General features: G+C 45.7%; 2 protein-coding genes across 2 annotated transcripts in view; one reads left to right on the forward strand and one right to left on the reverse strand.

Annotated features, from left to right (window-relative positions):
* Positions 1-40,581: 40,581 nt before the first annotated feature.
* On the reverse strand, positions 40,582-43,299 carry CCN1 (cellular communication network factor 1). Its single transcript, XM_040360556.1, has 5 exons — positions 43,102-43,299; positions 42,769-42,982; positions 42,126-42,473; positions 41,747-41,949; positions 40,582-41,494 (listed from the first exon to the last, which is right to left on the reverse strand). The coding sequence occupies exons 1-5, from the start codon at positions 43,162-43,164 to the stop codon at positions 41,195-41,197; spliced, it is 1,128 nt and encodes a 375-aa protein (XP_040216490.1). The 5' UTR covers positions 43,165-43,299; the 3' UTR covers positions 40,582-41,194.
* A 15,886-nt stretch (positions 43,300-59,185) lies between these two features.
* Positions 59,186-72,089, forward strand: part of DDAH1 (dimethylarginine dimethylaminohydrolase 1) — a 241,853-nt gene continuing 228,949 nt past the window's right edge. The window contains exons 1-2 of the mRNA XM_040360560.1: positions 59,186-59,403; positions 60,121-60,298. The gene's annotated coding sequence lies outside the window, so the exon portion shown is untranslated. The remainder of the gene's footprint in view (positions 59,404-60,120; positions 60,299-72,089) is intronic.

A 72,089-nucleotide genomic window follows, 5' to 3' on the forward strand; every position in this document is an offset into this window, starting at 1 on the left:
TTTTGTGTTTATTTGGTGGAAATTTGCAAATAAGTCCCAGGGAGGGATGTGCATGTATTATAAACACCAGGAATGATGCTCCACAGCAAAACAGGCGACATCCACATTGATCATGGGATTCAGGGGAGAATTGCAACATCCGTAAGCTTCGGGACCATGTGCATTGAGAAAAAAAAAAAGTTTAGGACAAATAGCAATCATGATCATGCTTAGATGCGTTTTTAATGAAAGCAGCATGTGGATTTAAAATGAAGAGCTGCTGAAATAAGTAAATATGAATAATTTAACATTTGACATAGTTTCCCTGCAGTGGGAGAGCGACTTCGACTCAGTGACGTGTTTAATAACGGTGTGTCTTTGCTGACCGCTTTCATTGCATCGTGCTGACAGCGCAGGTGAGTTTACAGAGGGGAATTGGGGAAAATCAGGCCTATAACCTACCCCAGGGACTTGTTTACACTTAAGCTCAGTTCACACTCCTGGGACTTAGGATCCGACTTTGAGACCCAAAGACGCCAGACATGTAAAATGCCATGTATCTCTGAGGCCTTGTACACACGACCGAGGAACTTGGCGGGCGAAACACATCGTTTTCCTCGTTGAGTTCTTGTTAGGCTTGTCGAGGAACTCGACGAGCCAATTTTCTCCATTCCCGTCAAGGAAAAAGAGAACATGCTCTCTTTTTGGCTCGACGAGTTCTTCGACCGTTTCCTCGATGAAAAATGTACACACGACCGGTTTCCTCGGCAAAAAATCTCTCCCACCTCGTGTGTACGAGGCCTATGAGTTTCAGTTGACACCACTGAAGTCGTTGCCACTTCAGAAAAGGTTCCTGCTCCACCTTGATCTGGCATTCGAACAGCTTCAATGCCAGAGAGCGTAAAAGTCTTCTAAAAAGTCACTTCAAAGTCGAACTCCAAAGTTGCACTGAAAATCGCACAACTGGAGTCATCTAGTAGGAACTGAGCCTAATTACAATTGAAGTTTTCTTTCACCTTTGTTTACCTTTTTTTTCTTCTAAATTCCAGCTCCCCTATGTACCAATATAGCATTCATGTACTTGTAGCGCCTGGTTACTTTAAAGTACCGGTGCTATTTAAATTTAGAGGGAGATCAGAGTGTAGTTAAACTCTGATATGGTTACAATTTTCAAATTGGGTCTCTGTCTCAGCTTGCCTGTGCTGTGGGCTCATTCTGTTGTGCTGGGGTGTTATTCCCACCCCAGTGCAGTAGATGGCAGCAGTGGAGTCAAGGTTTGGGTGCTCTTCCCCAGCAGCCAATCAGGAGGGTTGAGTAGGGTATTTATGGGGCAGACACCATTGGTTCTGGGTCTTCTTCGTCCAGTGTGGCACCCACATTTAGGGTGACTACATCACAGAGCCCCGGCGTTATGGCCTAGCTGGCCGGGGCGTGCGTGCAACGCGGCGTTCCTGGACCATGTTGGTCCGGAACATTTGAGCAGAAGCGGGGACCCAGTGATCGACTGGGTTCCCACTTTTGAAGATCACAAGTGGTATAGCCAATGAGAGGCTGGCAATCCAATAGGGTCTCGACAATCCACTGGGGATTAAGGGGTAGCCGAAAACTGAAGGATTGATCACCTGTCAGTCGGTACCTGGGTGACATTAAGAAGGAGATCCAGGCGTAATTATTCCGAGAAGGATTGCCTCTGCATTTGCAATCAGAGAGGGCCTGTGGCAGAGGTGTCTCCCTTAAAGGGGAGTTCCACCCACAATTTCACTTTTTAAATATAAATACCCCTGTAGTACACAAGCTTGATGTAGTCTAGTAAAGTTAGTCTGTAAACTAAGGTCCGTTTTGTTAGGTTGTTAGAGCATTTAGTTAGTTTATAATCTAGAAATAGACCGTGGCCATCTTAAGTGTGGGCATCATGAAGCCAGACTGTATGACTTCCTGGATTTCAGCCTTGTAGATCTCGCACATGCTCAGTGCTGCACAAGCAATGTAATAGGTTTCAGTCAGGTTTCCATAGCAACGGGAGTGTCAGAGGAAGTTGCCGCCCCTTCTCTATGCAAATAGGCTATTTGCAAGGACGACTGGGATACATGATGCCTATCCCAGAAACCCTTGCGAATAGCCTTGTGACTTAATAGCCTAGGCTAATAAGGAGGAGGAAGTAATGAAGGACTACAAAATAAAGGTATTTACAAGCAACAAAATAAATAAAAATTGTCCATTCTGAACACTATGAGATTAGGGCATGCAGCACAGACAAACATAAAAAAATGGGTGGAACTCCACTTTAAGTTCATTCCAGGAGGGTCTGTGGCAGAGACTTTTCCTCAAAGGTTCGAGCGATACTCTGGCTGCCAGGTCAGTGAGAGAGGCCTGTCCAGGTGCGCTACACCCACTCAAGCAGGAGTGGAGCAGAGAAGTGTTACACTTGGGAGCAGGACTGTTTCCCAATTGCTACGCCTGAATTTGCTATTCTTCTTCTTTCTTCAACTCTACTTTCCTCATCACAAGTTTTATTGTTTTTACCCGGCTGGGTAATAAAGAGCACAGCAAAAGACACTTGTTGCGGACATTCCTTTACTACTGCTATATGCACCATTCATTCCTAGGAATTCGGAAGAGCCACGAGGTAAATGCGCCACCCAAAACAAACCAGCAGCTCCTCTGGGGGTAGTGCTACACCCTTTTTTGTAAAAATATATAAGCTTTCCATAAAATCTACAGACACGTACCTTACTGTCCTCCATCCATGATTCCAAACGTATCTACTGCTTCTGTCTTACGTCCTTACAGATTGCAGATCATGACACAGGAAGAAGTTGACCAGCTGACCTCATTAGCACACACCCTGCATCATCCACCCTCCCATTCCCAGCTGCACGTTTTTTAAATGAGATGCAATCAATCAGTGATTACCCTTCTCACTAAATACACAATATATAATCAGACTGCATAGTGTATGGCCATCTTTATACAAAAACATAGGAGGGAGTGGACAGAAACACTCAGCTGTCAAACCCTGTTCACAACTCTGCATAGCGGGAACTTGTATTCCCACGTGCGTTTTTTTTAGCGAGGGGAGGGGGCGTTTTGGAGCATTTTCACTCATCACCCATAGGGCAGCCTATCCACCTGAATGAAAAAATATCAAACAATATTGCGCAAACCACTGGTTGCCGTGGATCAGGCTGCCAACATAGCAAAGCGGATACTTTGTGAAAAAACAATGTGAAAAAAAATGTAGCGCCAAGAAATATAAAGTAAATATAAATCACCTAAAAAGGATAATATAAAGTGAATGTGACAGTCAAACGGCTGGTATCAATGACTGCTCTAGTGACACAAAAATATATATAAAAAACCTGTGAGGTAAAATCAAACACATGCAACTCAATTGAAAATACCAATGTGGGTAGTGCAAAAAAGATGACAAGTGATCTGATCAACTATAAATAAATGAGACAGAGCATCTGGTCTCTCATAAACACACACTAGTGTTGGATGAATAGTACAAGTACACAAAAAATCCTTGGCTTAATAAACCATACGTGATGGTGAGTTTGAAATAGTGCACCAGAAAAAACGTCCGTGTAAGTACACCTTGAATGAACAAATAACTGAAAAAATCAATAAAACAAGACTCCATACAAAAGTGAACAAAAATGTCCTTAAAAGTACATATATGTTTCTTCAAATATTGGGGTGGAGCAAGAAATCTTCAACACAAATTACTCTCTTTATACATGGACATCAATTAAAAGGGTGGGTACTCTTACCAGAAAAGGTGGATCCTCAACCTCACCATACGGTGGGAGGGTCGTCAGGGCTTTGACAGACTACCGTCTGAATCTGGGAGTCTCCACTTGGGATGGTCCGATCCAAAGATAGCCTCACACAGTCTTGATTGTCCGGAGAGAGTGTTGTAGAGGAAAATCAGCCCGTCAAGGTTGCTCCAAACACCCCGATTGGTATGCAAAAGGAAAACAATATAGAGGTGCTCCTCATAGTGTAAAAAGTAATTTATTAAAAATTTCAAATTGCACACACAGTGGCAAAAATCAAAAAATGAAGTGAAAGGCTGGCAAAGCCACACTTAGGTAAAAAATTATATTATAAAACAGCAGCAAACTTAAAAATCAATAAAAAACCACAGCAACTGAAAAAAGGCAGCAAGCGCTCCCACCTTGGAAAGGTAAAGGAGAATTCCAAAAAGTCAGCAGTAGAGTAGTAAGAGAGCTATCACCCGACCGGTTTCGTCACGAGAGGACTTCAACTGGGGTAACTGGGATACCCCAGTTGAAGTCCTCTCGTGACGAAACCGGTCGGGTGATAGCTCTCTTACTACTCTACTGCTGACTTTTTGGAATTCTCCTTTACCTTTCCAAGGTGGGAACGCTTGCTGCCTTTTTTCAGTTGCTGTGGTTTTTTATTGATTTTTAAGTTTGCTGCTGTTTTATAATATAATTGTTTACCTAAGTGTGGCTTTGCCAGCCTTTCACTTCATTTTTTGATTTTTGCCACTGTGTGTGCAATTTGAAATTTTTAATAAATTACTTTTTACACTATGAGGAGCACCTCTATATTGTTTTCCTTTTGCATACCAATCGGGGTGTTTGGAGCAACCTTGACGGGCTGATTTTCCTCTACAACACTCTCTCCGGACAATCAAGACTGTGTGAGGCTATCTTTGGATCGGACCATCCCAAGTGGAGACTCCCAGATTCAGACGGTAGTCTGTCAAAGCCCTGACGACCCTCCCACCGTATGGTGAGGTTGAGGGTCCACCTTTTCTGGTAAGAGTACCCACCCTTTTAATTGATGTCCATGTATGAAGAGAGTCATTTGTGTTGAAGATTTCTTGCTCCACCCCAATATTTGAAGAAACATATATGTACTTTTAAGGAAATTTTTGTTCACTTTTGTATGGAGTCTTGTTTTATTGATTTTTTCAGTTATTTGTTCATTCAAGGTGTACTTACACGGACGTTTTTTCTGGTGCACTATTTCAAACTCACCATCACGTATGGTTTATTAAGCCAAGGATTTTTTGTGTACTTGTACTATTCATCCAACACTAGTGTGTGTTTATGAGAGACCAGATGGTCTGTCTCATGTATTTATAGTTGATCAGATCACTTGTCATCTTTTTTGCACTACCCACATTGGTATTTTCAATTGAGTTGCATGTGTTTGATTTTACCTCACAGGTTTTTTATATATATTTTTGTGTCACTAGAGCAGTCATTGATACCAGCCGTTTGACTGTCACATTCACTTTATATTATCCTTTTTAGGTGATTTATATTTACTTTATATTTCTTGGCGCTACATTTTTTTTCACATTATCCACCTGAATGGACCGTCCTGCATGCAGCAATCACCCCAAAGAAGCTTCAGAACCTTTTGTTTTAGATTTGGTGCATTTTTTACTGTGATTTTTGGTGCGGCGCATTTCTGAAATGCAAGGAAACGCACAGATGTGAATGGAGCCTTATTGTTTTTGTGTTATCACACCAATTTCACTTTCAGGCCCCATTAACATCTAGTATAGTGGGAGCGAATGTTTTGTGGCTCGTTTGTCCTGTGACAGACATAGGACAGTCTGTTGATTTAAATGGGCTGTGATATATGTGGCTTATGGGACGTGTTGGGGTATTGTGGGTTGCGTTTTACAGCATTTGTCACTCCTGCGACCCCTCTTTTACAGGTGTAACGCCTGGTTACTTCCAAAGTAACCGGTGCTATTGAAATTTTAAGGGGTAATCAGAGTGTAAGTGACTCTGATTTTAACTGCAACCATTTGATTAGGGTCTCTGTTTCAGCTGGCTGTGCTGTGGGCTCATTCTGTCGTGCAGGGGTGTTTCCCACCCCGGTGCGGTAGGTGGCAGCAGTGGAGCTGAGGTATGGGTGTTCTGTCCCAGCGACCAATCAGGAGGTTTTGGGCCTCGCTGGGCATGCTGGAAGAGGGTACTTATGAAGCAGACGCTATTTTGTGTGGTCTTCTTCCGGTGTGGCACCCACCTTTAGGGTGGCCACATCACGGCGCTCCGGCGTTATGGCCTACCTGGCCGGAGGGTTCGTACTTTGCGGTGTTCCTGGTTTCGGGCCTAAGTTGGTCCGGAGCATTTGAGCAGGACGGGGACCCAGTGGTCGACTGGGTTCCCACTTCGAAGATCCCAAGCGAGTTTAGCTGTTCGGTGGGGAGTCCATCTGAGGAGCACCAATGAGAGGCTGGCGGTCCAACAGGATTCTGACGAACCACCGGGGATCGAGGTGACCGGACACTGAAGGATTGACTCCTCTTTCAGTCGGTACCTGTGGCGACGTTAAGAAAAGTGGACCCAGGTGTAACTTTGCCTAGGAGGGTTATCTCCGCACTCTGACATTCATCTAAAAGGGCCTGTGGTAGAGGTTCCATTCTGACATTCATTTAAAAAGGGTCTGTGGCAGAGACTTTGTTCTAAAGAGATTCGAGCGGGGTTCCAGCTGCTAGGTCAGTGAGAGAGGCCTATCCGGACACGCTAGGCCCACTCAGGCAGGAGTGCTGTAAGGAAAGTCGCTAGGCATAGGAACTGGTCTGTTCCAGATACTACGCCTGAATCTGCTGTTCTCCTTTTCATCTCTATCCCTTCCATCACCTGTTTACTGTTTTTACCCGGCTGGGTAATAAAGAGCACATAAAAAGACATTTATTCGTGGACATTCCTTTACTGCTGCTGTGTGCACCATTCACCCCTAAACACTCGGAAAGAGCCATGAGGTAAATCTGCCATCCTATTCAATAACCAGCGGCTCCTTACGGGGGTGAGCGCTACACAGGAGACCACCATCCACAAAGTACTGTTCTTAGGATTGAGCGAGCTGAGCAGGAGCAGAGACTTCTGGCATCCAGCCCAGCTCTTCATCTCTCAGCTGGCCACACAGTGATCCGAACACTGTGGTTGCTCATCCATCCTTTCCTTGTGAGTGTGCTGTGTGTTGAATGGGCTCTTTCTTGCGGACTATATGCGCTCTCTCCCATTTTATTTTGTGAGTATTTAATATGTTGTTTTTATAAAGCTCTTTTTACTTCACTAGAGGTCTGCGCTGTTTTCTCCCTTCCCTTGCTTTTGTCTTCACAAGTGGAGTTCCCTCTACAGCAGCACTCCTCATAGTGTTTAGTAGTTGTGTATCTAGGTGTTGGGCTATCTGCTCAGTAGTTCACATTATTTATTGATTCCTGTGTTTTATAGTTATATTTATAACAATGTAACACATAGCCTTTTGGTTTATTATGGTCAATGCAGGGAGAGTGTAGCGCTATGAGCCAAACACCCTCCTGGTGTAAGGCTTTTTGTTGTTTTTGGCAGGGGTTGGTGAGAGGCTGCTGGCCAAACCCCATTGTACCATATCAAAGAGGAACTGTAATATTTTCTTGGAAAATAGTGTAGGTGCCTATACCTGGGTTAGGAGGAACTTATCCTGAGCACGATAATGCCAGATCTGGGCCCCAACGTGCTGGCCAGTAGGGAACGTTTTTAATATAGACTTTTATTGTAACATTGTCCCTTAGGCAGGACCCTCTCCAGTATAGGGCTTAGGGGCAATTCTTTGGACTATTGGATTATTATCACTGGTATATCCTCTTTGCTACTGTATATACAGTATATGCTTACCAACTGTATACCTTATTTGCTACTGTTTTATGCATTTGTTTGATGGGTTGCCATTTCCATTTCTCTGACTGCTATATGTATACAGTGGGTATAGAAAAGAATCACCCTTTTAAAATAATCACATTTTGTTGCCTTGCAGCCTGAAATTTTAGTTTTATCCAGCCCTGTTTAGTCAGTGCAAGTGAAAGATCCACGTGAAAGATATAACACCAACATGTCAGAATGTAAAAAAATAAAAAATAAAAACAGAATCACTGAGTTAGAAAAAGTATCACCCCACTAAAAAAAATGTGTAAACTCAATCAGCTGTAGCTAATCACCTTCTCAGTGGCACACAAAGCCATTTAACTTTCAACTGTGATCAGCTGTGGTCATTTTGATTACCTCAGGATGAAAGAAGCTTTCCTGGAGCATTTCAGTCTATGGTAGTGCAACTGAAGCAAACAATCAACTATGGGTGGCAAGGCACTGTCAAAAGATCTACGGAATTAAGTTGTGGACAGGCACAAATCAGGAGATGGATACAAAAAAATTCCAAAGGCTTTATCAATGCCTAGAAGTACAATGAAGTCTATTATTTAGAAGTGGAAGGTATTTGATACAACACAGACCCTCCCTGTATCAGGATGTCGCTCCAAACTGGATGAAAGAGCCAGGAGGAAACTGGTCAGAGAGGCTACCAAGAGGCCTACAGCAATTCGGAAACAGTTGCAGGAATTTGTGACAGAGTGGTCATTGTGTGCATGTGACATGACATGTTAAGGACCGATCATCACTGATGACCCACCCGATATGCATAACCTCCCCCCACATACCCCACTTACCCCAATAAAACGACTGACAACGTTGTGGAGTAAAAATTGGCCTTACGGCCTATTTATTTAACAATTTCTATACTTAAAATAAATAACGATTTTAAATAACATTATACAAATTTTCCAATACCTTGGTGGTCTTGGAGACCACAACTCCCAAATTGGACACTGGGATAAAACTATTTAACTTCGGCCTCAGTCGCAAGACACCAACTCAGAGGCAGTACACATGTCAGCAGTGACCTACCATTTATTATTTTATCCCTTCCTGGTTAACCCTTGTTAACCGAAAGGTACCCTATAACCCCATGCCACCTATGGGTACCACCATTTTACTAACAGACTTCCAGCCTTTTCCTCCTCTTCCAGAGACCCAACACCACCGCCCCCTTCTGCCTATAACTTGGGGAGGGTGGGAAGCTTCTTCCTATCTGTAAGATGGAGGACTGATGAAAACGTCACTTCCTCCCCTGTATAACTATTCCAGCACCACCTACTAGCCCAGACCACTCCCATTTCCTTAAAGGAGAACAGTTACTGCTCTATACTGCTGCACTGTCCCTCCCTGTCATGCCATCCCTCTGCCTACTGTTCCCTTTTCTGCTCCGGGACTCTCTATATCACAAATGCTCCACAAATGTGGCTTGTATAGGAAGGTTGTAAGAAAAAAGCCACTCCTCAAGAATGGCCACATGCAGTCAATACTGTGCTTTGCCAAAAACGCACCTTGAAGATTCTGAGGCCACGTGGAAAAAGGTGTTTTGGGTAGATGAGTCTGAGATTTAATTATTTAGCATCAACATCAAACGATATGTCTGGCGGAAATCCAATACAGCTCACCATCCAAATAACACCATTCCTACAGTAAAGCGTGGGGGGTGGTAATATCCTACTATGGGGGTGTTTCTCTGCAGCAGGGACTGGAGCACTTGTCAGGATAGAAGGGAAAATGGACGGCGCAAAATACCATCAAATTCTTGAGGAAAATCTGCTGCCCTCTCCCAGAAAGTTGTCAATGGGAAGAAGGTTTACCTTAAAACATGACAATGACCCAAAGCACACAGCAAAAATGACCACACAGTGGTTGAAGGAGAAAAAGGTGAATGTCCTTCCATGGTCTAGTCAGAGCCCAGACTTAAACTCCATTGAAAATCTGTGGAATGACTTGAAGACTGCAGTCCACAAACGATCACCTTCAAATTTAACTGAACTTGAGCAGTTCTGCAAAGAAGAGTGGGTGAATATTGCAAAGTTTAGGGCCCGGATTCACAGACACTGGCGCATATTTATGCCGCCGTAACGTATCTCCTTTATGCTACGCCGACGCAGCACAGAGGGGCAAGCACTGAATTCACAAAGCACTTCCTCCCAAATCTGCCCTGGGTTTCTCAGGCGTAAGCCGGCGTAGGTGGAAGTGGGCGTGAGCCATGCAAATGAGGCGTGACCCCATGCAAATGATGGGCTGAGTGTCAGACAGATACGTATAACGAACGGCGCATGCGCCGTCCCATGGACGCATTCCAGTGCGCATGCTCACAATCACGTCGGAACAACTGCCTAAGATACGACGGATCACTCCCTATGGCGTGAACGTAACCTACGCCCAGTCATACTCACATCCAACGTAAACTACGTAAAATACGTCGGCTTGTGTTCCCTGGTGCAGCCCTTTGCATGGATGCTGCTGAGTTACAACTCCTTTATGGGGCTTAACTTTACGCTGTACGTACAACTTACGTGCACCAGTCGTAGCCTGCGTCGGGTGCAAGTACAATCGTGAATCGGCGTATCTCCCTCATTTGCATATTTGAATAGAAAATCAATGGGAGCGCCACATGCATCCAGCGTTAATATGCACCCACTCTACGCCGGCGTAGGCAAGTTACGTCGGTGAATGAAGCCTGTTTTTAGGCGTATCTTAGTTTTGTGGGCCCGGCGCACAGATACGACGGCGCATATTTGCACTTACGTGGCGTATCTCGAGATACGTCGGCGCAAGTGTTTTGTGAATCCGGGCCATTATGTGCAAAGTTAGTAGAGACATCCCGACAGACTAGGTTGTAATTAAAGCAGAGTTCCACTCAAAAGTGGAACTTCTGCTTATCTGATTGCTCCCCCCCCCTCCGGTGCCACATTTGGCACCTTTTAACCTTTCTTTAGTTGCTTCCTGTTTTTTGGCCTAGGCCAAAACAATGTTGTAACAAGACCCTTGCTCGCTCGCTTCCGCTCTCCCGACACTCCTCTGCTACTAGTGAGTCAGCTTGCAGATTGCAACGTCTGATGGTTCGGTCATCCAAGGCTCCGGGATCCGAACTACAGCTATGTGCCGTTCGGAATCCATTAGAACAAACACCAGGCAGGCTGTATGTAAGTTCAAACAGGAAGTACACAACACACTTTTAAACAGAATTTGGAACATCCCGCCCCCAACAATCGCTTTCCAATTGGTCAATTGTAAAGTACATGTAGTCCTCCTTCAGGTCCTCCTTAGCCATGCAAATGAGTACTTGAAAATGAGTCAGCAGGGATTGGTCCGATAGCTTGAATGGAGGGACTGTTATGTGTAATAAGACAGAAGCCCCAGGGGGCAATCAATGTACACATTACAATAGCCAGACACAGAACAATGGAGCCGTCTGGAGCTTTAAGACAGAGCAGAAGACCCCCCACTGTGTAACAGCTTTCAAGGAGGAACACTTCTGCATTCCAAGGTCCAAGACAAATGTCATACATCTCAGGAGTCTTCATAGACATTTTTTTCTTTTGTCTGGGGGAGGAACTCTCAACTAAGCATATCCTCCTGTATGCATGCCTAAGCTAAGGGCTGATAGAGTCCAGCATGTAAATGCTACATGAGTCATCTGCCCTTATTCAAGAGGGCAAAGGTCTTAGACCCCTTTCATACTGGGGTGGTTTTCAGGCGCTTTAGCGATGGAGTGTGACTTTTCACACTGGGGCGGGCCCAAAAAGTCCTTCAAGCAGCATCTTTTGGGTGTTTTGGAAGCTCTGGCCCGGATTCACGTAGATGCGCGTAACTTTGTGCGGGCGTAACGTATCCTATTTACGTTACGCCTCCGAAACTTTTACAGGTAAGTGCCGTATTCTCAAAAGAGAGTAGCCTAGCGTAAATAGGCCGGCGTAAGCCCGGCTAATTCAAATTGTGAAGAGGTGGGCGTGTGTTATGTAAAATAACCATGACCCGACGTGATTGACGTTTTTCACGAACGGCGCTTGCGCCGTCCGTGGAATATCCCAGTGTGCATTGCTCCAAAGTACGCCGCAAGGACGTATTGGTTTCGACGTGAACGTAAATTACGTCCAGCCCCATTCACGGACGACTTACGCAAACAACGTAAAATATAAAAATTTTAACATACTTAACATTGGTACGCCGCATGTACGCCTCATATAGCAGGGGTAACTTTACGCCGGGAAAAGCCTAACGTAAACGGCGTATCTGTACTGCGTCGGCCGGGCGTACGTTCGTGAATTTGCGTATCTAGCTGATTTACATATTTCTAGGCGTAAATCAGCGTACATGCCCCTAGCGCCCAGCGTAAATATGCAGTTAAGATCCGACGGCGTAAGAGACTTACGCCGGTCGGATCTAATAGAAATCTATGCGTAACTGATTTTAAGAATCAGGCGCATTGATACGACCGCCCAGACTCAGAGATACGCCGTCGTATCTCCTTTGTGAATCTGGGCCTCTGTATTTAGCGCTCCCAAAATGCCCTGCCCATTGGAATAAATTGGAAGCGCTGCAACACGGGAGTTTTTAACCCTTTCTTTGGCTAGCGGCCGAAATGCGCCACTTAAACAGCGCTAAAGCGCCGCTAAAACGAGCAGTGCTTTAGCGCTAACGTGGCCGCGGCCCAATTGTGAAAGGGGTTAGGGAACGGAACCCAAAAAGACATCTCACATCTGTTCTCAATCAACCTGCCGACTGTCCATTCAGCTCCAAATTTTACAAGCATTCCTTGTGTCTGCTTCATTGTATTTACTGAATTTTTGCGTTTAAAGAAGAAAAAGAGGATTATTCTCTAAAACCGAGAAGCGCCCTTGTGTAATAGTGTGAGATTTTGTAATACACACATACCTGCGTGAGCAACTCCATGTGAAAGAAGAACAGGAAAAACAAATGTACTTTATTTTCCTCCGTATAATTCCTCCGGTCACATGGGAACATGTGGAGCAGATTAAAAGTGTTTTAATTCTTTTGAAGAGTAAAACATTTTGAGAACACTATCAGACGATAAATTCACAAAAGCTGGACTCGTATTAGATGAAAATTACTTGCGGAGGCAAGAGTGGCTAGTGGTGCGACGCTTTGATCCGCACAGACTCCATATTGTTCGTATTGTACGCCTGTATGATTCCATCTGTCTGGGAGAGGTTGGTCAGATCGTATCTGCTGCTTGGGGTTAAACTGTACTGTGAGAAGCGGCCTGAACACAGCCAGGCTTATTGAAAGTTCTAGATACCATATATGGGACTTCCTAGGTACCAATAATGTCTCAATACTTATTATTTCTAAAATTACAAATCTTTATTTCTAAATTGCATAAAAAGCATTAATGAAATAAAAGACGTTTTGGTAAAACTCCCTGCTCATGTCTAATTCAATACAATGTTGAAGTACGATCCAAAGGCAATAGCACCGCTCCAGATACTAAACGCCCCTAGTTCTCCACGGAGATGCCGAGTGCCATAGAGCACTGGGGGCCTTCTGAACTCTGTGTTACTCTTGACCCTTGCACTCTATGGCCCGGATTCAGATAGAGATACGACGGCGTATCTCCTGATACGCCGTTGTATCTCTGAGTTCCGTCCGTCGTATCTATGCGCCTGATTCATAGAATCAGGTTCCGCATAGATCTCCCTAAGATCCGACAGGTGTAAGTGACTTACACCGTCGGATCTTTGGCTGCAATTCCAGGCCGGCCGCTAGGTGGCGTTTCATTTTTTGTACGCGACAAATATGCAAATGAGGAGTTCCGCCGATTCAGAAACGAACGACCGCCGACGCATTAATTTTACGTCGTTTGCGTTCGGCTTTTCCCGGCATATAGTTACCCCTGCTATATGTGGCGTATCCTATGTTAAGTATGGCCGTCGTTCCCCGGTTGAATTTTGAATTTTTTCGTTGTTTGCGTAAGTCGTTCGCGAATACAGATGGACGTAATTTACGTTCACGTCGAAACCAATGACGTCCTAGCGACGTCATTTGGAGCAATGCACGCTGGGAAATTTAGCCGGCGGCGCATGTGCAGTTCGATCAGCGCGGGGATACGCCTGATTTAAATGTTATACACCCCCTAGCCACGGAATTTGAATTTCGCCAGGGGGTTTACGATCCGCCGGCGCAACTTTAGAGGCAAGTGCTTTCTGAATACAGCACTTGCCTCAAAAACTTGCGCTGGAGGATCGTAAATCAGATAGGTTACGCGGATCTAAAGATCCGCTAATCTATCTGAATCTAGCCCTATGTTACTTAGTACTGACCTCTGCACTCTGTGATACTACTGACCCCTGCACTCTGCATTACTTACTACTGACCCCTGCACTTTGCATTACTTACAACTGACCTCTTCACTCTGCGTTACTTACTACTGACCTCTGCACTCTGTGATACTACTGACCCCTGCACTCTGTTATACTACTGATCTTTGCACTCTGTATTACTTGCTACTGACCTCTGCACTCTGTGATAATACTGACCTCTGCATTACTTGCTACTGACCTCTGCATTCTGCATTACTTACTACTGACCCCCTGCTCTATGCGTTGCTTACTACTGACCTCTGCACTCTGTGATACTACTGACCCCGGCACTCTGCATTACGTACTACTGACCCCTGCAAGGTAAACATTTTTTAGGCTTTACAACCACTTTAAAGCGGAAGCTGACTTTTAATAAACAGACACTTACCTATTCCACAGTCCAGCGATGTGGCCGTACAGAGCGTCGCTCCTCTCCCCGCTCCTCTCTTCGGCGCCTCCATTTACACTCTGGGCACCCGGCCATGACAGCTTTCAGCTTCACGGCCGAGCACACACTGCACATGTGCGAGTTGCGCTGCGCTCTTGGAGTTGACAGGCGATCTCCTGGGACCTGTAATGTGTCCCAGGAGATCGCCTAGAGCATAGGTGGCAAACACAAGGCCCGTGGGCCGAATGCGGCCCTCCAGGCCATTTCATGTGGCCCTCGCACCTCTCCTGCACCTGCAGCCCTCCTCTGGTCCTACTCAATACCCTTACTTTCTGCTTTTAAGCAATGCATCCAGCTTCTTCCCAGCAGCAGCATAAGGAAAGGGGGAGCACTGTGATGTAAGGTGATAGTGGGGAATTCAACTTCTGATGGTGGGGTGACTCTTTACATCTAATATATGGGGAGGGGATGCGCTGGACATCTAATCTTACAGATATAACCGGCCCTTTTCAGGGCAATCATAATGCCGATGTGGCCCACAATGAAATTGAGTATGACACCCCTGGCCTAGAGGAAGGGGCCACCTAGGGTAGGGTGACCAGACATCCCCAGTTTCAGGGGACAGACCCCTGATTGGGGACACTGTCCCCGGACCAAGTCTGTCCCTGGTTTTGTCCCCAGATTGGATTTAATAGGGGGCTGGGGCAATTTCAAAGACAATCAGTGTAGAAATAAAATAAAAAAAATAAAATTATACACCCCCGCTCCACCGTGCCTACTAGCATAGGGGGGTTGTATTTTTCCCATTATCTGTGCCCCTTTCTGATGATCATGTGCTGGTCGGAGCAGAGGGAATATTTATTCAGTTTCGGGCTCATGCCCATTCAGCTTCGCTCGCATGTTCTTCTACCTTGGCTCAAATCTTGGCCAGCCACCTGCCTATCTCCTTGCTTTCCCTGGCGGAGTGATCTTCCTCCGCTCCCCATCCAGTAGCAGCTGGGGCCCGAAAAGGAAGACTTGAGAGGCTGTGAGGCGGACGGTGACGGGCAGAGAGTCGCTGATTGTTGCCATTACTAGTAAAGAAAAAATATGTCCCCGGATTTCATTTAAAAAATCTGGTCACCTTAACCTAGGGGCAGAGGAGGAGTCGCCTAGGTGGTCCCTAGGTGGAAGTAGGAAGTGGGACAGGAAGTGTGATCATCTACATATAACCATGCAGCTCCTATAAAGTTCATTCATAAGACTGGAACATCATTGACAACAATACATTTATTGTGACTTGGTCGGGGACTTACCCTGGACCCTCAGATTAAAAGTCTGAGGAACCACCAACTGAACTATCCAGGCTCCATAGTAAATCATATTTCACTTTACAGACATGTCCTGGGATACACCTCCGAAACAATGCCTATTTGATACTGTGCTTTTTTATCAACAACAAAAAATGGATATCAAAAACTCAACCAGTAGAACACTATACATTTACCTATTACTTCAGGGGATCCCAACAATCCCAAAAATGTACACTGACCACACAGAGATAATAAGAACTCTGGATGACTTCCACTACACGTCAGTGTTTGCTGTGGTTTCTTTATAGAGCCTGACAGTGTTGTAAACCACTTGTAAACCAAGCCTCATGAAGTGGTGAACTCAATACGAGTTTGATCACAGAATATTACACAGCGATCAGCATTTTTTTTGGGGGGGGGGGGATTTTATGTTCACTAGTTTACATTATTTACTTACCTGGGGAGTATTATATATTTTTGGGACTTTATGTTCATTTATTTGTTTACACGAGTCACTTACCTCTGGAGTATTGTATTGTATAGTAGTATAGTATAGTATTATATGCTTTCGAGTACTTTTACACAAGGAACACACACCATGCACAGATTGTGGTAATTTATGCTTATTCATTTTTTGTTAGCAGCACAGCAACCTCTTTTTTCACTTATTGATTCTACCGTGTTTCCCCCGAAAATAAGCCCGGGTCTTATATTATTTTATGCCAACAAAACACACAGTAGGGCTTATTTTCGGGGTAGGTCTTACCATGTAATGTGCTGTCTTCTCTCCCCCTCTCCCTCCCTGCCTGCCAGGAATTCCCAGTGTGATCTGAGTTAAAATGATTGTAAAATCCTACAATCCACTCTATTACAGTAGTATGTAATGTACAATGTGTGTGTTCCTGTAATATAATTGTGCCAAATACCTTTGTTATAGCGCCATTCTGCGCTTCTGTGACCCGCCGGAGCTCTCTTCCCCACAATTATATTACAGAAACACACACATTGTACATCATATACTACTTTAATAGAGTGGATTACAGGATTTTACAAGCATTTTTAACTAGGGCTTATTTTTGGGTTAGGGCTTATATTGCAGCCCTCCTGGAAAATAACGCTAGGTCTTATTTTCAGGGTAGGTCTTATTTTTGGGGAAACAGGGTAGTTGTAGGAACATAATTAGGTTCTAGCAGCAGCTCATTCTATCTGTAGTGGGTAGTGGGTGCTAACAGCTCATTCTATCTGTTGAGGGGCCCCTCACACAGCTTGAGGCATGGGCCACCTGGAGCAGAGAATCGGTGGGGGGGTGCCACAAATTGAGAACCGGAGGGAGGGTGCTGTCGCAAATTGAGAAGCGGAAGCGGGGGGGGGTGGAATTGCCGAAAATGACACTGGCATCTCACTCACCTCTTCCTCCGGCCGCAGACTGAAAGTGTTTTCTCTCCCCTCACCGCGACATGCGAGGGGGGGAACATTTGGGCCCCTTACAGGTGTAATGCCTGTACCCCCCTGATGGCGGCCCAGGTTACAGCTGCCATGGGAAAGAGAAAGAAAAGTTGCCAGCACACCAGGAAACGACATTACTTTCTCTGACTACATACGGTTTCAGCCGGTGGTCGCTTCCACTTGCAAATAAAGCCATTTCCACAGGAATGTGTGCGTTGGGAATATTGTGTTGGATGCAATGGGAAAAGACACACAAGCAGTGGCACCTGTGTAATAAGCCGGCGATACCTGCTCTTAATTGGCTAAAGCTAAGACCATTTAGGGGGGCAAAAACAGAGAATCTTGGGACATGTAGTGCCGGAACCAAGAGACTCTAAGGCCCCGTACACACGGACGGACAATCCGCTGAAAACGGTCCGCCGGAGGTTGTACACACCATCAGACAAAAAATCCACGCGTAAACAATACGCGGGGCGTGGCCGCGCCGTCGCCGCGACGATGACGCGGCGACGTGGGCGGCCTTGAAGTTCAAAGCTTCCACGCATGCGTCGAATCAGTACGACGCATGCGAGGGATGACGGTCGGTCGGACGTGTCCGGTGAGTCTGTACAGAAGACCGAACACGTCCAACGGACAGGTTTCCAGCGGATAGATTTCTTAGCATGCTAAGAAATTTGGATCCGCTGGAAACTGTCCGATCCGCCGGACAATTGTCCGGTCGGGCCTACACACGACCGGATTTATCCGCTGAAACTGGTCCGTCGGACCAGTTTCAGCGGATCGATCCGGTCGTGTGTACGGGGCCTATGACAATCTTTGGTGGGAGAAATACAATCCCCAGCATGCGAAAGTAAGGGAAAATAACTTGAGTAAGAGAAGAGCTACCACAAGGCGGGGAAACGGAGAGTAAGAGCGATGAGGCTTTTGATGTGGATGAGAAACCGAAATTAAGGGGCTTTGGGGCCGGGACAGTGGGATAGCTTTTTCATTATAGAGCTCCATAGACGGACGCAGATCCACTGCCACAGGTGGCTCATCGACTGTGCTACTGACTGCGTGGATACCACTGGGCCTTTCATCGTCAGGGGGTCAATCAGGCCTTCTAAAGTCTGTCTCTGGATATCCTACCTCGAGGGACGCAGGGTTGCTGGAATTGGTGAGAGGGTGGAAGCCCAACCTAAGCCTGCTTTACAGAAACATTACCAACAACACCATTATCTTCCTCCATTGTTTAGACCTTGCAAATTGGTCCATCTGGGCTATTGATAAGACTGGTACACTCTCTCTCATAGGAGTTGGCCAGCCGAAGATACTGGAGGTTTACAAAGAAAGGATTCTTGCATCTCTGCTGCCATAACTTGAGAGGGACTCAGTGCAAAACACTGGTTTCCAAAGAAGGGAAAGCTCCTATACCAAAAGAAAGAGGTGTAAAACTTGACTTTGTGTGTTGCCACCTATTGCATCGTACTTGGACTTGGGAGGGGGATTGCCACATAAGATACCATTCTCATGAATGTAAACAACCTTACAGACAGTGTACAAAAGAACGCTTCCCTACACACTCCCCCTCGTGAAACCTTTACGTCCCGTCAAAGACAACATAACATATATATGCAAAATCCCAACAAAGATACAATGTTGATCCTCTCTCCATTACAATGGTTTGCTGCGGGAGAAGGCCCCGTACACATGGTCGGACATTTGTCTGACCAAAATCACATCGGAATTCCGAAGGAATTCCATCGGAGAACACTAAACTCCAAACTCCGATGGAATTCCTCTGAATTTCCGATGGAAATAATCCGATGGGGCATTCACACGGTCGGAATTTCCGATGGAAAAAGTCCGTCTGACTTTTTCCATTGGAAATTTCGATCGCATGTACGGGGCATTAGTAGATCATTCCAGGTGAAGCAAAAACTGGTAACATATTGACCAAATTAGAAACTGCTCCTACCCAGACATGATACAAGTGAGGCTGAGTAATGAATCTGGGATCCCCCAAACTATCATAAGTCAAGATGGGTGGGGGATGCCAAGTTTGTTCTCCTCTTCGTACTTCTCTCTGAGGTAAAGCTGTGTTCCCATGCCCTGAACTAGGACTTGGAGTCATGGGAAGGGATGGTACTGGTTGTGAGTCAGAACTATGCCCCTGACTGAATGTAGGCACTGACTAGGGTGCATATTCTAGAGGCCCGGGATCTAGCGTCTCCCGGGAAGGAGAAGGAGTGTCAGTGCTGGCAACATCAGGAGTCACATTCCACTCACTCTCACGTACACCAATTAGCAAACAGAAGTGATGTTCTGCAACCTCTGGAAACCAAGCAATCGCTGCCTGATCTCCTTCAGTAAACTCTAGTCTAGTTGCTATTTATTGTATTTCCTAGAGCAGGTGAAGAACAAAATTGCATATGGGGGGAGCCCAAGAAAATGGGATTATTGGAGCCTTATAAGTGGATCCCGGAGGCGGGCTTTGAATATCGTGGCACTACAGCACCAAATATTCTCACCTCAAATACATTCAAAATTCATATATTTATACAAAGATGATTTATAAACAAATATAAATATAAATATATGATTTTTGAATGTATTTCAACATGCTCTGAAGTTTTTTGTGCAAGTAGCTAGTCTTGCCTAGGGTGCAAAATAATCTAGCACTGGCTCTGGGTGGAGGAGTGTGATGTAGTCAGTGCTGGTGTAAGGATTTTTGGCACCCTAGCCAAATCTTCATTTTTCTGCCCCCCCCTTTGCTCCACCCCCTTAGGCCTGTCCGTGTATATGGTGGAGGTGGCTATCTGACATCACGAGCGCATGTAAACGCACAAAAAAGAACGCCTGTCGACGCTGATAGGTTACAGCAGTACACAGTGTGAAGATAAGAGCTCCCAGGACTACAGATCCCAGCATGCCTGGGCTGATATGACATGTCAGCCATCGCCACCCCAGGATGGTGCTGGAAATGAATGGAAGGAAGGTTCCCAGCTGTCATGTACTGTACAGGGAGGGGGAGGTTCACCTTGTCCCATTCCTGAGCAGCCTGGTACAACCCTGCATCCTCGTGCTCCGTCCAGTCCTCATTCCGCCTATCTCTGCCAACATAGATCACCACTGCTGGGAACAGCTAGCACATACAGGGAGGCATCAGAGGACCGGAGATGTGTGAGGGGCTCACCTCTGTTTAATTCCACACAGCACTGCCACCTGGTGGTATAGTAGGAGGGAGATGCGGAGGGTGCAGCGATAGTGAGGGAGTTCTATTACAATACAGTGCAATGACTAAACACTCTGTACATTGCAATGTCCTTTAAAGCGTTGCGTACTGCGGCTGGGTGGGGCATTGCTGTGCCAGGCAGCCTGCTTTTACTGAGCCTGCACTCTGTGCGGGTTGCACCACACTGTTTACAGGTGGTGGCGCCCCCTACCGTTGTGCACTCTAGGCCGACGCCTACCTCGCCTATTGGTAGCACCGGCCCTGGATGTAGTGTTGTGGGGGAGGTGCTAGGAGAAGGAGCTTGCAGCTGTCACCTGTGCCCTGTCCCCTGAGAATAGTGCCCGGATTAGGAGATATCCCCCTGTGTCTAGGACACAGACGTACCATTACCATGCGCGGGAGTGACGTCATCAGGGCCGCCATCAGGAATATTATGTGGCCCCTTACAGAGCTTAAGGCATGGGCCCCCTGGAGCAGAGAAACCTGGGGGGGGGGGGGTGCTGCTGCCTGGAATTGAGAAGCGGGGGGGGGTGGCTGTCACGAACTTAAAAAGAAGAAATAAAGAAAAAATTAAAATAAAGAAAAAATTAAATATAAAAAAAGGGGGACCTCTGGGCCCTTTAATAAAAAAATATATATATTTTTTTTTTCAAAAGAGGGGTTGCCATCTGGGGCCCTGGGGATCTCTGAGCCCTATATATATAATATATATATATATACAAATTATTATTATTGCCGGCGGCAATGCGCACTGGGAAATTTCGCCGGCGAATTTGAATTCCGCCGGGGGAGTTACGATCCGCCGGCACAAGTTTGGAGGTAAGTGCTTTGTGAATCATGCACTAGCCTCGCAAAATTGCACCGGCGGATCGTAAATCACATAGATTACGCGGATCTAAAGATCCGCTAATCTATGTGAATCTGGCCCATTGTGTTTTTTTTTTATTGCCGCTCTATTTATGTTTATAGCACAAAAAATAAAAACCGCAGAGGTGATCAAATACCACCAAAAGAAAGCTCTGTTTGTGGGAAAAAAAGGACACAAATTTTGTTTGGGTACAGCGTACCATACAGCATTATAGTTGTCTAAAGGTTAACTTTAGAAAGATTTAAAAAATATATACTTATTGGGAGTATTTTTATTTTTTTGGCAAAGTAGAACAAGTGGAGGAATGTACCCTAAAGGAAAAGGGGCAAAAATAATGAGAGTATTTGTAAAGGTAAAAGGCGTGCGCCCCTCTGATGCACTCCTCCAAGTACTGTATGCTTCTCCTGATTTACATAACCCTTCAACGACCTTGAAAGGTAAGAGGCAGAATATCTCCTACTTCTTTAAGATGTTGATTGATATGAGTACACGGGAGGTTTAAATTTAGCCTTGTCTGAAATATTTATCTAAATCCCAGCTTTTGGGACTTTTTTTTTTTTTTTGTAAGAACTTTTGCACCGACAAGTTCACCACTTTCTATAGAAATGCCATGTAGTATTTAAATTCCAAAACAGCTAAATTGCCTTTGGCAAGGAACAAAAAATGTTCTATCAGAAGATATAATGCTGTAATTTTTCAGGGAGTGTCAGGGAGCCGGTGGTAATATGCTTTAAAAATGCTAAGGAATTTTATGCTGAAGAATTTTAAAGTGAAACTCCACCCTCTCTTTTTAAGTTTTGGGGGATTTGCATCTTTAGCGCTGTCCATTAAATGGGCTAGAAGATGTTCCTCTGTGTCTGCTCTGAGATGAGAGCATGACATTGTCCAAAATGTCTTGGTATGCTGACGCCTCAAGGCCCCGTACACACGGTCGAACATGTCCGCTGAAACTGGTCCGCGGACCAGTTTCCGCGGACATGTCCGACCGTGTGTACGGCCTAGCGGACAGGTTTCCAGCGGACAAAAGTTTCTTAGCAAGCTAAGAAACTTGTCGGCTGGAAACATGTCCGTCGGACATGTCCGATGGTTAGTACACCTAATCGGACATGTCCGCTGGTTATGACGTGTAACCAGCGTCTCGAAATCCCGCGCATGCGTCGAATTGATTCGACGCATGCGTGGAAGCATTGCACTTCCGTGTTTGAGAACGTCGGTGTCTTCTACGTCACCGCGTTCTCTGTCTGCAGGGATTTTGGTCTGATGGTGTGTACACACATCAGACCAAAAGCTCCCAGGAGACATGTCCGATGAAAACGGTCCGCGGAGCGTTTTCATCGGACATGTCTCCTCGTGTGTACGGGGCCTAAGAGGGCCAAGCCCAACCCCTGAAAAACATCCCCACATCATAATCCCCCCTCCATCAAATGATTTGGACCAGTGCACAAAGCAAGATCCATACAGACATGAATGAGCCAGTTTGGGGGGGAGGATCTTGATTGGCCTGCACAGAGTCCTAACCTGAACCCGATAGAACACCTTTGGGATGAATTAGAGCGGAGACTGAGAGCCAGGCCTTCTTGTCTACATCAGTGCCTGACCTCATAAATGCACTTCTGGAAGAATGGTCAAAAATTCCCATAGACACACTCCTAAACCTGGAAGCTGATTGGTTACTAAAACCCCCGGCCAGCCAAACCCCCCTTCACCCGCAACCCCCCCGACGGTCGTATACGAGTCCTACACTTACCCCATCTATGGTGCAGGCAGCGCTTCCCTCCGGGCGGCAGCTTCCCCTGCATGTGGGAAGTCTTGTCTTCTTCCTTGACATCACGGCGGCCGTGCGTCTCCTCCCTCCACCTCCTAGGCCAATGGGGTCACTTCTCCTTTCGGGCCTATTGGGAAACGGGGCCCGCTTCCTGATTGGCTAAGAGGAGAATGAATTTGACAATAGCGAATATTAATTCTCTATTGTCACACAACTGGGTGGGCTCAGGGCGCTGTGCTTAACGCCCCAAGCCCACCCTTTTTTTAAAGCCTATAAGAGCCTCTGGCTCTAATTATGTGCTTCAAAAAAAAATAAAACCCCATTGGAATCCATGCGTCTGGCGCCCTGCATGTAGATTAGGGGGCCAAATGCATTAATGGGTGGGTGGCGCCCGTGCGCCCCTAATGGACGGGCCGCCACTGATGAACATCTGCACTGTGTTCTGTGTGCACCAGTTTTAGTAAGTTGCCTAAGCCCTGTCTCTGCAAATAACTAAGGCCCCATACACACGGGAGGATTTATCCGCGGATACGGTCCAGCGGACCGTTTCCACGGATAAATCCTCTCGAGGATTTCAGCGGATTTCCATGCGATGGAGTGTACTCACCATCGCATGGAAATCCGTGCCGAAATCCTCTGGCGATGACGTGTTGCGCCGTCGCCGCGATTATGACGCGGCGACGTGCGCGACGCTGTCATATAAGGAATTCCACGCATGCGTCGAATCATTACGACGCATGCGGGGGATCCCTTCGGACGGATGGATCCGGTGAGTCTGTACAGACCAGCGGATCCATCCGTTGGGATGGATTCCAGCGGATAGATTTGATAGCATGTCATCAAATATTTATCCGCTGGAAATCCATCCCAGGGGATAAATATCCGCGGAAACAGATCCGCTGGAGTGTACACACCATAGGATCTATCCGCTGAAACCCATTCGCTGGGATTTTTCAGCGGATGGATTCTATCGTGTGTATGGGGCCTAAGACTGACTGAGGCAACATGAAAGAAGTAGAGAAGGTCTAGGTAGAACTAAACCAACTAGTTCTAAACAGGAGGGCAAGACAGAGGAAGATAACCAAAATCAAATTGTAAACAAGGTGCAGTGGCCCGAAACCGCCAACAGATGTCAGCATACTACAAAAACTGTTATCCTAATGCAGTTTATTACAACACATAAAAAATACATAAAAGTGGGAAAGAACAGCCTCTCCATCCATAATTGAGAATTAGAAATGTATCCTCAGCTGTGAGGGGCTGATCTATAAATATCCTTCGATGCATCAGCACTGCCAATCACAATCAAACCCCCTATTATGTAAATTTAGAACTGCTGCTCTGAAGGCCAAATCCTACTGAAACCTATTCAATTCTAACTCCAGGAAAATAGTTAAATTTAAACTTTGGACGCAAATTATTTTATTTAGATATAAACTTCTTGAAAGCCACAAAAGACATAAATCAAGTTTGAGTGCAACAAATGCCCTTACAAACTCAGATATGACCTTGTAAAAGTAACAATGACAACATCACTGTGCGTGTACACAGCCTGTGCAGAGAGCAAAGCTGTGGGAGGGGCCTACAGCTCCACCCACTACAGGATGTCTGTAGAAAACTACAGGAGGGGGCGGAGACAAGACCAGTCTCCCTGCACAAGGAGAGAGAGCAGCAGTGACCGGTCGTTATTACAGGACGCTCCTGTACAAAGGGAAAGCTTCACACTAGATTACTGCTCAGATTTAGAGGAAATACACCAAGATTCAAGTACAAAGATTGAAATATACCTGACTCTTGTATTTAGACAATTTTTCCTTTTCCCAGAGCTCAGCTTAAAAGCAGAACTCCATCCAAAAATAAAATAAAATTAATAGCTCATTAAAAGATAAAATATCAAAACCAGTTTTTGCTGCAATATTCACCTATAACCCCAGAGAACCCCCCAGAGAAGTACTTTTTTTCCTGTCACGAGATGTCCCCAGTGTGCAGGGCTTTTTTTTTTTTTTAGAGAACAGGTGCCGGTACTCCCCACTTAGGAGTTACCCCCTTGTCTCGGCCCCCCTTCCCACCTACAGGCACCGTCCCTTGGTTCCACCCCCTACCCACCTCCAAGCACTGTCCCTTGGTTCCACCCCTACCCACCTCCAAGCACCGTCCCTTGGTTCCACCCCTACCCACCTCCAAGCACCGTCCCTTGGTTCCACCCCCTACCCACCTCCAAGCACCGTCCCTTGGTTCCACCCCTACCCACCTCCAAGCACCGTCCCTTGGTTCCACCCCCTACCCACCTCCAAGCACCGTCCCTTGGTTCCACCCCTACCCACCTCCAAGCACCATCCCTTGGTTCCACCCCCTACCCACCTCCAAGCACCGTCCCTTGGTTCCACCCCTACCCACCTCTAAGCACCGTCCCTTGGTTCCACCCCTACCCACCTCCAAGCACCGTCCCTTGGTTCCACCCCCTACCCACCTACAAGCACCGTCCCTTGGTTCCACCCCCTACCCACCTACAAGCACCGTCCCTTGGTTCCACCCCTACCCACCTCCAAGCACCGTCCCTTGGTTCCACCCCCTACCCACCTCCAAGCACTGTCCCTTGGTTCCACCCCTACCCACCTCTAAGCACCGTCCCTTGGTTCCACCCCTACCCACCTCCAAGCACCGTCCCTTGGTTCCACCCCCTACCCACCTCCTAGCACCGTCCCTTGGTTCCAACCCCCTACCAATCTCCCAGTAACGCCCCTTTTCAAAAATACAGACATGCAGTATCATTTTGTGGTGCTAAGTAATGGGTATGGAATGTGTTAATGATAAAAAGAAAAGCAATATAATAGATCCCCTGCAGCCAGCAACAACAGACCTCCCAGCAACAATAGATCGCCCAAGCAACAATAGACCTCCCAGCAGACATTAATAGAGCCCTACATCAACAGTAGACCCCTCCTAGCAACAACTGACCCCCAACAACAAAAATCCCCCCCAGTGACAATAGATCCCTTATCCCCACCCGCCAGAATAGACCTCCCCGGCAACAATAGACCCCTGCAACAGTAGATCCCCCAGCAACAATAGATCCCCCAGCAGCCAGCAATAATAGACCATCCAGCACCCCTAGTAATTACATGCATTCAGTGCTGGAGGTGCCAGAACTGTGTTACCCCCAAGTTCCCACTGAAAAAAAGCCCTGCCAGTCTTATGGCTAACATCTTTCAATCCACTTCCTCTGAGCTCATGCCATCCTGAAGCCGCCCCAGTCTGTACAAACAAACAAAAGATGCAAAAAAAGCATGCTATATGGAAATGTGACTGGACAGTGAAAGGAGAAGCAGCACAGTGATGCGCTCATCTCTCTTTCATTCTGCTCTCTCCTCCTATCAGCATACATCTTGCCAGCACATAAACCGATTGGCTTCTTGTGTTGCTTCTTCTTCCCCTCACATTCCAGTCCTGCTGTACAGCAACTGCTATAGATTGATACACGACCGTTATTCACGTCATGAGAAAAAAAAAAAATTCTCAATGTGATTTGTCGTGATTCCTCTCAAGCCTGCCTTGCATAAAGACGTTCGTGAAAAAAAATGCTTGAGCAAAGCGCGGTGACGTACAACACGTACGACGGCACTATAAGGGGAAGTTCCATTAGAATGGCGCCACCCTTTGGGCGGATTTTGCTAATTTCCCCATCTCTTAACTTGCTTCTGAGCATGCGCGTTTTCCCCCCCTCGTACACACGACCGTTTTCACAACGTGAAAAAGAACGACGTGAAAAATTACGAGAAAAAATAGAGCAGGTTCTAAAAAAAAAATCGCCCCTTTTTCTCGTGTAGAAAAATGCTCTGGAGCCTCTATACGACCGTTTTTCACGACTAATTAAAAAAATGGCAGTTTTCTCGTAATGAAAAACGATTGTGTGTACGCGGTTTTTATAAAAATATATTTTAAGATTTTATGTGTTATTACGGAGCTGCTTTATTTTATGTCTTTTATATGTGCCTCTGTTCAGCTTTAAGGATGTGTGTGCTGTAAGAGAAATGCAGGTCACTTTGTAATTCTTCCCCAGATACAAGCTTTATCGAGAACGACAGCAACAAATTAGAACAACACATCCATGCTGTTAGATTCCAGCTCCATCTGTCATCCACACGTACAGAGACCATTGTGTCTGCTGTTTTTCTTGGATGTGAAATGATGCCAGTTTCCAAGATGGTAGCCGGCAGCCGGAACAAAAAAAAATGTAAATAAAAAAAAAGGAAAACAAGGAATTAGGGTTCAACACATAATGAATGGCAGTGAAGGCTCTTCCAGGGCTATCCTTTCCAATCAGAGCTATCCTTTCCAACCAAGGCTATCCTTTCCAACCAGAGCTATCCTATCCAACCAGAGCTGTTCTTTCCAACCACAGCTATCCTTTCCAACCAGAGCTATCCTCTCCAACCAGGGCTGTCCTTTCCAACCAGTGTTGTCCTTTCCAACCAGGGCTGTCCTTTCCAGCCAGAGCTATCCTATCCAACCAGAGCTATCCTTTTCAACCAGAGCTATCCTTTCCAACCAGGGCTGTCCTTTCCAACCACGGCTGTCATTTCCAACCAGGGCTGTCCTTTCCAACCAGAGCTATCCTTTTCAACCAGGGCTGTACTATCCATCCAGAGCTGTCCTTTCCAACCAGGGCTATCCTTTCCAACCAGGGCTGTCCTTTCCAACCAGGGCTGTTCTATCCAACCAAGGCTGTCCTTTCCAACCAAGGCTGTCCTATGCAACCAGGGCTATCCTTTCCAATCAGGGCTGTTCTATCCAACCAAGGCTGTCCTTTCCAACTAGGGCTATCCTTTCCAACCAGGGCTATCCTTTCCAATCAGGGCTGTTCTATCCAACCAATGCTGTCCTATCCAACCAGGGCTGTCCTATCCAACCAGGGCTATCCTTTCCAACCGGGGCTGTCCTTTCCAACCAGGACTATTCTTTCCAACCAGGGCTGTCCTTTCCAACCAGAGCTATCCTTTTCAACCAGGGCTGTACTATCCATCCAGAGCTGTCCTTTCCAACCAGGGCTATCCTTTCCAACCAGGGCTGTCCTTTCTAACCAGGGCTGTTCTATCCAACCAAGGCTGTCCTTTCCAACCAAGGCTGTCCTATGCAACCAGGGCTATCCTTTCCAATCAGGGCTGTTCTATCCAACCAAGGCTGTCCTTTTTCAACTAGGGCTATCCTTTCCAACCAGGGCTATCCTTTCCAATCAGGGCTGTTCTATCCAACCAACGCTGTCCTATCCAACCAGGGCTGTCCTATCCAACCAGGGCTATCCTTTCCAACCGGGGCTGTCCTTTCCAACCAGGACTATTCTTTCCAACCAGGGCTGTCCTTTCCAACCAGGACTGTCCTTTCCAACCAGGGCTGTCCTTTCCAACCAGGGCTATCCTTTCCAACCAGGGCTGTCCTTTCCAACCAGGGCTGTCCTTTCCAACCAGGGCTATCCTTTCCAACCAGGGCTGTCCTTTCCAAAACATTTAAATACACAGTTAACCACTTGCCAACCAAATAACTTACATATACGGTGGCAAAGTGGCACGGCTGTGTCGGATTACTTACCTAGTACATGATCTGACACTTCCGGGTCTGGGGCACACGTGGCCCGCTCCCACTGTGATCATAAACAGTGGGAGCTGATCGGTGAGCAATGCATGAATCTATCTACGGTGATAGAGTGGTGCCAGGAGAGAAGGGGCGGCGCCCATGTGCCCCTTATGGGCGCACTGCCACTGGTCAAACTTTAAATCAGTGGTTGTCATTTTTTGAGCTAAAGGGGGCCTCAATTGTGGCTTCTAACATCACCAAAGGGCCACACATAATGTTCAAAATATAAGTAATGATTGAGAGGGCAGTCAGGAAACTGCAGACCTCATAGGAAATGAGGGTCAGAGACTGTGGACATGCTACATTTTTGGCTGGGGATATGCTACAGAAGACAATACAAAACTGGGATCATGTTACATGTGGCTAGTAGAGATTAATGTTATAACCCTAATTACTGTATATACTCGAGTATAAGCCGACCTGAATATAAGCCGAGGCACCTAATTTTACCACAAAAAACTGGGAAAACGTAGTAGGGTTGTCCCGATACCAGTATCGGTATTGGGACCTATACCGAGCATTTGCGGGAGTACTTGTACTCCCGCAAATGCCCCTGATGCCAGAGCCGATACTACCAAAACCCCCCCCCTGCCGCCGCATACCGCAACGCCGCCGCCTAGTTAATCAGCGTGCGGGGAACATTACAGCTTTCATTTTAAATTTGAATAGCTGTGTGTTCCCCGCCGCGCCGCATATAGACACTCCCCCTTGCTCGGGATTGGACGGGTGATCTGTCTATCAAAGTGCAGATCACCCGTCCAATCCCGAGCAAGGGGGAGTGTCTATACGCGGTGCGGCGGGGAACACACAGCTATTCAAATGAAATGTTAACGCGGCGGCCACGGCGGCGGCATCTAAGTATGGGGAGACATGGCTGCATATGTGGGGGGACATGGCTGAATATGTGGGGGACATGACTGAATATGTGGGGGACATGGCTGCATATGTGGGGGACATGGCTGCATATATGGGGGACATGGCTGCATATATGGGGGACATGGCTGCATCTGTGGGGGACATGGCTGCATTTGGGGACACATTTAAAAAAAAGTATCGGTATTCGGTATCAGCGAGTACTTGAAAAAAAGTATCGGTACTTGTACTCGGTCCTAAAAAAGTGGTATCGGGACAACCCTAGACTCGAGTATAGGCCTAGGGTGTCCATTTGCATGCCTCACTGTGTCTCACTTTGTCCATGTCCATTCCTCACTGTGTCCATGCCTCACTGTGCCCATGCCTCACTGTGTCCATGCCTCACTGTGCCCATGCCTTACTATGCCCATGCCTCACTATGCCCATGCCTCACTGTGTCCATGACTAGACTGACGTTTAACATTGAAGTCTAGGGAAGGGGTGCCCAGCTTTGAAAAATCGGTGCTCCCCAGCTGTAGGTCCCCCAGACAACAAACTTTGCCCACTTGTAGAGGAGAAATAGGGCTACATGTGTGCCAAGATTCGGGTCCAGGGAACCTACAACCGGCCAGTAACGGGTCCCCAAATTCACCAGAGAAATTACTGTTTAACATGGGAGTCTATGAAAGGGGTGCCCGGGTTTGAAAAATCGGTGCTCCCCAGCCAACAAACTTTGCACACTTGTAGAGGAAGAGCTACATGTGTGCCAAGTTTGGGGTCCAGGGGACCTAAGGCTGGCCGGTAACGGGTCCCCAAAGTCCGGGAGATCAGGCACAAAAACGTGACTCGATTTTAAGCCATGGGGGGGATTTTCAGCACAAAAAAAGTGCTGAAAAACTCGGCTTATACTCGAGTATATACGGTAGTGTTCCCACTAGACTACCGAGGGCCGCACATCATTTACCAAAGGGCCGCATATGGGCCCTCGGGCTGCAGGTTGGGCACTGGGGGCTTTAGATGGTCACTGAATTCCCACAGAATGCTCAAGCTGCAATATCCGACCATAAACTTTTCACTTCTAATAACAAAAGAAAGAATATTCAGCATCTTGCATAAGAAAAGACATCCCCGGGTCTCTTTAAGAACACATCAGCGCTCACATTTCCTCCAATTATAATCACCTATTAAGCGTTGTGTAAGTATGACCCTCCAGAGACGCCAGCTCTAGAATGTCACCCCCTGCAGAGCCAGCTCTGTTTAATAAACTTCTACTATATAAAATGTCACAATAATGGGGGCACTTTTTCCTGGCAGCCGCGCTCCATTGGAAAGTTCTTGACATTCCTGGCATTCCAATGTATTTACCAGCCTGTTTATCTTTAATGATGTAGTTATTGGTATTAACCGTGCTTGCGACTTCCAGCTAATTTAGGAATAGCAGGCTACCTCCTATGGGGGGGGGGGGGGGATATTCACCGCACACAGGACCTCGCGGCTGCCCGTTATGTAATAGGCAGATATGGGAACCTTGAAAAAAATCTGCTGCAAGTCATGTTACGAGCGCAAGTCACTTCTATCCACCCCCGAAAATCTGCAAGCAAATACATTCCAGTACATTCATTTCTTGGCATTTGATCTTCTGGCTGCTGTTATCTCTGATATTGCGCCTTCTTCTGTGATGTCATTGGGGTAGATTCAGGTACCTTTTGCGCATTTTTTACGGAGGCGCAGGGCAACGTTTTTGCCCTGCGCCCCCGCAAATTTTCTGCGCTACCCGCGATTCACGGAGTAGCTCCGTAAATTGCGTGGGCACTCCGGCAAAATGCCCGGCGTAAGCGCGCACAATTTAAATGATCCCGTAGGGGGCGGAAATCATTTAAATTAGGTGTGTTCTCGCGCCGATCGTAGAGGGCATGCTCCGTCTGGAAACTTTCCCGACGTGCATTGCGGCAAACGACGTCGCAAGGACGTTATTTGCTTCAAAGTGAATCGTGAATGGCGTCCAGCGCCATTCACGATTCACTTACGCAAACTACGTAAAGTTCAAATTTTGCAACGCGGGAACGACGGGTATACGTAACATTGGCTGCCCCTGCTAATTGCAGGGGCAGCCTTACGCGAAAACCGCCGTACGCAAACGACGTAAACTGCGTACGTAGGGCTCGCGTAACGTTGTGAATTGGCGTTAGTATGCAATTTGCATACTATACGCTGAGCACAACGGGAACGCCACCTAGCGGCCAACGCAAGAATGCAGCCGCGCATATCTTAGGCTGCAGTCGGCGTAACGAGGTTCCTGAATCAGGAGCATTCGTTACGCCGGCGCAAGTAAGCAATTGCGCTGCGTAACTATGGTTACGCAGGCGCAATTGCTCTCTGAATCCGGGCCATTATCCTTAAAGTAGTATTAAACCCTTTTTTAGTTGAAAAAATAAATGAAAACATTTCCCAGTAAACTTTTTTTTTTAATTCTTACCCCAGCAATTGTAGCTTACAACTTTGCATACTACTGGCTCCTTCTCTTTCAGTGCTGCTTTCCCAAACTTCCTATCTTCACAAAATAATAGGGCTGTTACTGATCAAAATTTTTGTGTTCGATTAAACGTTTTTTTTTTTAATCGATAAATCGACTAATTTCGATTCATTTTAACGCACATACAGATCCAACAACTTTTAGCTGATCTCCTTGCAGGCTGATTCCCAGTGCAGCTACCAACCACTGGAAAAATGGATAGCAGGATACAAAAAACTCACAAAGGCAGCGCTCGATGGGAATAGCATTAAAACTTTTATAGTCTTCAAGTAGGTAGCAAAATAAATATTGCACTGGAGATAAAATCAATAGCTACATAAACTGTAAAAATGGTGCGAGTAATACCAAACGGTACCAAAAGCAGTCATAAAAACATGTAGCTAAGTATGATACTGGTATAAAAATGTGTACAACGATACCACTGCTGAATCCAGATGAGGAGAGGTTAACATCAGTCCCATGAAGGGAACTATCACAACTCCCAGTAGATGGTTGTAGAATCCCAGGTAGATAAAGGGAAGTGATAGAGGGAAGTGTAACAGCCCTTGCGTGTGGCAGATAGTGAGGTCCCGCCGGCATGCAGATATGAAGGCACAGCAAAGGAGCCCTTTCAGATGGACACGGACACGTGACGTTACTGGATCTCCGACGGATCTCCCTGAAAGCCCAGAAGCCAGCGGAGAGGTGAGTACCAATCAAAATAATTTTAATTGATCAAAAAGATTTCGATCGATCAAAACAATTAAAGATGAATCGATTAATTAAAAGTTAATTTGCACAGCCCTAAAAATAATCATAAAGGAAATGTAATAAAAAATTTAAATAAATAACAAACATGTCTATACTTACCTGCTTTGTGCAATAGTGCGGCCCGAACCTCCTCTTCTTGGGTCCCCCTGCTGGCACCCTTTGCTCCTACTCTCTGGCTTGTGCCCCCAATCAGGGTCGTCTTTAAGGCAGGATAAAAGGGGTAGCTGCCCTGGGCCCTGTCATTGTTGTGGGACCCAAAGCAGCTGCCTCATACTTGCCAACTATCCCAGTTTAAATTCCCATGTCGCTTTAGGCCTTGTACACGCGGTTGGTCCAAACCGATGAGAATGGTCCGACGGACCATAGGCGTTCCCGAAGGCAAGCGTAGTTGATTGACGGGCTTGGATAGCGCGTCACGCCTTCCGAAAATAGCCGAGGTGACACTCGGCTGTTTACGGCTGTTTATCACCGCAGAGGTGATCAAATACCACCAAAAGAAAGCTCTATTTGTGGGGAAAAAAGGACGTACATTTTGTTTGGGAGCAACGTCGCACGACCGCGCAATTGTCAGTTAATGCGGCGCAGTGCCGAATCGCAAAAAGTAGCCTGGTCTTTGACCAGCAAAATGCTCCTGGGCTGAAGCGGTTAACTGAATAATAAACTTACACTGGGAAACTCCAGACCTTATTTTTGGCTTCAAGAAGGGTGGATAAGGGTTAAAATCGATGGCCTTTTGTATTGCTGCCTTTGTCTGTATTAAAGAGATATCTTATTTCCTGTTGTGTCACTGGAACAGGAAGTGAGGAAACTTAATCCGGGAAACAGAAGGCAAAACAACTTTTTTTACAACAGCAGGGAAGTGTGATAACATGTATGGGGGTTTTATTAGAGTATCGCCCCCCCACTGCAGAGGATTCCGTACATTTCCTGCCTCGGGGACAGATGTTACAGGAAAATCTTCCCAATAGGACACAGACCGCAATAAAAACCTTACAGGGGTTTAAATATCTTCTCTTTCTAAAAACGTTTGGACTGAAATTCCATTTTAATTAATTCAGCGTGTTAATTTTGTGTACGAAGGTTATCCAAGGGCTGTGTGTAAAGCCAAGTGCGCTGATCCACTTCCATGCAGCTCAGACTCCTAGGCTCACATCAGTCCTGCCTCTGAGATCCCAATGATGTCACATTATGATGTCACAATCTTTCCACTTTTCTGGCTTTATAACACGTCCCAAGGGTACCCTTGACACACAATATTACCATGCTGCCGTCATTAAACTATTATAGCTAGATTCAGGTAGGGGCGCGCAACTTTAAGGCGGCGTAGCGTATTGTATTTACGCTACGCCGCCTAAGTCAGAGAGGCAAGTACTGTATTCACAAAGTACTTGCCTCCTAACCTACGGCGGCGTAGCGTAAATAGGGCCGGCGTAAGCGCGCCTAATTCAAATTAGGATGAGGGGCGTGTTTTATGTTAATGGGGGGTGACCTGACGTGATTGAAGTTTTTTTACAACGGCGCATGCGCCGTCCATGTACATATACCAGTGTGCATTGCGCCAAAGTACGCCGCAAGGACGTATTGGTTTTGACGTGAATGTAAATTACATCCAGCCTATTCACGGACGACTTACGCAAACAGCGTAAAATTTTCAAATTTCAAAGCGGGAACGACGGCCATACTTAACATTGGCTAGTCCAGCTATTTGATGGAATAACTTTATGCCTGAAAACGCCTTACGTAAACGGCGTAGCTTTACTGCGACGGGCGCACGTACGTTCGTGAATAGGCGTATCTAGTCATTTAGATATTCTACGCCAAACTCAACGGAAGCGCCACCTAGCGGCCAGCCTAAATATTGCACCCTAAGAGATGTGCGCTGTCGTATCTTAGTTAGGTTTAAGTGTATCTCAGTTTGAGAATACACTTAAACTTAGGACGGCGCAGATTCCGCGTTACGTCAGCGTATCTACTGATACGCCGGCCTAACTCTCTCTGAGTCCACCTATTAAAGTGTTTTCAAACTCAAAACCAAAAAATGTACTTGCTGAAAATATTCTGAGCTTGGAAAAAAAAAGAAACCAATGCAGCCACGCCACCACATCCAGGCCCAGACTGGCCATAGGGCACACCGGGCACTTGCCCAGTGGGCCGGGGCCACCAGGCCACATGTGCTAGTATGGCCAAAAAGCAGCCAACGCCACTCACCTGGTCTCTGGCCAGTTTGGTTCCGGCGGGGGGGGGGGGGGGGGGTGGAAACTACAGGTCAGGTGATCTGTGACCATGACACAGGAGGGGATCTGGAGGAGACACTAGACCAGAAAGAAGGTAAGCTCCTTGTGCACCTGGATAGGAGGAGCGGTGGGGCGGCTGCATAGCAGGGTCAATCTCTGTATTCTACTCCTGCAGCCTCTTAAAGCCTGCTTCTCCTCCTCTCTCTCCTGCATGCATTCAGAGGCTGCAGGAGGAACATGGAGAGATTGATTGTTCTATATCCTCCCATCCAGCTACTTTCTGCTGCCCCTCCTGTGCTCTCCAACCCCCAGTGCTTTCTGACCCCCCCCTGGGCTCTCAGGTCCCCCCATGTGCTCTCCACCCCCCCAGTGCTAAGGCTTTATTCCTGCCACTGACACCGACAAAGGGGCACTATTCCTTCCACTGACTCCAATGATGGGGCACTATTCCTTCCACTGACACAATCGATGGGGCACTATTTCTTCCACTGACACCAATGATGGGGCACTATTCCTTCCACTGACACCAATGATGGGGCTTAATTCCTTTAGCTGACACCAATGATGGGGCATAATTCCTTCCACTGACACCAATGATGGGGCACTATTCCTTCAACTGACACCAATGATGGGGAATAATTCCTTCGACTGACAACAAAAACGGGGAATTATTCCCCCCACTAACACCAACTATTTCTCCCCCTAATACCAAAGATCTGGAATTATTTACTCCCACTGGGCACAGTCCGGCCCCTTTATAGTTTGAAGGACAGTAAACTGGTCCTTTCTTTAGAAAGTTTGGAGACCCCTGTTCTAATCAAAGGCCCAGTTGTCTGTCCTTCAGACTTTAGGGTGGGCCTAAGTGAAAATCTTCAAATTGGGCCCAATTAGCCATTTTCCCTCCCCGGTGTCATGTAACTCGTCAGTGTTACAAGGTCTCAGGTGTGAATGGGGAGCAGGTGTGTTAAATGTGTGTGTTATCGCTCTCACTCTCTCATACTGGTCACTGGAAGTTCAACATGGCGCCTCATGGCAAAGAACTCTCTGAGGATCTGAAAAAAAGAATTGTTACTCATAAAGATGGCCTAGGCCAGTGATGGTGAATCTTGGCACCCCAGATGTTTTGAAACTACATTTCCCATGATGCTCCACTACTCTGCAGAGTGCATGAGCATCACAGGAAATGTAGTTCCAAAACATCTGGGGTGCCAAGGTTCACCATCACTGGCCTAGGCTATAAGAAGATTGGCAAGACCCTGAAACTGAGCTGCAGCATGGTGGCCAAGACCATACAGAGGTTTACCAGGACAGGCCTCGCCATGGTCCAGCAAAGAAGAGTGCACGTGTGTTGATTTATTTTAAGGGGACAGCAAATTTACACTGTTATACAAGCTGTACACTCACTACTTTACATTGTAGCAAAGGGTAATTTCTTCAGTGTTGTCACATAAAAAGATAGAATAAATTATTTACCAAAATGTGAGGGGTGTACTCACTTTTGTGAGATACTGTATGTGTGCTGCTATTTTTTACTATTACAAGAAAGTTTCCTCCCTTTGTTTCTGGCAATGTTGGCAACTGCGCTGGGGGGGGATCTTTAAAAAAATGAATCACCCATTCCAATGGGTGCAGCAGTGTGCTGCTGCCAGGACCTTCGATGGGGATATCCCACAGCAGGAATCCTGACGAGTTATGACATACCGCTTCTCTATAAAGATTTGTGTCCATCCAGCTCACCGGATATCTAGTAGAGCTAAATACAAAAAGTAACTTGACTTGCAGAACGAACAACAAGACTGATTACTTTTTTAACCCCTTCAATACCAGGCACTTTCCCCCCTTCCTGCCCAGGACAATTTTCAGCTTTCAGCGTTGTCGCACTTTGAATGAAAATTGGGCGGTCATGCAACACTGTACCCAAACTAAATTTTTATAATTTTTTTCCCCACAAATAGAGCTTTCTTTTGGTGGTATTTGATCACCACTGGGGTTTTTATTTTTTGCTAAACAAACTAAAACAGACCGAAATTAAAAAAAAAAACCTGATGGGTACTGATAGGTGGTACCGATGGGCACTAATAGGTGGCACTGATGGGAACTGATAGGTGGCACTGATGGGAATTGATAGGCGACACTGATGGGCACTGATAGATGGCACTGGATAGGCAGCACTGATGAGCTACTAACAGGCATTACTGAATGGCAACTGAAAAACACTGACAGGCATTTCTGGCACTTATATGGGCACTGATTGGTACTTTGATGAGCACTGACATGCGTTCTTTATGGGGTACAGGCTGGCAGCTGATGGCAAGTGATTGGCAGCTGATGGGCACCTCTGATGGGGGCTGCACTGATAACTTAATGTGCTAATTATCATCACAGACCCCCCTCTGACAATGAGAGCCGTCGGTCGGCTCTCCCTGTCAGCGCGAACCGAGAAAAGTCATTTACCGTCACTTCCTGGTTCACACGATGATCGGCTGTGATTGGTCACAGCTGATCACATAGAAAGAAGCCTCTGTCAGAGGCTCCATATCACGATCGGAGATGCAGCGTGTCACACTGACAAACAGCACCTTCGATCGGCGCGCTGCGCGCCGGCTTGTTTTCCTGATCACGTCATATGACATGCGGTCAGGATAATAGAAGCACGTTGCCCATGTCATATTGCTATATGATGTAAAGCGCTGCGCAAACTGTTGGCACTATATAAATCCTGTATAATAATAATAACAATAATAATATAATAATATGGCGGGCGGCAAGTGATTAATTACTGCAATTAGATAAAAAATAAGCTTGTTAAAGTGTATCCTTTCAGTTTTAGATACGGAAAAGAAGGGGTTAACCGTTGTCAGCTTTTTTTTTTTTCTGTGTGCCCTTGGGGAGGTTTTCCTTCACTTCCTGTTCTGGAGACACAACAGGAGGCGATAAGATATATCTTGCAAGGTCAGGGGAATTCCCCAGGATACAACCTTTGTTGTTTGATTTCCCTTCAACTATAGAAACAGAAAAAAAAGGGAGGCACGTGCACCTTGTGCATTACCAAACACATTTAATTGGTGTTAAAAGGTTAAAAGTGGATACTCACAAAAGCGGCGACCCACATGAGCTATACAACTGCACAATGAGACACGGTGCGGACACAGCAAGGGTGTAGGCTGACGAGTTTCGGGGGCGCACCCCCTTCTTCAGAGCCTAGTGTATTACCAAACAATTACATTTGTTTGGTAATGCACTAGGTGTGCGCGCCTCCCTTCTTTTTCTGTTTCTATCGTGTTTACCCAATTACCCAATCAGAGGAGGGCAGCATCCGCCTGGTTTTGGAAAACTGATGTCCTCGTTGTCGTTTAAATCATGAAAGACCGTTTTTAGCGCTGGAAGGCTGGATTCACACCTAGGCAGTTTTAATACTTTTTGCATTTTGCAGATTTGCACTACAGAACGTGTTCCATAGGAAACCATGTTATTTGGACTGTAGTTCAAATCTGCAAAATGCAAAAAGCACTAAAACTGCATAGGTGTGAATCAGGCCGAAGTCACTGTTTTTTCTTGTATTTTTACGTTCAACTATGAAGTGCAAGTGCCTGCCTGATTGCATACAAATTTAAAGTGTTTATGTTTGACCTCGTATTATATGGTTTTGGTAAATCTAAAGAAAATATTATAGTGTGTATCCAATTAACCTGGACAAACCATGAAACAGATTCCTCCGTCCATGACATTTCTCATGGATAGACAAATTTTCCACTGTGGCTACTGTATTCTGACAGCTGGCATTACAGGCTGTCAGAATACTTGAACAATCGGTGCATCCGATTGGATGCATATGGTGTTCAGCCAATCATTTTCCACCCGACTCCTTCAATTTTTCAAATCAAAGTATGTGTCACGGAGTGGTGAAGACAGTGCCACCTACTGACCGAATTTTGAAATTTGTTCAGTGTTTGACTAGCTTTAGGCTTGATTCACACTTATGCTTTTTTAGTGCTTTTTGCAGATTTGAACTACAGAACGTGTTCCATAGGAAACCATGTTAAATGAACTGTAGTGAAAATCTGCCAAATGCACAAAAACTGCATAGGTGTGAAGCCAGCCTAAGGGAACTGTCAATGAAAAAGTGTCCTTACTGGAATATTTAATGTCACCTCTTGTTCTGGTGACAACTCAGTTTTAGGTGTACGTTTTGCTTAGGTGTCCCAAAAACAGACAGTTAAGCAAAAAAATAAATAAAAAAAATGCAGGTGTGATTTTTGGTGCATGTGGGAACACAGAAGGTCATAAAAAATGTCATATAATTTTCAGGAACTAAAAAAAATAAAAAAACACAGGTAAAATCTGATTGGCTGCCAGTTATTGCATAAGTGTGCACATCCTATACACAGGTAAAATCTGATTGGCTGCCAGTTATTGCATACGTGTGCACATCCTATACACAGGTAAAATCTGATTGGCTGCCAGTTATTGCATACGTGTGCACATCCTATACACAGGTAAAATCTGATTGGCTGCTAGTTATTGCATAAGTGTGCACATCCTATACATAGAGCAACCGTTTAAAGCAGGGGTCTCCATACTTTTCAAGCAAAGGGACAGTTTGCGGTCTTTGAGACTTCAGGGGGGCCAGATTCTGACCAGTCGGGGTAGAAAATGCCCCAGGGCCGAGCATCAGTGAGAATAAACATGGCCCCATTGTTGGTGGGCAGTAGGAGGAGGAATAGTGCTCCATCATTGCTATTCGTCTAAGAATTAGTGCCCCATTGTTGGTGCCATTGGGAGGAATAGTGCCTCATATCATTGGGAGCAATACTACTCCAAGGGCCGGATGAAGGCTAGCAAAGGGCCACATCCGGCCCTCGGGCCACAGTTTGGAGACCCCTGGTTTAAAGTACAGTATAAAAAAAGACTGGATTTGGAAATAGGACACACATGTAAGGGGGGGGGGGGGGATCTTACATTTTGAGAATAGCTGTTTAATACCCTCTTACTATGGAGTAAAATGTTACATAGTATTACTTCATTAATTCAATATCAAATAGCACTGCAATATCGAGCTTCTTACAAGTGATGCTGAGAAAAATACGGTGCTGATTTGCCATCTCTACCTTCAATATATTCTGAGTTACTGGCAAACAACAAGCATGTAGCCAGTAAAGTCAAAACTGATCTGCATGCTTGCTCCAAGTCAGAGACTCAGAAAGTATTGAAGAAAGAGAATCATCATTATAACAGCTACGGTTTTCAAAAAGTGGAGAACAGCAATGGCATCCTCCATATCAGACATACAATAGCAAATCAGCATTTGTCTTTTAATTATCTGAACAAAAGCTAAAATCCCATTGGCTGCTAGGGTACATTTCACATCCCTGCACTGCCTATTCAAATAAGCACACCATTGTACCTCAATATAAAAGCCATTGAGGCTCGAGTTACCAAACTGTCTATGCTGGAGCACAAAGGGTTAAGGCAATTAGCATTCTTTTCAAAGCGCGCATACTCTATATAAAAAAAAAAAAAAAGGAAGAAAAGTCAAACAGGAAAAGCGATCTAAAAAATAGGTAAATATTTTTATTAACTGATTAATTCCATAAATAAATTCTTTAATTCGTTGAATATAAAAATTAAAATCATTTACAATTTATTCCAGTATTACATTTGTCACAAAAAAAAGCTACATTTCGATAAATAAAAAACAAAAAAAAATTGAAAAAAATAAAAAAAACATTTCATCTAAACTTCTGTTTGCTGGAGAACTGTTGGATTGTGATAGCTGCCACAGATTAACGCTTCAATAAGCGCAATCCATTAGGAAGGAATGTAACTTAACCTTTTCTCTCTTTCCCAAGTTTACCAGTTTGGTCATTCAATAGAAATACGCAGAAACAATTCTGTTTTTTTTTTTTTTTAAAGGGACCAGAATACTTAAGAAGATAATTTACTAACAGCAAAAAAATAAAAATAAAAAAAATAATAATAATAATATAATAATAATATAAACTGCTCCAAAAAAAGAAGCAACTTGTTTGCTCCAGTATTATGAAGCTGTAAATATTTTCAGCCTGTTGTAATGAAGTCCAGGTGGTAATGCATTCTAAGTCTCTAGTGCCACATAGTGTCCAAAGAAGGCATTGCAACGTCTTCACAACAGTATATTCCCATTTTTTTTTTTCTTTTTTTTTTTTTCTTTTTTCCTCAAGTGTGTCCATGTGTTGCTTTGCCTTTTCAGGTTTAATCTCTGAATTTGTGGATGTCGTTGAATAACCTGTAGTAAGGGTAAGCTTCGTTGGCGTGTGGGCAGTTGTAGTTGCACCGGCAGGACTGGATCATCATAACGTTCTTGGTGAAAGTTTCTCCGTCGTCACACCTGAATCTAATTTTGACAGTCCGTGTCTGCTGTGGGGTGCAGCATCTGCTATCCACGCAAGATCCACAGTATTTGGGTCGGTATTTCTTCACGCTTGTGCAGCCGGCGTAGCTGTATCGCACTGGAGCCTTAGCTTTTTTTGTCTTTGTGCATTTTTTTCCCTTCTGTAGAATTAAAGAAAATAAAGAAAAAAATCATTAGCAACATATCAGTTAAGAAAACAAGAAAGTAAAAAAAAAAAAATACAAGAAAGTAAAAAAAAAAAATACAAGAAAGTAAAAAAAAAAAAAAAAATACAAGAAAGTAAAAAAAAAAAAAATACAAGAAAGTAAAAAAAAAAAAAAAGTAAAGAAAGAATAAAAAAAAATAACAATATGCACAAAGTTAATAGTATGCAACGGTTTTAAGGATCTTACCTTTAATTGTGAGTAGTTTGTCTCTCCACATGGCCGGACCTCACAGATCCTGGTCTCTCGAACAAGTCTGCAATCTTTGTTGTCATTGGTAACTCTTGTAGAGATGCCAGTTCCGCACGTCTTGGAGCACTGGGACCAAGATGTGGTTTGGACAATGCACTTCTGGGTCTCGACAACATGGGCTTGTGGGTTGGAGCCATATGCTGAAAAAAGGAGACAACACAATGCTTAGTTGATGCAGAATAGCATGTCGCATGGGGTCCCTGTCTGCAATACTGACAGCTGTCAATCAATCAAGGTGCCGTCTATTCTAAATCTACTACTAGGAATGACAGTTGGACTTGAAAGCAGTTAACGAAGCCAAAAAATAACAACTCACCAGGTAGCATTTTGTGTCCTCCTTTCACAATGGGAACAAACTCGTTCTTGCTGGTCAGCTCTCCTTCATTAGCATCCAGACCGAATTCTTTGCTGAAGAAGTCTTCCATGTCATCGAATGTGTCCCTGGCTTCATCACAGATCCACTCTTCGCAACACTGCCCGGGCACCTTCACCAGTCTTGGATTTGGGCATCCCAAGTTGGGCAGAGAGAGTTCTTGAGGGCACAAAGGAAGGCAGCCAACAGCCCCGTCTATACATGTGCACTGGTGCTTGCAGTTAGGCTGGAAGCTTTCTCCGTTCTGGTAGATCCTTGAGTTATATTCACAAGGTCTTCCTTCAGACTTTGCTATAAAGGAAGCAAACAAAAGAAAAACGTTGAGATTCCTCAGGGACACGTCAACAAGATCACAATCCTTAATGTCGATCATGGAATAACGATTTGCTCATTTTTGCTAGACCCAGACACTGAATTGCATTCCAGACTGCTGAAATCATGTGTCTTTCTGCCAAGCTAGCATCAACAAAGTATAACCATACATGGACTGAGATTCCCTAAACTCCTTGACTAGATCGAGCAATAAGACTGCAGTTCTGCAAAAGAGGATAATAGAAATGAAAGGTGAACCCAGAAATCAACTTACCTCTGCAGATGCCTTTGGTGGCTTTAGAATTAGCCCCGAAGTTGCACTCCAGCCCCTTGGTGTGGTCGCAGGGCAGGCTCTTGCTGCAGTCTTCGTTCAGCTGTTTCGCGCACACCTTGCAGCATCCGCAGCTGTCAAAGACCAATCCAACTCCTGGGGCGCATCGGGGTACCTCCAGGGGACACTGGCATATGAGCGGGCAGGATGAGAACGCCTGGGGGGGGGGGGAAGGACAAAAAAATAACCGTTAACCCATGAGCAGAAGACATGAGCAGAAGACATCACAGCATGTGCACAGCAAAACTTTCTGCAAAGTTATCTAAGTCTACTTACCAAGTCTACGAGTCCGGTGAGCATGGCCACGATCAGAAGAGGGCTCATTCCTAGGAAAGCCATAGTTCCTCTAAAATAAAAGTGCTGGGGAAGTCCGGTGCGACACCTTCTTGTGCTGTGCTTACGACTGGTGGCAGTGCTTGTACTGGTCCCAGTTTAGAGTTGGTGCTGCTCTCTGAGCTGCTCCAGGCTCCCTCCTTCTTATATAGGAGACGGCCTGAACGTGACGTCACCACTGCCTAAGTTCCACATTCACAAAACATCCCAGGAATGCGGCTGGGCTCGAACCGTGGCCAAGACCCTCCCCGTCTAATGGGAGCCTGACTGTGTCTCCCAAGGAGGGAGAAGAGACAGAGAGGGGGAGTGCAGCCTCACCAGCAGACAGGAAAAGGCTCCCAGTCTGCCATTAGGAGGAGGGAAAGGCACCCAGCATAGCATCACTTATTTACAGTGAGCTCCATACAGGCAGCACAGTGGAGGAAATTGGCTGTATTAACGCTGGCAGCAATGGTGTGCGCTCATTACTCACCCAACCCCCGCCCTCAGCCTATCATAGGCTTTGCGAAAAAGTTTAAAATGTTAAAGTTTAAAATGTCTCTTAACCCAAGGGCTCATTCACACTATGCAGGGTCACTTGCATTTTTCCACACTTAATAAACGCCGGTCTTGTGCGCCGCATTCACACCATAACGCAGGTGCATTATTCTGTGGTGTATCGGATGTTGCCGCACTGCAGCATAATGCACTGCGCAGATATAAATGAAGGCCTGGATTCACAGAGACTTACGCCGTCGTAAGTCCGAATGTGCGCCGTCGTATCTATGCGCTCATTCTTAAAATGAGATCCGCCTGAATTTTGCCAAGATACGACTGACGTAAGTCTCCTACGCCATCGTATCTTGGGTGCATATTTACGCTGGCCGCAAGGGGCGCTTCCGTTGATTTACGCTTCGAATATGTAAATGAGCTAGATACGCCGATTCATGAACGTACTTGCGCCCGTCGCTGTAATCTACGTCGTTTACGCAAGGCGTTTTTCCGCCGTAAAGTTAAACCACCAAAAAGCTGGTCTAAGTCGTTTAGGGTATGGACGTTGGAAAGTGCCGTCGGATTTTACGTCGTTTGCGTAAGTCGTACGTGAATGGGGCTGGGCGTAAGTGAGGTTTCACGTCATACGCATTGTGACGTCGTATCGTAGGGAGTATTTGCGTAGTGATTCTGAGCATGCGCGCGCATGCGCGCGCATGCGCCGTTCGTTCGGCCATGCATTCACATGGGATTACGCTTCATTTCAATACAACACGCCCACTACCAGCCTACTTTGAACTATGCGGGCTTACGCCGGCCAATTTACGCTACACCGCCGTAACTTAGGGAGCAAGTGCTTTGTGAATACTGTACTTGCCTCTCTATGTTACGTCGGCGTAGCGCATATGAGATGTGCTTTGCCCGCTTAAACATACGCCGCTCTACGTGAATCTGGCTGGAAGTGTCACAATGTTACGCTTAAAAAAAGGTTTAATAAATGAAAAAAATTGTTAACACTGAAACGGAAATCGCACGGCTCCCTGTTGGAGCGCACACTTAGCCCCTTTCAAATTAAGCCCTGGTTCTCGTATTGACATGCAATTTGAGATGTCAAATCGCATGTCAAATTGGCGGCAATTGCCGGCAATAGCATCGTCCTAATCGGTGCGACGCTGCATCTGCGGCGCCGCACCAATTTCAAAAAGTTGTTTCTGTACTACGTTTTGCGATTTCGTGCCGCGATTTACATTGAAACCTGCACAGATGTCTCTGTAATCGCGGCCGAAATCGGGACTGACAAGCGGGAGTGAAATCGTGCGGGTTTAGCTGAACTCGCACGGCTTCATTCCCGCAGCCAGTGTGAACCTCATTGGTGCGTTTTGACATGTCAAATCGGCGTCTAGGAGGAGTGGGGGTCTCTTGACCTGAGAGGAGGGGGGGTCTCTTGACCTGAGAGGAGGGGGGGGGTCTTGACCTGAGAGGAGGGGGGGGGTCTCTTGACCTGAGAGGAGGGGGGGTCTCTTGCCTGAGATAAGGGGGGGGGGGTCTCTTGTACTGAGAGGAGGGGGGGTCTCTTCACCGAGGGGGTACTATAGTTGGGGGGGGGGGGGTGTATATTACAGTGGGGGGGGGGGAGATGTGTATATTACAGTGGGGACGATCCGAACCGTGAGTTTTTTGTTCAGTTGCACCCCTATCAGCGTCAATGGCACAGTCCTAATCGGTGCAACGCTGCATTTGCGGCGCTGCACCAATTTCAAAAAGTCGTTTCTGTACTTCTTTTCGTAATTTCGGGGGGTGCGATTTCCATCTGTGTAGAAACCCGCACAGATGTCTGTGAAATTGCCACCGAAATCCGGACTGACATGTGCGAGTGAAATTGTGCGGCTTCATTCCCGCAGCTCAGTGTGAACCTGGGCTCAATGCGGCTTTGAAATCTCCCTACTTTAGCACCGTTTCAAAGCCGCAAGACAGTGCGATTTCATCTGCAGCTTGCAGATGAAAAACTTGTGCCTAAAGCTTACCTTCCGACTTGGTATATTTCCATCTTATATGCCCCGTGGACGCACCCATCGAGGGACCACCAGCCATATAAGTTTCTATCTCTCTGCTAACTATATATTCCTCATCTTCGCCCTGAAGAAGCCCCACGGCGAAACGTGCGTTGGCGACTTCGGAGGAATGTACAGTGGTCATTTACTGTTGATGAATTTGTGATAATTTTTCTTGAACTTATTTATTTTATGTATATCCTGTTCAATTTATTTATACGCTATTAAATTATATATTTTTACAAAACTATACTTCCTTGGCCTTAAAGTCTGACCATCAATGTCCACTTGCTTGATATTGTTTCTTCTTTAATCTGCAGCTTGCCAACATCTTAGCGATTTCATGCACAGATGTTAATGCAAGTCGCATGTGAAATTGCCTAAAATAGTGCAGGAACTATTTTTGAAATTGCACTACTTCAAATCGCACCTATGAAGACCACGCCATAGAAAGACATTTGATGCGACCTCAGATGCAATTTGTAAAATCACATGTCACACTTGAAGTCGCACCGGTGTGAACAGGGGCTAAGGCTGCATTTACACCATCGCATTTCTGGAACATGCGACAAAACACAGAGCAACGCCAGTTTTAGAAACACGTGAAAAATGGTGCGTCGCAATTGTGGTTCCATTGATTGTTAAAGGCACCCTAAACGCGGTTAGCAGACACGCGTTTTCTTACACGACGGACACAACAAAAAGCTGCATCTGTCCCCCGGTGTCTGCACTGAGAACCGAGCAATCGAATGTCACTGATGGCTTGGTTCTCGCAGCAACCCGAGCAGAGAGCTGCTGCCTGTCAGTCAGCATCTCTCCTGCTCTGCTCCTCCATTGGAGCGCTGAGCTGTAGAGGGGCTTGCTGAGAGGCTGAGACAGGGATCAGTCCAGGCACCTGGCGGATCCAGACTTTATTGTCGGGATGATGCGGTGCCTGAACTGATTTCAGTGATGTTAGCAGAGAGCGAACCAGCCTGTCAGGTACGATCACTGCTGCTGGCCTTATCCGACAGCACAGTGATAATTGTATTTTGAATTTGAATTTTGTCAAGTTAAGCCCCCATTTTAAGGCAAAAACTAGATTTCTACCAGCTTCCCCCCCCCCCTCTTCTCTACTTCTTCCAAACTAAAAATGTTTTCCTTACCTGGTGAAGCCAGCTTTTCTTACCTAAGTCCCCCCCATACCGGTCCTTTGCTGCCACTGGTTTTCAGTGGGGAGGGGGGACTGCTAATCCAGCACTGCAATTCTGCCCAGTCTCTTCACCTCCCCTCTACTGACATCAGTCCTCTTCTGCATCCTGAGAGAACCCCAGTCACTGGACATCCATCAGGAAGTGTCCACATCATGCAGGCAAATACAAGGACACCTGAAGAAGGACCCAACCAGGAAGTAAACAAAAGAGAAGAAGGTTTGTGGCTTAAAAGTAAATGGAAGCTTAAAATTATTGTTTTTATTATTATTTATAGTATAGCAATCAGTTAGAGTTCCACCTTCTGGCCACCACTGCAAGGGGGTCAAAAAATGTTCCACTCTGGGTGTCAAATACTTTAGGAATGATACTAGGGGTTGCCACCTTTTTTTTAAGTCAAGCCTGAACACTTCAGCGTCACACAGCAATTTTTGTTCATAGTATGCATAGATATTGCTATTAAATGACATTTCTAATCATTTGAAGTTAGTCACAAGAGCCCCCTTTACATCAGAATCCACAGAGTTCCCCCTTTACATCAGAGTCCACAGAGTTCCCCCTTTACATCAGAGTTCACAGAGTTCCCCCTTAACATCAGAGTCCACAGTTCATTTGAATGGGCCGCTGTATCTACTGAAAATGGCACCTTTTCAGAAAATGCCGCCTCAGGGAAACCGCATTGTGCAGTACGGTTTCCAGTGCATGGGGGTGCTCTTAGGATTAATGGTACTGCCACGCATCTCCTGAGTGGCAGCACATTTTTCTGTGCAGATGGTACAGCTGCGGGAACAGGTGCAGTCCCGCGGGAGCAACCACCCGGACAAGTGTGAACCTAGCCTTAGGCTCCATTCACACTTGTGCGACTTGTCATGCAACTTTGGACATCAAAGTTGCATGACAAGTCATTCCCCATGTTTTTTAATGATAACCCCCCCGCTCGCCCCCGAGTCCCGTGCGCGTGCCCGACGGGCGCTATCGCCGCAGGGCACACGCGATCGCTTGTTACAGAGCGGGGACCGGGAGCTGTGTGTGTAAACACACAGCTCCCGGTCCTGTCAGGGGGGGAAATGCTAATCCTCTGTTCATACAATGTATGAACAGAAGATCAGTGATTTCCCCTAGTGAGGCCACCCCCCCCCCCCTACAGTTAGAACACACCCAGGGACATACTTAACCCCTTCCCCGCCCCCTAGTGTTAACCCCTTCACTGCCAGTGGCATTTCTATAGTAATCCAATGCATTTTTATAGCACTGATCGCTATAAAAATGCCAATGGTCCCAAAAATGTGTCAAAAGTGTCCGAAGTGTCCGCCATAATGTCGCAGTACCGAAAAAAATCGCTGATCGCCGCCATTACTAGTGAAAAAATATTAATAAAAATGGCATAAAAATACCCCCTATTTTGTAAACGCTATAACTTTTGCGCAAACCAATCAATAAACGCTTATTGCAATTTTTTTTAACGAAAAATATGTAGAAGAATACGTATCAGCCTAAACTGAGGAAAAAAATATTTTTTTTATATATTTTTGGTGGATATTTATTACAGCAAAAAGTTAAATATTCATTTTTTTCCAAAACTGTCGCTCTATTTTTGTTTATAGCGCAAAAACTAAAAACCGCAGAGGTGATCAAATACCACCAAAAGAAAGCTCTATTTGTGGGAAAAAAAGGACGCCAATTTTGTTTGGGAGCCACGTCGCACGACCGCGCAATTGTCAGTTAAAGCAACGCAGTGCCGAATCGCAAAAAGTACTCTGGTCTTTGACCAGCAATATGGTCCGGGGGTTAAATGGTTAAAACAGGCAGTGAAGAGGCAACATAATGCCTCCTTACCGCCAGTCGTATGCCTTCTGAAGAGCAATCCAACAGGGAACACGTCTTGTCATAGGGTGCTCACTCACCCTTCAGGACACAGACTCAAGGCAGAACTTTAGAACCCCTCCCCACTCATGTTTTCCATAATACAGAGGGGTTACATTCTGTAGTACTCAGAGATAGCTGAGGACAATGGAATTGATAACAGTCAGCACAGGCAGATAGCATGAAATATTTACTCATCGAACAGTTATATCAAAAAGCTTTCAATTGCATATTTAAAGTGGAATGAAAGGCTTCTTTGAACAGACTTTAAGCAGGCAGGCTATTATTGCAGTGGAGACATGCAATGCCTTAGGCAGGCCATAGACTATGCAATTTTCTTATCTTCAGGAAAGAAAATCACTTGATTCCCCATCAACAGTCATTGATGATGGGGGAGTCACTCCCACTTAAAGTGGTTGTAAACCCACTTTTTTGACTTTTACCTACAGGTAAGCCTATAACAAGGCTTACCTGTAGGTAAGGAGAATATTTCCTAAACCTGCACGGTTTAGGAGATATTCCCCTCGCAATGCGCCGCGGCGCATGCGCAGGGGGGATCTACGGCGAAAGGACCGGCAGCCGCCGGACATTGCCGAGTTTTAAATCTCCCACACGCTCGCGCGGGAGTGACGTCATCGCCGCTCCAGCCAATCACAGCGCTGGAGCGGCGATACCCGGAAGACACGCCGAGGCAAGATGAAATCTCGCTCGGCGTGGACCAGGTAAGTGCTACACACCTCGTTCCGAGGTAAGTATTTCATAATGAGCTAATATGCGGTGCATATTAGTACAACCAGCCTGCCCATAGATGGGTTGAAATTCGGCCGAAATCCTGCTGAACCAGACAAATTTCAGTCCATCTATGCCCGGCTTTAATTTTAGCTAACAAGTTGCGTCTTCCAGCTCCAAAGTAACTATAATAGTATCACATACAGAGTCTTGCATTTGTTACATTCACTAACTAGCTACTTGCTGACATGCTACCTTTGCAGTGATCTGTGCTAAGTAAAACTGGTCACCTGTTATCAGTCAGCCAGGTAAAAAAGAATTTCGAGTACAAGGGCCTCACCAAATTACCCAGTTACAACAAAGCGTTTTCCCTTGCTCTAATGGACTGAGAGGTAGAGCAGATTTCCCTGTTTGAATTGTGCACACTGCAGTATCATTGTATGTTAACATGCATTTATAACAGTTAGAAATTCCGTATATAGCCCTACAGAACAGACAGTGCACAGTCCACATAGGCTTTGCTGCTTAACTTCAGACAGGAAACAGGAACATTATTACAGAGAAAACACATAGGGGTGCGCTATGTGCAGAGTTATTGGGTGCACTTGGTACATAGTACAGAGTTTAGGGAATGCGATACATGCAGAGTTGCCGGCAGGCCCGTCGGAAGAGGACAGGCAAAATAAGCAACTGCTTGGGTCCCCCGAGCTGGCCTGGGGCCCCAGCAGAGCCCCGCCGCGGTGCCGCTTCCTATAAATGCTGCAGCCTGTAGCGTGGCCGAGCTCCTTTCCTAATTCCTCCTGCAGTCCGGGGCCGGGTACCGTAACCGCATGGTACAGGAGATTCAGTTTCCTGTTCCCGGCCGGACTGACCGGAAGTCCCCACACTCAGTGCTCACTTCCTTTCAGTTCGGCCGGGAACAGCGAACTGAATCTTCTGCTGTAGCGTGGTATGCGGTAAGGGGGGGGTAAAAAAGAACATGGGGGGGAGGCAGTCAGAAGAAGTAGTAGCCGGCAGCAGCACCACCCCCCCCCCCCCTTATCTGGTTTATAGCAGAATAATTTTTTACACTTGTCAACTTACCCCCCCCCCCGGTTCTCAACTTGAAAAAAACTCAGCAACACCCCCTCCCCCGCTTCTTGCTTGGGGCCAAATTTCTTCAAACGGCCCTGGTTGCGGGGTGTGCTATGTACGTAGAGCAGAGTTCAAAGATGTGCTGCCTGAACCAGAGGTGGTGGAACTGAGTTTAAAAAAAAAAACCCTGGTGATAGGGGTCCTAAACCTTCCCAACTCCAAGATCCAAAATCAACTTGAAAAAACATAACAAAAAACGTTTAATGCATCCTATGTTAACATTCAATAAACTTTGATTGTAAAAAAAAAAAAAAACCTTTGGGTATAGATGAATTTAGGACAGGAACAAAGGATGTTTCTGAACAGCCGCACTCTGAACAATGGTTACCTTTATTGAAATAGGAACAGCACTACAAGTCACAGCAAACAAAACAAAAACCTGAACAACTGACGCGTTTCGCACCAAATCTAGTGCTTAGTCGTAGCGGCCATTCTCTCCCTCTATAGATGAATTTAGTTTGCAAAGCCAACCAACATTTTTTCTTTGTTTGGAATAGAATAGGAAAGAGCTTCAACTGTTAGGATTTTATTAATGATCCCCCATTGGGATGAAGAGCGTGGTTTAGTGTCCCTGTTCGGAGAGATTTTCCATCACTTCTTTAATATTATGGTAAGTAAGTGTTGAATTTATTGTATCAACTAAAAGTGTGTCTATAAAAAAGATCCCAGATAGAGTGTCCTCAGGAAAAAAGTAAGAATATTCAGAATTATCAATATGGCAGCTACAAGTGCCAAACAGTACTGGCATTAAAATGACACTAAATGATATCCTTATGCAAACATATGTGTTTTTCTTCCTCCTTTTAACATCTTCCGTGACAGGGGCGGCCCCTCCATTGTGGGCGCATGGGCGCCGATTCCCTATCCATGCCCCACCGCCCTCCCTATTCATGCGTCCGGCCCCTTTAAGGACGCCGGGTGCATAAATTACAGTGGCAGTTTTTTTTTTTAAGCATCTGATTAAAGCCAAAGCCTCTAATAGGCTTCAAAATAGGGTGGGCTCGGGACGCAGAGTATTGCGTCTGAAGCGCACCCGGTTGTGTTGCAACTGGGTGGGCTGAAAGGACAGGCGATCCTATTGGACACCTAGAAGTAGGGGAGGATACGCACAGCGTAAACGAGGAGGAAAAGAACCGCTGGCCGATGCCTGGATGGCTGATCCCTGGATGCCTGATCCCAGATGCTGCTCCCCGGATTCCCGATCCAAGATGCTGATCCTAGGATGCCCGATCCCAGACGCTGATCCTCTGATGCCTGATCCCAGATGCTGCTCCTCGGATTCCCGATCCAAGATGCTGATCCTAGGATGCCCGATCCCAGATGCTGATCCTCTGATGCCCGATCCCAGATGCTGCTCCTCGGATTCCCGATCCAAGACGCTGATCCTCTGATGCCTGATCCCAGATGCTGATCCTCTGATGCCTGATCCCAGATGCTGATCCTCTGATGCCCGATCCCAGATGCTGCTCCCCGGATTCCCGATCCAAGATTCTGATCCTAGGATGCCCGATCCCAGACGCTGATCCTCTGATGCCTGATCCCAGACGCTCCCCACCAATGTCCCACCTACATGGGGTAAGTGCCGGTGGACCGACCAGCAGACAGGAGGGGGGGGATGGGGGACTTAAGTTGCCGTTGGGGGGGGGGTTATGTTGTTTTTCTGCCCCCCTAAACAAGAAAAAAATATACAAAAAAAACATCACTTCCGTATGTTTGCAGTGCATATTACTTATGGTCATATACACTGCTCTATGCACACACTACACATCCCATAGTCCATCTCAGGAGTGAGCAAGAGAGAGTGGCTACGTTCGTACATACAGTGGGACCATGGAGAACGAACGTAGCCACCCTCTAACACAGCAGCAAAAAAAGGAATTTGAAAATTTGGAGGAGGCTTGAGTGTCACTTTAAATTTCACTCAATTTACTCCACTTTTTTTTACTCAAAACAAATAAACTTTTGAGCGACAAATAGACTTTTTGTCACTTCAGCATTGCCTTTATACATCAACTTGTCCCACTGTGATGCAGGACAGGATTCAGAATACTGAAATACATTCACTGTAGGCTCACATACAGAAAGCCTGATTAAAATAAAAACAGTGCTAAGAAGTTCTCACGGCTACCACTCAGAGTCAACCCTGCCTTGGAAGTCTGAATCTCATACAGTGCCTTGGAAAAGTATTCTTACCCCTTGAAATATTTCACATTTTGTCATGTTACAACCAAAAGCGTATTTTATAGGGATTGTATGTGATAGACCAACACAAAGTGGCACATAATTGTGAAGTGGAACGAAAATTATAAATTGTTTTCATTTTTTTTTTACAAATAAATATGTGAAAAGTGTAGCGTGCATTTACTCTGATACCCCCAACTAAAATCTAGTGAAATCAATTGCCATCAGAAATAACCTAATTAGTAAATAGAATCCAACTGTGTGTAATTTAATCTCAGTATAAATACAGCTGTTCTGTGAAGCCCTCAGAGGTTTGTTAGAGAACCTGAGGCCCAGATTCTCGTAGGAGAGCGTATCTTTGTTCCGGCGTAGCGTATCCTATTTACGATACGCCTCCGCAACTTAGACGGGCAAGTGCAGTATTCACAAAGCACTTGTTCCGTAAGTTGCGGCGGCGTAGCCTAAATAGGCCAGCGTAAGCCCGCCTAATTCAAATGTGGAAGATGTGGGCGTGTGTTATGTAAATTGTATGTGACCCCACGTAAATGACGCTTTTTTTTTTTTTTTTTTTTTTAAGTGTATTTTTGTGCGTGTACTCGAGAGAGGAGCCGGACTGCAGGAGTTGGGAGTAGGCAGGCCTCCCCCAGAGGCAATCTGCCACCTTTCTCCATGCCCCGGGTGGCAATGGCGGGTGCGTGAGGGGGTCCTCCCACACAGCCCGCCCTACCTGCTCCGCTTTGAAGCCCAACGGGGCAGAGGGACTCCCTATAAGGGAGTGAGAGGATTTGCCCGCTCAACCAGCCCCGTTAGTCCTTCGCCTCTCTTTTTAGAGACCGCATGGTCAAAGTGCGTGCATGTTAACCCAATTTCGAGTGCGTGCAGGTGTGGTGGTTTTTGTGGGAGGGGGATGGGCGTACTAAGCGCAGGTGCATAGCACACCCACCGGGAGCCGGGCTGAGACCACCAAACTCAATTCACATGTAGCCGAGACCGGGATCCGAACCCCTAGCTGCAGAGGTGAATGGCTTGTCAGCGCAGTGCCAATCGCGTTGAGCCACCGCAGCTCCCGCATGCGCCGTCCGTGAAAGTATCCCAGTGCGCATGCTCCAAATTAACCAGCAAGAAGCCAATGCTTTCGACGTGAACGTAAATGACGCCCAGCCCTATTTGCGAACAACTTACGCAAACACTGTAACATTTTCAAAATTCGACGCGGGAACGACGTCCATACTTAACATTGGTACGCCGCATCTACGCCTCATATAGCAGGGGTAACTTTGCGCCGGGAAAAGCCTAACGTAAACGGCGTATCTGGACTGCGTCGGCCGGGCGTACGTTCGTGAATCGGCATATCTTGCTTATTTGCATATGCTACGCTGCAAACATTGGAAGCGCGACCTAGCGGCCAGCATAAATATGCAGTTAAGATACGACGGCGTAAGAGACTTACGCTGGTCGTATCTTAGTGAAATTTTGGCGTATCTGATTCTTTGAATCAGGCGCCAAGATACGACGGCTCAGACTCAGACTCCTACGAGAATCTGGGCCTGAGTGTTCAAACAGCATCATAAAGGCCAATGAACACACCAGACAGGTCAGGGATAAAGTTGTGAAGAAGTTTAAAGCAGGGTTAGGTTATAAAAAAATATTCCAAGCTTTGTACATCTCCCGGCGCATTGATCAATCCATCATCCGAAAATGGAAAGACTGCAAACCTACCAAGACATGGCCGTCCACCTAAACTGACAAGAAGAGCATTAATCAGAGAAGCAGCCAAGAGGCCCATGCTAACTCTGGAGGAGCTGCAGAGATCCACAGCTCAGGTGGGAGAATCTGTCCACAGAACAACTATTCGTTGTGTTCTCCACAAATCTGGTCTTTATGGCAGTGTGGCAAGAAGAAAGTCATTGTTGAAAAAAACCCATAAGAAGTCCTGTTTGCAGTTTGCAAGAAGCCATGTGGGGGACACAGAAAACATGTGGAAGAAGGTGGTCTGGTCAGATGAGACCAAAATTTTACTTTTTGGCCTAAAAGCAAAACGCTATGTGTGACTGAAAACTAACACTGCACATCACCCTGAACACACCATCCCCACCGTGAAACATGGTGGTGGCAGCATCATGTTGTGGGGATGCTTTTCTTCAGCAAGGACAGGGAAGCATAGTTGATGGGGAAATGGATGGAGCCAAATACAGGGCAATCTTAGAAGAAAACCTGTTTTGGAAAAGTGTTTTGGAGAGTCTGCAAAAGACTTGAGACTGGGGCAGAGGTTCACCTTCCAGCAGGACAACGACCCTAAACATACAGCCAGAGCTACAATAGAATGGTTTAGATCAAAGCATATTTATGTGTTAGAATGCCCCAGGCAAAGTCCAGACCTAAATCCAATTGAGAATCTGTGGCAAGACTTGAAAATTGCTGTTCACAGACGCTCTCCATCCAATCTGACAGAGATTGAGAAAAAGCTGGGAGAGACATCCCCAAAAATACTCTCAGCTGTAATTGCAGTGAAAGGCGGTTCTACAAAGTATTGACTCAGGGGGGCTGAATACAAATGTACACCACACTTTTCACATATTTATTTGTAAAAACTTTGGACAACCATTTATCATTTTCCTTCCACTTCACAATTATGTGCCACTTTGTGTTGGTCTATCACATAAAACCCCAATAAAATAGATCTAGGTTTTTGGTTGTAACATGACAAAATGTGGAACATTTCAAGGGGTATCAATACGTTTTCAAGTCTCTGTAAGTGATATAGGGAATGACAAGAGGGGCAGTTTCACTGTTCATGTTTTTTTTTTTTTTTTTCCCAGGCACTTACATATATATTGTATATTCACATCAGTTTCCTGGAGTACACACCTAGTGATCCTTTGAGATGCTCTCTGGATTCCAGCTGCAGTAGATTCAGGAGATCTCAGATCAAGGTAAAGAAAGAAAACATGCTGGTGTTAGCACAGTTGCAGTGTTTGCTGGATACCATTAGTAGCTAATTGGTTTTACTAGTTGCCTGGAACTGCTCGATATCAGGGGTGTATTACTGCAGGGGCATATGGACCAGGGCTCAAGTCCTGCGGGAACACGTGGGAATGGAGTTCCTGCACTTTTTTCACAGCAGGAACTCAGTTCCCTTTGCAGGACTAGAGCAGCCGGGAGCAGCGAGCCGCCCGAGCCAATCCTTCACTAAGCGGCGATGCCCAGCTCGAGTCACTGTCAGGGGCAGGTGAACCTTAGTAATCCTTTATATTACTGGCCGCTTCCTGTATATGGATTCATCAGGTAGTGGGCGGGTATTCCGTCACTTCCTCGATGCCGCAATGTCTCCTGGGAGCTTTTGTCATTGTTCCCAGGAGACATTGCGGAGGTCTGCCGCGAGTTATCGTGGGATTTACTTCTTTACTTCTTTCTAAATACCGCGATAACTCGCGGCAGATCTCCGCAATGTCTCCTGGGAACAATGACAAAGCTCCCAGGAGACATTGCGGCATCGAGGAAGTGACGGAATACCCACACACTACCCGATGAATCCATATACAGGAAGCGGCCAGTAACATAAAGGATTACTAAGGTACAGTGGATCGAAAGAAAAAAACATGTGGTTTAGTAATTATGGATATGAGCGTATTATTTTTTATTTTTTTTGGTGGGGGAGTGGATCTTGGGTGGGAGTTCCCACACTTTTTTCCCCAGGACTTGACCCCTGATATGGACCTTCTAAGGCATTGATGGTGAACCTTGGCACCCCAGATGTTCTGGAGCTACATTTCCTATGATGCTCATGCACTCTGCAGTGTAGATGAGCATCGGGGGAAATGTAGTTCCAAAACATCTGGGGTGCCAAGGTTCCCCATCACTGTCCTAAGGTATGATACCTTTTTTCTCTATGGCAGCACATCATGTTAGTCATGAGAAGCTGTAACTCAAGATTACTGTTGGGAGACAAGGGTTGTAAATTGTATGTTTAGAACTGATGTGATCTATCCACCATGATTGGACAGCACTAAGGTTTACTTGACTGTAATATAATGAACCTGGGGCAAAAACCATAGAAAGTGACACAGAATTAAGTGTTATATAATACATCTAAAAATGAGAAGGTTATAGTAAAAAATACCTAAGGCCAGGTTTACATATGTACATGACATGTGAATGACATGTGAATGTGACCGGCTCTCAATAGAGCCGGTTCACACATGTCCGGGGACGGGCGCGTTTCGGTTTCCAAAAGGGTCGTTTGCGTTTTTGTGTCAGGCTCAGGTGCGAATTCAAGCAACAATTCGGACCAGATTCGCATGTGAACCAATGAACAGAAACGCACAGGACGCCAGACTGCAAACTGCACTGCAGATATATGAACCCACCTTTAAGGTGGTAAATTATTTTGATTTTGTTCATTTTTAATGGGATGGGACATGGGTGGTCATCTTCTAGCTTCAGCTGATTTTTCTGGCAGATCTGTCACATGGTTGGTTGTTAGGAGAAACAATTGCACAATTTTAGTTAATTTTACTATTTTTTAACACCTTTAATCCGCTCCTAATTTTTTTTTTCATTTTTTTTTTTCGTTTTTTCCTTCCTTCCTTCCTTCCTTCCTTCCTTCCTTCCTTCCTTCCTTCCTTCCTTCCTTCCTTCTTTCTTTCCTTCATTCCTTCCCTTTCTCCATTCAACCGTCTTTTGGTTTCTTCCTTCCTTTCCTTTCTTCCATCTTTCCTCCCCTCCCCTCTCTTCTCTTTCTTTTCTCCTTCCTTCCATCTTTACTTCCTCCACTTTTTGCCTCCCCCTTCTTTCCTTGATTCCTTCCTTTTTCCTCCCTCTTCCACCCTCTCTTCCCTTTCTCCATTCAACCGTTATTTGGTTTCTTCCATCTTTCCACCCCTCTCCTCTCCTCCCTTACCTTCTCTTTCTTTTCTCCTTCCTTTCATCTTTCCTCCCTCCACTCTTTGCACCCCCCCCCCTTCTTTCCTGGCTTCCTGGCTTCCTTCCTTTTTCCTCCCTCTCCTGTTTCTTCCACCCTCTCTTCCCTTCCACCCTCTCTTCCCTTCCTTCCTTCCTCCCTTCTCCATTCTTTGCTTCCTACCTTTTTTTCCTTCCTTCCTTCCTTCCTTCTTCCCTTCTCCATTCTTTGCTTCCAACCTTTTTTTCCTTCCCTTCCTTCCTTCCTTCCTTCCTTCCTTCCTTCCTTCCTTCCTTCCTTCCTTCCTTCCTTCTTCCCTTCTCCATTCTTTGCTTCCTACCTTTTTTTCCTTCCTTCCTTCTTCATTCTTTGCTTCCTACCTTTTTTCCTTCCTTCCTTCCTTCCTTCCTTCTTTCCTTCCTTCCTTCCTTCCTTCCTTCCTTCCTTCCTTCCTTCCTTCCTTCCTTCCTTCCTTCCTTCCTTCCTTCCTCCATCCCTCTCTCTTTTTCTTTCCCTCAATCATGCACATTCCTCCTTCCTCCCTGCCTTCCCTTCTTCCATCTTTCCTTCCTTTTTTTCTTCCTTCCTTCCTGACCCACCACCTCCCACATACTTTATGTGTACTATACAAAATATATTCTTTCTGTGGTTTCCGCTACCTGCAAATGCCGACCCTTGTTCTAACTTCCTCTTTTATTTTCATAAAATGCCATTGATTAAATTTACAAAGTAGTATTAATCACTGGTGACAGGTCCTCTTTAAACGATCTCCCTTCCTAGTGGCGGTGTATTCTCCATGGTGGAAGAACGTGGCATTAAATAACCAGCCAGTAAAAGAATGCAAAACTTTTCTTGTGGAACTTGTCTATACTTTCAGCTCTGTGTTGACTTTGGTATTAATGCTAAATCCCTGTGTATGTAGCCAGTATAATGCAGACAGTCTTGTCTCATTAGGCTGTTGTGCCTGTGAAATTGACCCAGAATATGTCAGTGTTTCCTTGCTCAGTTAGCATCATTTGGGGTACAATGGCTTTTTCAGTCTGCAGTGACGGGTGATGGTGGGGGGGGGGGTGTATTAGTGAGCCAGGCTGCAGAGAGTCTGCACTGAATATTTCCAGATGTGGAATCACATCCAGACGTTAGGAAATTTCCATATTTGGAAGAGCTGGAGTTTTGCGTTTTTTACATTTTTCTGCCTCTGTTATCCAACCACAAAACATTCTTGACAGTTTTAGATGCTGTTAAATATAGACTCGCCTAGTGTTCCAGGAGCAGGAAATTCAGTGGAATGCCACATTATTCACGCAATGTGTCTATCATGATAGGCTCAAAAATAGACTTTTAACCATCCAATTGGCCTTCTGGGCTGTTCAGATCTGAAAAAGGCATAAGGATCCAGACTGCCTCCCCCCCTCCCCCCCCCTTTTTTTTTTCTTAGCCTGAAATAAGTCACATACCACAGATATCTTGCTCCCATCAGATTGCTTGCAAATTTGGGTTTCATCACCGTTTCAGCATAGTAGACAAGATTTGTTTGCCTGGCCAGCTACATATTAACCAAAACCTCCACCCAGAATCCACCCAGAGAGAACGCAGTGATTTTTTTTAACCTGTTGCAGGGGAAGAATAGCAGTGTAGTGCTTACTACCCACATCATGTCAAGCAGGGGTCTAGTGACACGCACCAGCATCTGCTGTCCTCCAGGAACGTGACTATTGGACAAGAGGTAAGTCATTCTTCCTTGTGTAAGCCACCTTGCCTTACCTACTGCCTCTTGCTTGCCCACTAAATTGACAGCCAACCTCTTTCCCTGTGCACTAAGCTGTCAGGCTCATTCCCTTGCCTATCTTGCGTACGCCTTGCCCTTCCTACTCCAACTTATTACCCCTACCCCCTTGCATACCAAATACCCACTCTACAACAATCTTCTACCCTTGCACATACAGCTCCTGCCCACTCTTCTTCAACCCTCTGCCAACTTTCCAATAATATTCTACCCCCTACCCACTTATTACCCCTACCCCCTTGCATACCAAATGCCCACTCTACAACAATCTTCTACCCTTGCACATACAGCTCCTGCCCACGCTTCTTCAACCCTCTGCCAACTTTCCAATAATCTTCTACCCCTACCCACGTTACCACTGCTTCCTACCTATCGCCCTCCTATTCCTATCCACTTTACTGCAATATATTACCTCTGCCCACCCTACCGCAGTCATCTCCCCCTGCTTTGCTTTTTTTTCTCTCCTACTGTGATCTATAGCTCGTTTATGCTGCAGTCTCCTGTATGCAATCTTTTTTTTCGCCCTACTGTTCTTTCGAGTCCCCCTGTCCTTAGTCTGTTATAAGTAGGGGCAGCTGAACTGCATGTGAACCATGCAATCTTCGCCCATTGTCTATGAAAGTCATACATTATAATGAAATCTCTCTCCCCTGACAGGTAAGCTTACACTGAGGATCTCTGTGTAGAATCTGCTCCAGGCAATGTGTAGCTTGTGGAATGGAGAGAGAACTTGACCTTTGTTGTAGAGTGAGGAATTCAGCCTAATATCAGACACCTAGGTGTGAAAGAATGTGAAAGTCACCTGGGTGCTGCACTGTGACCTACCGTGCTCCAGGTAAGTGAACATGTGGCAAGTGGGGGGGGGGGTCATACTACAGCTACTCTCTAGCTCATGTGTGACCACCAGTTTTGTTATGTGTTTATACTCAAGGGTCGAGGGAGGTTGGGAGCGTGGGCTTAGCGGATGTCAATTACATTACACTGTGGGGTCTTGTGAACTGTATTCCCCAGCTGGGGACTGATGCTGGAAGGGGATTCCTCCCCCACTTTCCTTTCTGGTATTTTATAAGGGGGGGGGGAGTTCCCATGTCAGAGGAAAAAAATATTTAACCTCTTGTGTCTCCGTTACGTATGCTAAGTCATGTATGCTAATTTAAACACTAACCCTTTCATATTCAAACTCGTATTAGATTGGCAATTTCACGGACATTATTTTCTGAAATGACTTCCCTCCTGGAGAACATTATAGGTCATTTACAATGGAAAAAAAAATCCTATAAATGAAAAAGATAGTAAAATAGTCATCATAACTGTGTATTTAACAGTCTGTACAGGATTGAAATGAAGACTTGGATATCTTAGGCCTCGTACACACGACCGAGTTTCTCGGCAAAAACCAGCAAGAAACTTGCTGGGAGATATTTTTTTGCCGAGGAAACCGGTCGTGTGTACATTTTCGTCGAAGAAACTGTCGAGAAACTCGACGAGCCAAAAAGAAAGCATGTTCTCTATTTCCTTGAAGGGAATGGAGAAAATTGGCTTGTTGAGTTTTTCGACGGCTTCACAAGGAACTCGACGAGCAAAACGATGTGTTTCGCCCGTCGAGTTTCTCGGTCGTGTGTACGAGGCCTTACTCTGCAGACTGTTGTCCTTGGATAGCAGCTACTCTATGTTAGGCACCAGAATAATGGACTTTTTTGGAAGAGTAGATTAACCAGTTGATTACTGGTAAATGTGCCTAAAACTGAAGTACCACCATCATTTAAACAACTATCCCCCTAACACCCAGGCCGATCATTTGTGTCTAGTGACCAGGCCACAGAAATCGGTGGTATCTCAGATGGCATCTTTTGCCATATGTAGTTGGATTAATGTTATTATTACCCCAGTTGTATATCTAGTAGTAGTTACCGTAGTTACATTCAACTAGACTTGTGTAATGTTAAAGATATTTCGTAGCTTGTCCTAGCCACTTTTTCACTTCTAATGTGTCAGAAAATACAATAGCAATCATATTCAAACAGGTATCACCAACACCTTGGCGCATTAACCATAGAAAGGTGTACAAAGATGTTGGTTTCTAAGGGGAGGATGGAAGGTGTGAAAATTGTTGAACTACAGTGTTCTAGTTACATAATTCCAGGGCCGGCCCTACCATGGGACCCGATGGTACCATTGTACCAGGCAGCACTTTCAGGGGGGCAGCAAATTTCCTGCCAGCACGCCTTCTTATTCTGCCAGCTCCACTCTCCACTCCACTGTGGGGCTAATTGCCGCCCGACCGCTCCTCCCGTTCCGCTCTCCGCTCCACTGTGGGGTTAATTGCATGAATAGAGCCATAACAGGTCCTTTTTATACTCCTATATACATGTATAGAGCCATGATAGGTCCACTTTAGTTATCATGATATAAAATAATGGATGTGGGGGCATTTTGGTGAACGTAATTTTTTTTTTGGGGGGGGCAGCATTTTATTCTTGGTACCAGGCAGCACAATGTCTTGGGCCGGCACTGCATAATTCCAATCCTTGGTGTCAGGAAAATACATACTGTAAGTGTTAATCCTTCGGGTTACATGGATGAAGGTGAAATGTTGTCAAACACGAGGTAGAAAGGATACTATATATAGAAGACAGATGTTGTCAAAGGCCCCTACCTTCTTCATTAATGGTTATTCCAGTTTGACGTAGGTGACCTCTTACATACTTCTTGAACTGGCTTGGACAAGCTACAAAACATCTTCGACATTACAGGACAAGTCCAGTTGAAGGTTACTAACCACTGCCGGATAAAACTTGACTTGGATAAATAAAAACCTTCATGGACACCCCATTTAAAACAGAATTTTTTTGGAGCTTTGTTATTTTAGCACTGGACAGTCTTCATTCTTTCAACTAGCTTCTTTGACTTGCAAGGTCATGTTATGCTAGAGCAGGAATCTCCAATCTTTCTAAACAAAGGGCCAGTTTATTATTCTTTAGACTTTATGGGGGGCCAGACTGTGGTCAGTGGGAGTACAAAATGCCCCAGCGTCATTGGTATTAGTGGGAGGAATAGTGCCCCATTTTTGGGTTCAATGGCAGAATTAATGCTCCATCATTCATTGTTGTCAATGTGAGGAATTGTGCCCCAAGGGTCTGATAAAGGCAGGCAAAGGGCCGCAGTTTGGTGACCACTGTGCTAGAGTATAACAATCAATCAGAAATCATTCTTTGTAGTTTCCCTGTGATAAACCAAGGAAAGGTGGCATGATTATTACTATGTTTACATTGTCATTATTAATACGTGTGATTACTGTTTTATTAAGGCAGTTAAAAAATGATTTGCTAACCAGCAGCAGCAAAAGCCCCCAGACCATATTTTACCAGCCTTGTGTTTATTATCACTAGTCTCTTACAGGCAGAAATCAATGTTTTGCATCGCTTAAAGGAAACCTGTATTCAGGAGGGATGGAGGCTGGCATTGTTTACCCCTGCCCTTTCTAAAAATGCATGGCTGTCATGCTGATCCTGTAGATTCTGTATTTTTGAGGTACAGGGCGGACGAAATCTAGAAGTTTTGATTTCATTATGAATTTTTTTTATTTACTTGCTTATATCAGATCATGCCTCAACCTATTGAAACGTAACGAGGAAAGAATAAAAACAAGGCAACTAGCAGAGGGCCAGCAGTGACAGCTTCTGTCATTACAGGTTTCCTCTAGGGTGTATTTCTGGGCAAAATAAGATAGATAGATAGATAGATAGATAGATAGATAGATAGATAGATAGATAGATAGATAGATAGACAGCTTCAGTACATCTCTGCAAGGCATGCACATTTCACCATTTTTGTCTCTTTAAAAATACTACAAGTACAGAAAAAAACTGATCCTAACAGAAATCCAGCGAGCTTCTGACTTTGGGCTCTTTCACACGGACGGACCGTATGTCCGCTTTTTCATCCATCCGTTTATTTACGGATGATAAAGGGACATACATTGATCCCTATGAGATTGCGGGTGTCAGCAGATGAACATCTCATCTGGGTCCACAATCCTCCGATTCTGCAGACAGAGGAAAACCCTATTTTCCCATCTGTCTACCGATAGGATCGGGTGAACACGGACAGACGGTCCGTGTTCATCCGAACCCCCCATAGGGGAGAGCGGAGATCCGACAGGGCGGTCCCTGCACAGTGTGTAGGGACCGCCCTGTCATCCGCCGGCTCAGCGGGGATATACAGAGCGATGTTCACGGGGTGGATCATCACGGATCCGTCCTGTGTGAAAGAGCCCTTTCTGTAGTTAATTTACAATGCTGTCTCTGATGCACTGAAATCCCATGCAGTGTTGTCAGCCCTCTTCAGTTTTCTTTTGCTTGATCACAAAACACCTCCCCTTATGCTATGAAAATGTGGGGTGTTCTGTAGTCCAGCAGAGAAAACTCTGCAGAGCTGATAACATTGTTTGTTATTCCTGTGAGCCCAGGTTCACACTGGGTACGATTTTCTTCGATTTGAGATGCGATTTCACTTGTGAAATCGCATCTCAAATCGGCGGCAATTGTCGGCAATGACACTGTCCTAATCGGTGCGACGCCGCATCTGCGGTGCTGCGCTGATTTAAAAAAGTAGTTCCTGTACTACTTTTTGCGATTTAGGGCCGCGATTTACATAGACATCTGTGCAGAAACCTGCACAGATGTCTCTTAAATCGTGGCCGAAATCGGGACTGCCAGCGGGAGTGAAATCGTGCGAGTTCAGCTGAACTCGCACGGCTTCACGCCCGCAGCCCAGTGTGAACCAGGGCTGAAGCAGAGACAGCATCGTCTACTTATTACAGAAAGCTTACTGGTTTTATGGCAGGAGACAACAATGGTAAAATAATCATGTTTTCCAGAGATCTAATATATATACAGTACATATATATCTATCTATATATATATATATATATATATATATATATATATATATATAGATAGATAGATAGATATATATATATAGATATATCTATATATACACTTTTGCCTACTCATACACTTTCTTTATTCAAGTCCGCCTATATATCTATATATAGATATATATATACACTTTTTTTCCTACTCATACACTTTCATGATTCACAGTTGCAGCAAGCAATCAACATTTCCGGTGGTGATTACAACTGGATGTGTAGGAGGAGTTAGTGACCCAGAATCTGCCAGGATGGGTATTATTGTTACTTATTGCTCTAAGGGTTGTTGCTATTTGGGTAAAGGTCCTTGATGTGAGTAGCTGAACCAACCCATGTCTACCGGTACTATTAGACAGATGGGTGATTTTTTTATTGCATTGAAAACACCCCAGCTGCATCAGATGACGTCACTGAAATTCCTGCTGATGATTCTGTTTTGCCATAGGAATGTGGAAGAGAAAGAGATCAACTTCCAAAAATGCTGCATTCTTTGTTAGTACAAAAGACTGACTCATGCTTCTTCTTATTAATGAATGCAGGTACAGATAAATTACTCATAAAGAATTTATTTGATTTGTAATCAGTAAATATAACCTAATCATAGTTTATCGGCTTTCTCTGGATCAACTGTGGGTATAGAATTGGGTATATGGGACTGTATGATATTATTATTATTATTTTTTTTATGGTTGAACTGGATGGACTTGTGTCTTTTTTCAACCTGACTTACTATGTAACTATTATAAAAGTACTAATTAAAGTGGAGTTCCACCCAAAAGTGGAACTTCCGCTCATCGGATCCCCCCCCCCCTTCCGGTGCCACAATTGGCACTTTCGGGGGGAGGGGGGACAGGATACCTTTCCCACTTCCGGGTGTCCAGGTCGCGACCCGCGCACCCCTTCCTTTTTAAGACCCATCCTGTCATTTTCATGGGATGACCACAGAGGGACGCAGTGGGATGAGGACAGGGGGACAGGGTGGGATGAGGACAGGGGGACAGGGTGGGATGAGCACAGGGGGACAGGGTGGGATGAGGACAGGGGGACAGGGTGGGATGAGGACAGGGGGACAGGATGGGATGAGCACATGGGGACAGGATGGGATGAGCACAGGGGGACAGTGGGATGAGGACAGGGGGACAGGATGGGATGAGCACAGGGGGACAGGGTGGGATGAGCACAGGGTGGGATGAGCACAGGGGGGCAGAGCATCTTTTAATTTGGGGGGAGAGGGTGGTATGGGGATATGTGCTGGGGAGTGATTTGAGATTGAAGAAGATATGTGAAGAAGATATGTGCTAGTGGGGGGGGGGAATCAAACTCCCCACTAGCACATATCATCTTCCCTCTCAAATCACTCCCCAGTACATATCCCCATACCACCCTCTCCTCTCCCATCACTTCATTCGATCACCTTGTATCTGCCTGCCCCCCCCTCCTTCCCTCCTGGTTACTGTGTCCTCTCTCTCTTTCACTGAAGTTGTCCCACATACCAGCAGCATGGCTCTCTCAGTGCCCGAGTGCCCGAATGGTCAGTCCGCCCCTGCAGACTATGGACTTCAAAGTGTTTAAATGCTCTTAACAAGCAGTAAAATACGTTCTGTTCCTACTAGTTAGAGCTAGAAATTGGTAATTGTGTTGCATTAGAATGCAAAAACACAAGTGTTTACAACCCCTTCAAACCCTTCCTAGTTTCGGCACGCTCACGTTTGCCATGGTGTACAATCAAAGGCTGCTTTTCTTTTTTTTTTGTACGGTAGCCATGTGCCTTTTATTGGTTTGTTGGTGTAGCATTTGGTTTGAGTTGCAGGATCACTCTTTTGGGACACTCACTAGCACCCAAATAATTCATCCTCTGCTGGTCTCTTTCCATTTATGGACAGTTTACATTAAACCCAATGTATGTATTTATCTGTTCATCCGACCGAAACAGAGATTCTATGGGTCATCTCTCTGAGCACCATGTCTAATAAGCTTCAAAGCCTTTTTCCAAATGTGTTTACAAGGTAGGTTGCCAGCTTATTTCTCAACCTGCCCCATATGCTTGGCCTGGGACTGTCATGCATATGTATTATGTAATAACATATGTATTATCACATATCATTTGTGCACACATGCTAGAGCCAATTTAGACAGGAGCATGTCTTTGCAGTATGGGAGGAAATCCAGTCGAGCACAAGTAGGTAGATTCAGGTACCTGGGTGCAAACTTGCGGTGGCGTAGCTTAGCGTGTTTAGGCTACGCCGCCGTAAGTTAGCTAGGCAAGTTCATGATTCTCAATGTACTTGCCTGCTAATATACGGTGGCGTAGCCTAAAGCGGGCGGGCGTAAGGGCGCCGAATTCAAATGTCTTTGAGGGGGGCGTGTTTTATGGTAATGAGGCTTGACCTCACGTTTTTGAAGTTTTTTTTTACTGCGCATGCGCCGGGCGACTACATTTCCCAGTGTGCATTGCGGCTAAGTACGCCGCACGGGTCTATTGATTTCGACGTGGACGTAAACGACGTAAATCCCGATTCGCGGACGACTTACGCAAACAACGTAAAAAATTTGAATCTCACGGCGGGAACGGCGGCCATACTTTAACATTGTTATTCCACCTAATAGATGGAATAACTTTAGGCCTGCTAATGCCTTACGGAAACGGCGTAAATCGACTGCGGCGGCCGGGCGTATGTTCTTGAATCGGCGTATCAACTCATTTACATATTCTACGCCGACCGCAATGGAAGCGATACCTAGCGGCCATCCAAAATATTGCAATCTAAGATAGGACGGCGCAAGCCGTCCTATCTTAGATATGTTAAAGCGTATCTCTGTTTGAGCATAAGCTTAAACATAAGTCGGCGTAGATTCTGAGTTAGGTCGACTTATCTACTGATAAGTCGGCCTAACTCTACCTGAATCTACCTAAAGGAGAACATTCAAAGTTATTGCAGATATTGTCCGGACTGAGGTTCGAACCGAGGATCCTAGTACTTCAGGCCACTGTGCTGCCCCATAATACCCAATAAAACTGTTATATAACTAACACAGGCCCCTTTCACATGGGGGCCTCCACTTAGCGGAATCCGCTTGCTCAGCGGGAAAACTCTCTGCTGATCCCTGCTGAGCAGGCGGATGACAGGTCTGTGTCCGCTTGTCTATGCAGAGCAGACATGGACACAGTCCCGCTCTCCTCTATGGGGCATTCGGATGGAAACGGACCACCTGTCCGTTCCATCCGATCCATCGGACGGATGAGGATTAGGACCACCATCCCTCTGTATTTGCCGGACAGGATCGAATTTGATGGCGGAGGGTGTCAGCAGATATGTGTCCGCTGAGATTCACTGCCCCATAGTCCATAGGCCATAAGTCTGAATAAAAGTGACAGACAGAAGCATGATCTGCGTTGCCAGCAGCAACCAGTTGCTCTTTCTTACCATTAGCCCTCGTTCACATCGAGGCGAGTCGAGACGCGATTTGACAAATTGCATGCCAAATTGAAGCCTATTGCCGGTGACTTGTCGTTAAGGTTCCCCTATCAAGCTGGTTCCTGTAAGGACTGCGCAGGCGCAATCCTTGCCGACAGAAATCTCAGGCTCATTCTTTAACATCCCCGTGAATTGGAGGATGTTAAAAAAAGAGCCAGGAGGCTGAGCGAGCGGAGCGAGCCCTCCGAGCGAAGCGAGGACGTGAGGCCGACTGGCCACTTTCCTCAAATTCCACGTCGCCCTGGATGCCGGCCGAGGTTCGGAGATTTCCATCGGCAAGGATTGCACCTGCGCAGTCCTTAAAGGAACCAGCTCATTAGCCGGAACCAGATCGTCAGATCACCGGCAACGGCACTGTCCGAATCGGTGCAACGTCGACTTTGAGGCGCTGCACGATTCCCAAAAGTAGTTCCATGCCTTACTTTTGGCGACTTAGGAAGCTATTTCAATAGACATCTGTGCATGAATCCGCAATCTCTCAAATCGCCCCCGAAGTCGGAATGAAACGCCCGTTTGAAATCGGCCCGATTTCAAACCTGCATTCAGTGTGAACCTAGGCTAAGTGCTTGTTAATCAGATCACAGCCAACAGTGTGGGCTTAATTTAGTGGAGAGTGCAACATCTGGTGCAGCATTCTAACTTCAGCTTGTTCAATTAAACTTTGACAAAAGAAACCTGGAAGCTGATTGGTTACTATGCTCAGCTGTACCAGATTTTGCACTTCCAGTTTTAGTAAATTAACCCCACGGTTTCTTAGCAAGACAAGGCAGGGATGGGCAGTTAGGCATTATTTAACCACTTGATCCCCACAAGGTTTTACCCCCTTCGTGACTATTATAACTGGCAATTGCTCGGTCATGCTCAAATTTAATTTAGATATTTTGTTTTTCACACAAATAGAGCTTTCTTTTGGTGGTGCTCACCACAGGGTTTTCTATTTTTTATCAAGTAAATGTAGCGATGTGGACTACAGTCATAACATGGTACAATTCCCCATCATTCTTTACCTATAGACATATGCCTCAAAGTTTCCTTTGCGTGATAAGACATCTGCACCACACATCCCAAGGATCCTTGCTACAACCTGAAGAGACTCCTGGGAGGAACTATAAATAGGTCCGAAGATCCACGGCGTGCTCTCTTCTTCCTTGGCCTTGCTGTGCGCACATCTCCCCGTGCGGGAGGGGAGAGGCTGTGGCCTACCATGCCTTGAATGAATAATTCCAACCCGGCTCCAGACGGCCTAAGCCTGCCTGCTGTCCATCAGATATCCACGCGACACCTACCCAGCAGATCTACACTACGGTCGCCTGCATCGATCAGCCGCGGGTCATCGCCGGTCGTTGCTGATGGATGTCTCTTACAGGATCGCTGTCTGTAAGGTGTAAGCTGGTCTGGTCGTTGGTGAGAGGGCAATTGCCCGTCCTTTGCAACCCCTTTTTGCTACTAAACCTGAACACTATGTACAGACACATTCACCTTGGAAACACTTTATTGTGTTTGGAACACTGTACATAGACACCTTTACTTAAAACCACTTCAAGGAGTATCACTAGCTTGTTAAAGTCCCTTGGCTATTACCGCACCACTGTGCCTTATTGGATACAATCTATGAGCTCCAACTGCCGATGAAGACTGTCTGCAAGGTGTAAGCCGATCTGTTCGTTGGTGAAAGGGCAATTGCCCATCCTTTGCAACCCTTCTTTACTACTTTACCTGAACACTATGTACAGACACCTTTACCTTGGAAACACTGTATTGTCTTTGGAACACTGTACATAGACACCTTTACTTAAAACCACTTCAAGGAGTATCACTAGCTTGTTAAAGTCCCTTGGCTATTACCGCACCACTGTGCCTTATTGGATACAATCTATGAGCTCCAACTGCCGATGAAGACTGTCTGCAAGGTGTAAGCCGATCTGGTCGTTGGTGAGAGGGCAATTGCCCATCCTTTGCAACCCTTCTTTGCTACTTTACCTGAACACTATGTACAGACACCTTTACCTTGGAAACACTGTATTGCGTTTGGAACACTGTACATAGACACCTTTACTTAAAAGCACTTCAAGGAGTATCACTAGCTTGTTAAAGCCCCTTGGCTATTACTGCACCACTATGCCTTATTGGATACAATCTATGAGCTACAACTGCCGGTGAAGACTATCAGGCCTACATCTTGGACACTGCTGTTATTACCATATAAAGGGCCCTACTCTATCCCCTATTTTGCCTGATCTCTCATTAGTTAATAAAGGTTAAATAGACCGGCCTGGGTTTCTCCTTTAGCGTGAGACTGCCTGTCCTAGATAGCTCACCTTTTACTGCCTTTACTGGTTATGCATTCAAGTGGCAATTCATTGTACATATGTGTAAATTGTGTTTTTGTGCTGTTGTACTGTGTTAAAGCGGGAGTTCACCCGAATTTTTTTTTAACATTAGATTCATGCTCATTTTGTCTAGGGGAATCGGCTAGTTTTTTTAAAAACGAAGCAGTACTTACCGTTTTAGAGAGCGATCTTCTCCGCCGCTTCCGGGTATGGTCTTCGGGACTGTGAGTTCCTATTTGATTGACAGTCTTCCGAAAGGCTTCCGACGGTCGCATCTATCGCGTCACGAGTAGCCGAAAGAAGCCGAACGTCGGTGCGGCTCTACACTGCGCCTGCGCCCGACGTTCGGCTACTTTCGGAAAATCGTGACGCTTTGATTGACAGTCGGAAGCCTGTCGGAAGACTGTCAATCAAATAGGAACGCCCAGTCCCGCAGCCCATACCCGGAAGCGGCGGAGAAGATCGCTCTCTAAAACGGTAAGTACTGCTTTGTTTTTTAAAAAAATTGCCGATTCCCCTAGACAAAATGAGCATCAATCTAATGTTAAAAATTTACATTTCCAGGTGAACCTCCACTTTAAGCTGCCTTTTAGGTGAGTCTGGGCTGTTATCCAGCACTTGGCTGACCAATTCTCCTTTTCCTGTGTATCAATACCACATCACTTACTCCAGTAAACGTGTATATACTATAAACATTTTTGACTTGTGTGACGTGTCAATTTAAAGATGTTGTGAAAGATGTCTGAACCCAGAGTGTCAGGTGGGTTGGAATGTTCACAGGGTCATGGTGATGCAGAAGAAAAGGTAAATCCAAGTAGCCGTGCTACATAAACAAAAGAAAAGAAAGAACATTTTGAGAAAAAAATATATTTTCTATTTTCAGTTATAAAACATATCCATTAAAATCAAATTTCTTCATACATTTAGGCCAAAATGTATTCTGCTACATGTTTTTGGTAAAATCCAAACTGTGTTTTTGGGAACACTATACTATTGGGGATGCTAGTATAGTTCTGATTGTGATCAAGATACTGATCTGTACATACACTAAGCTAGTAATGGCAGTGATAAGCGACTTATAGGGGGTTATTTACGAAAGGCAAATCCACTTTGCACTACAAGTGCAAACTACAAGTGCAAAGTGCACTTGAAATTGCACTGAAAGTGCAGTCGCTGTAGATCCGAGGGGGACATGAAAGGAGAATAAAAAACAGCATTTTAGCTTGCACATGATTGGATAATAAAATCAGCAGAGCTTCCCCTCATTTCAGATCTACCCCTCAGATTTACAGCAACTGCACTTCCAAGTGCACTTTTAGTGCAATTTCAAGTGCACTTTGTACTTGTAGTTTGCACTTGTTGTGCAAAGTGGATTTGCCTTTCGTACATAACCCCCATTGTGTGACTAATAGGGTGGCGGTCAATCTGGGACTAACTGACATTGACTGGGAGGGACACTAATACAGTGATCAGTGAAAATACTGTATTCTGTACACTGTACTAATGACACTGGCTGGGAAGAGTTAACATCAAGGGGCTATGAAGGGGTTAACTGTGTGCATAACACGTATAGTATGTGTAATGTGTGCTGCTTTTAGAGCTCAGAGTCGATTTCAGGGAGAAAAAACAGCTAGATCGCTGTTTTGTGTACACAGAGGTCTGTGTGTTTGTGATTGGCCACAGTCGATCAGCAGGTTTCAGCCGACATCATCATCTGAAACCTGCTGACAAACTCACACAGGAAATAGCATGGGTCAGCGCGTGGGGCGGCGGTGAGCACATGCGCACCTGAAATCCAGGAAATTCACAGCACTGTACCTGTCTGCCTGGCTGTGCTGCCCGCTTTACAATCTATTGTGGGTGGGTGGTAAGTGGTTAAACTAGCGG

Source organism: Rana temporaria, chromosome 7, assembly GCF_905171775.1.
Source record: "Rana temporaria chromosome 7, aRanTem1.1, whole genome shotgun sequence".
Taxonomy (NCBI): domain Eukaryota; kingdom Metazoa; phylum Chordata; class Amphibia; order Anura; family Ranidae; genus Rana; species Rana temporaria.

Bases quoted from the DNA above. Each gene is read 5' to 3' on its own strand.
- CCN1 (XM_040360556.1), bottom strand. From the start codon at position 43,164: ATGGCTTTCCTAGGAATGAGCCCTCTTCTGATCGTGGCCATGCTCACC. The intron at 42,983-43,101 runs GTAAGTAGACTT...CCCCCCCCCCAG, and splicing joins TCACCGGACTCGTAGACTTG to GCGTTCTCATCCTGCCCGCT. The intron at 42,474-42,768 runs GTAAGTTGATTT...CTTCCTTTATAG, and splicing joins CACCAAAGGCATCTGCAGAG to CAAAGTCTGAAGGAAGACCT.